The sequence below is a fragment of the Cervus elaphus genome, chromosome 18 (genome assembly GCF_910594005.1).
Source record: "Cervus elaphus chromosome 18, mCerEla1.1, whole genome shotgun sequence".
Lineage (NCBI taxonomy): Eukaryota > Metazoa > Chordata > Mammalia > Artiodactyla > Cervidae > Cervus > Cervus elaphus.
The window spans coordinates 92,687,530-92,759,618 of record NC_057832.1 but is presented as its reverse complement, the minus strand read 5'-3'; positions in this window follow the sequence as shown (position 1 = coordinate 92,759,618).

Here is a 72,089-nt window from a genome sequence, read left to right as displayed (position 1 = left end):
TTTAAGAATGACAAGAATGATGCTGTGCCCCTGAGTGATGCACACTTTTAAAAGTATTTATGGTGTTATGAAGATATTTACTGTCATTTCTGTATCCTGGGGGATGCTTTATTATTCATTTCAGAGCAGCCCAGTCATGGATTTAACTTTATTGAAGTCACTGCAAATAATCTGAGCATGAAGTGATGGGGACACATCACTCCTTGACTCACATCAGGAATTAGGTCTCACTTATTCCTTGTGTGGAGGCATGTGTGTATACACTCCCCTCTGCTGGAAGACAAGGATTATAGAGACACAGTTTCATCACTGCTTGTGACAGATGCTAAGAATATGGGAAAAATTATAATAAATAAACTTCTAACTAACCTGATGTTGCTTATTATAATCTCCAGCGCATGAAAAATAGGCTTCAGAGTAGAGAAAAATGGTTAAGAAGCTGGCAAGAGAAGATGTGTGTTGAACTGTAAGCTTTGGATTATATCATTTAGATATTCTGAAATAATTATAAATGAAAATTTAATAATTATGTATGCTCATCCTCTCATTTATAAATTTTATTCCTCTGGAAATATTTTTCAAAGTGAAGTAATCTCCTGGCAACCCACAACTCTTGTATAAATTGAAACAGCTATTTTCTTGAACAGCAAAGTCAAGGTGTATTAACTTCGGCCATATTTACCCTCATCAGGCCCAGGTTAAGTAGTGAATAATCTCTACCTATTCCTAGAATAGAAACCTTTATAACAGGTGATAAAGGAAGAGAACACAAAATAATTTCCTACTTACTTCTTTCAAAAACTTCCTGAAATTTTTCTTACTATTTGTTTGTTTTGGAACTCAGGTACAGAGAGTTGGAGTAATCATATTCCTTATTCCATGTTGTATTATCACCCTTTGTGCTCGCATAGTCTGGTTAACTGCTTTCTCAGGTTAATCTCCCACCAGCATTGCAAGAGTTCCTTTTTACACACATCTTTACCATCACTTGATGTTATCTGCCTCTCTATGTTTGCAAAATGGGAGGAGAACAATTTTTACCTGAAACTAAGATTATGATCCTTGATCCTGAACAGATTTTGTGAACATGGAATTTGAGAGTGATCAATTAATATGAGGAAGCTTTTCTTCCAGTAACATTAAAAAAATTTTCATGTAATATTCTCCTATTGCGTACAAAGAAGTTACATAGAGAAAATATAACTGAAGGTTTTCCACAAAATATGCACCTTTCGTTATTCAAAATATAGTCTCTTCAACTTGAATATATTTGAAGACTCATTTCCACATGAGTACATTTTTTCCCTTTTTAAAAAAATTTTCAAGTAGTTTACAGTAGAAATAAATTCATTGAATGGACATGAATGTATTATATTGGTACTTGAAAAATTCTAGTGACTATCCTAAAATAAAAGAAAATAGAAAAATAAGTATATAATGAAAAAAATACCATGTTAATATAATGAAGGTCTTTTCTTTCCCAAATAGTTTTTCTTCCCCAAAGTTATTTTCTATACAGACTTTGGTCTTGAAAGCAAATAAAAAAAGAGAAAAGGTGGTTTATTTTTAAAATTAAACACGAGTAGTAGGTGATTTTAATACATTGAGACTGCCAACTAGAAAAAAATTCTAGATTATAAGATACCTACCATATGGCAAGTAATTAGGAAAAATACTTTGCAAAGAGTTATAGATTAAAGAAAATTATTTAGTAATGAATAGAAACAACTATCTAAAATAACTCATTTAATTGTCTTGACATTTGAAACCAAAGCTCTAAAGAGAAAGAATTTTAAATCTCTCTTTGAACTGTGGTGTTGGAGAAGACTCTTGAGAGTCCCTTGGACTGCAAGGAGACCCAACCAGTCCATCCTAAAGGAGATCAGTCCTGGGTGTTCATTGCAAGGACTGATGCTGAAGCTGAAACTCCAGTACTTTGGACACCTCATGCGAAGAGTTGACTCATTGGAAAAGACCCTGATGCTGGGAGGGATTGGGGGCAGGAGGAGAAGGGGACTACAGAGGATGAGATGGCTGGATGGCATCACAGACTCGATGGGCATGAGTTTGAGTAAACTCCGGGAGTTGGTGATGGACAGGGAGGCCTGGCTTGCTGCAATTCATGGGGTCACAAAGAGTCGGACACGGCTGAGCAACTGAACTGAACTGAACTGAACTATGATTAAAATAGAATTTAGGCTTCTGAACTAATTTAGCTGGAAATTACTGGAAGTGTCTAATGGTTATAGAACCTAATGAAATTGGGCTTTGTTTTTTCATGAATGGAGAAAGAGTAAATAACGGATTTGGTATCAAAAATAATTTACTGTGTAATTGTGATTTACTGTGGAATTGTGATTGGTTCTGACTATCCAATGACTAGTTCTAAGAGAGTGGGTATTAAAATCTTGTTATATCTTTTGACCCATGACATTACTACTTTGGCTACATGATGCAGCCTACTCATTGGAAAAGCCCCTGATGCTGGGAAAGATTGAAGGCAGAAGGAGAAGAGGGTGACAGAGGATGAGATGGTTGGATGGCATCACTGATTCAGTGGACATGAACTTGGGCAAACTCCCAGAGATAGTGAGGGACAGTGAGGCCTGACGTGTTGCAGACCTTGGGGTCACAAAGAGTTGGACACAACTTAGTGACTGAACAACAACAAATCATGTAATTTTTTCTGGATTTGTTTCATAGCGTATACAAAAAAAAAAAAAAAATCACCCTCAATTCTTTCTCTCTGTCTCTACAGATTGACGATAATCTAAAGATTTTTAGGCAGTTATGACTACTATGTAAAAGGTGGAGTTTCCAGTGCTCTATAACTGCAATAGGAAAAACTGCTGGGGGGAGAATGGAAATAGGCTGCCTTTGTTATGCTAACTTAGCTGTAGGCAAATTTTGTTTCAGACTGAGGACAAGCACCAGATCTCTGTGGAGGAACCCTTTGGCTAGGCAGGAATAATAGCTTTCTGAGCTTTCTATAATAATAATCAATTTTACATAAAATCAATAATGTTGAGCTGAGGTCTGTCCTTACTCAGTGAAATAAGGCAAAAGGGAAATTGCCCCTGGCTAAACCTTGAGATGTCAGCCTTCCTTTCCACTGTGACCCGCTCAGGTTTTTTTCACCTCCTCTGACCTCAAACAGGGAAGGAGAAACTAGAGTCTTATTACAGCTGATTCCTTTCCCTCTTCTTTAATATATTAAGAGAGTGGGTTAGATGTGGAGATAAAAGAAAAGAGTTAGGGTTAGGGTAGGAAATACGCTGAACAGTGAGATCATTTACTGAAATGGAGAAGGCAGAGAAGAAATAAATTGCATTTGAGGGCAGTCAAGAATTCTTTATTTGTCCCAAAATTTGTGAAATTATTTGTTAAACCAGAACCTTAAGATACTTTCTAACTTTTGAGAAACTTTTGAGAAATTAAAATGAAACATTTTAATTAATTTTACTTCAGTCTTTTAAATCTTTAGGTAAGATACAAGATGACTTTAAAAATGTACCAATTTTTATTTTATTTATTTATTTATTATTATTATTTTTTTAATTTTTTATTAGTTGGAGGCTAATTACTTCACAACATTTCAGTGGGTTTTGTCATACATTGATATGAATCAGCCATAGATTTACACGTATTCCCCATCCCGATTCCCCCTCCCACCTCCCTCTCCACCCGATTCCTCTGGGTCTTCCCAGTGCACCAGGCCCGAGCACTTGTCTCATGCATCCCACCTGGGCTGGTGATCTGTTTCACCATAGATAGTATACATGCTGTTCTATTGAAATATCCCACCCTCACATTCTCCCACAGAGTTCAATAGTCTGTTCTGTATTTCTGTGTCTCTTTTTCTGTTTTGCATATAGGGTTATCGTTACCATCTTTCTAAATTCCATATATATGTGTTAGTATGCTGTAATGTTCTTTATCTTTCTGGCTTACTTCACTCTGTATAATGGGCTCCAGTTTCAACCATCTCATTAGGACTGGTTCAAATGAATTCTTTTTGACGGCTGAGTAATATTCCATGGTGTATATGTACCACAGCTTCCTTATCCATTCATCTGCTGATGGGCATCTAGGTTGCTTCCATGTCCTGGCTATTATAAACAGTGCTGCAATGAACATTGGGGTGCACGTGTCTCTTTCAGATCTGGTTTCCTCAGTGTGTATGCCCAGAAGTGGGATTGCTGGGTCATATGGCAGTTCTATTTCCAGTTTTTTAAGAAATCTCCACACTGTTTTCCATAGCGGCTGTACTAGCTTGCATTCCCATCAACAGTGTAAGAGGGTTCCCTTTTCTCCACACCCTCTCCAGCATTTATTGCTTGTAGACTTTTGGATAGCAGCCACCCTGACTGGCGTGTAATGGTACCTCATTGTGGTTTTGATTTGCATTTCTCTAATAATGAGTGACGTTGAGCATCTTTTCATGTGTTTGTTAGCCATCTGTATGTCTTCTTTGGAGAAATGTCTGTTTAGTTCTTTGGCCCATTTTTGAATTGGGTCATTTATTTTTCTGGAATTGAGCTTCAGGAGTTGCTTGTATATTTTTGAGATTAATCCTTTGTCTGTTGCTTCATTTGCTATTATTTTCTCCCAATCTGAGGGCTGTCTTTTCACCTTACTTATAGTTTCCTTTGTAGTGCAAAAGCTTTTAAGTTTCATTAGGTCCCATTTGTTTAGTTTTGCTTTTATTTCCAATATTCTGGGAGGTGGGTCATAGAGGATCTTGCTGTGATTTATGTCGGAGAGTGTTTTGCCTATGTTCTCCTCTAGGAGTTTTATAGTTTCTGGTCTTACATTTAGATCTTTCATCCATTTTGAGTTTATTTTTGTGTATGGTGTTAGAAAGTGTTCTAGTTTCATTCTTTTACAAGTGGTTGACCAGTTTTCCCAGCACCACTTGTTAAAGAGGTTGTCTTTTTTCCATTGTATATCCTTGCCTCCTTTGTCAAAGATAAGGTGTCCATAGGTTAGTGGATTTATCTCTGGGCTTTCTATTCTGTTCCATTGATCTATATTTCTGTCTTTGTGCCAGTACCATACTGTCTTGATGACTGTGGCTTTGTAGTAGAGTCTGAAGTCAGGCAGGTTGATTCCTCCAGTTCCATTCTTCTTTCTCAGGATTACTTTGGCTATTCGAGGTTTTTTGTATTTCCATACAAATTGTGAAATTATTTGTTCTAGTTCTGTGAAAAATACCATTGGTAGCTTGATAGGGATTGCATTGAATCTATAGACTGCTTTGGGTAGAATAGCCATTTTGACAATATTGATTCTTCCAATCCATGAACACGGTATGTTTCTCCATCTGTTTGTGTCCTCTTTGATTTCTTTCATCAGTGTTTTATAGTTTTCTATGTATAGGTCTTTTGTTTCTTTAGGTAGATATACTCCTAAGTATTTTATTCTTTTTGTTGCAATGGTGAATGGTATTGTTTCCTTAATTTCTCTTTCTGTTTTTTCATTGTTAGTATATAGGAATGCAAGGGATTTCTGTGTGTTAATTTTATATCCTGCAACTTTACTATATTCATTGATTAGTTCTAGTAATTTTCTGGTAGAGTCTTTAGGGTTTTCTATGTAGAGGATCATGTCATCTGCAAACAGTGAGAGTTTCACTTCTTCTTTTCCTATCTGGATTCCTTTTACTTCTTTTTCTGCTCTGATTGCTGTGGCCAAAACTTCCAACACTATGTTGAATAGTAGTGGTGAGAGTGGGCACCCTTGTCTTGTTCCTGATTTCAGGGGAAATGCTTTCAATTTTTCACCATTGAGGGTGATGCTTGGCTGTGGGTTTGTCATATATAGCTTTTATTATGTTGAGGTATGTTCCTTCTATTCCTGCTTTTTGGAGAGTTTTAATCATAAATGAGTGTTGAATTTTGTCAAAGGCTTTCTCTGCATCTATTGAGAGAATCATATGGTTTTTATCTTTCAATTTGTTAATGTGGTGTATTACATTGATTGATTTGCAGATATTGAAGAATCCTTGCATTCCTGGGATAAAGCCCACTTGGTCGTGGTGTATGATTTTTTTAATATGTTGTTGGATTCTGTTTGCTAGAATTTTGTTAAGGATTTTTGCATCTATGTTCATCAGTGATATTGGTCTGTAGTTTTCTTTTTTTGTGGCATCTTTGTCTGGTTTTGGAATAAGGGTGATGGTGGCCTCATAGAATGAGTTTGGAAGCTTACCTTCATCTGCAATTTTCTGGAAGAGTTTGAGTAAGATAGGTGTTAGCTCTTCTCTAAATTTTTGGTAGAATTCAGCTGTGAAGCCTTCTGGTCCTGGGCTTTTGTTTGCTGGAAGATTTTTGATTACAGTTTCGATTTCCTTGCTTGTGATGGGTCTGTTAAGATCTTCTATTCTTCCTGGTTCAGTTTTGGAAGGTTATACTTTTCTAAGAATTTGTCCATTTCATCCAAGTTGTCCATTTTATTGGCATAGAGCTGCTGGTAGTAGTCTCTTATGATCCTTTGTATTTCAGTGTTGTCTGTTGTGATCTCTCCATTTTCATTTCTAATTTTGTTAATTTGGTTCTTCTCTCTTTGCTTCTTAATGAGTCTTGCTAATGGTTTGTCAATTTTGTTTATTTTTTCAAAAAACCAGCTTTTAGCTTTGTTGATTTTTGCTATGGTCTCTTTAGTTTCTTTTGCATTTATTTCTGCCCTGATTTTTAAGATTTCTTTCCTTCTGCTAACCCTGGGGTTCTTCATTTCTTCCTTCTCTAATTGCTTTAGGTGTAGAGTTAGGTTATTTATTTGTTTTTTTTCTTGTTTCTTGATATAAGCCTGTAATGCTATGAACCTTCCCCTAAGCACTGCTTTTACAGTGTCCCATAGGTTTTGGGTTGTTGTGTTTTCATTTTCATTCATTTCTATACATATTTTGATTTCTTTTTTGATTTCTTCTATGATTTGTTGGTTATTCAGAAGCGTGTTATTTAGCCTCCATATGTTTGAATTTTTAACAATTTTTTTCCTGTAATTGAGATCTAATCTTACTGCACTGTGGTCAGAAAAGATGACTGGAATGATTTCAATTTTTTTGAATTTTCCAAGACCAGATTTATGGCCCAGGATGTGATCTATTCTGGAGAAGGTTCCGTGTGCACTTGAGAAAAAGGTGAAGTTGATTGTTTTGGGGTGAAATGTCCTATAGATATCAATTAGGTCTAGCTGGTCCATTGTGTCATTTAAGGTTTGTGTTTCCTTGTTAATTTTCTGTTTAGTTGATCTATCCATAGTTGTGAGTGGGGTATTAAAGTCTCCCACTATTATTGTGTTACTATTAATTTCCTCTTTCATACTCGTTAGCATTTGCCGTACATATTGCGGTGCTCCTATGTTGGGTGCATATATATTTATAATTGTTATATCTTCTTCTTGGATTGATCCTTTGATCATTATGTAGTGTCCTTCTTTGTCTCTTTTCACATCCTTTATTTGAAAGTCTATTTTATCTGATATGAGTATTGCGACTCCTGCTTTCTTTTGGTCTCCGTTTGCATGAAATATTTTTTTCCAGCCCTTCACTTTCAGTCTGTATGTGTCTCTTGTTTTGAGGTGGGTCTCTTGTAGACAGCATATATAGGGGTCTTGTTTTTGTATCCATTCAGCCAATCTTTGTCTTTTGGTTGGGGCATTCAACCCATTTACATTTAGGGTAATTATTGATAGGTGTGGTCCCGTTGCCATTTACTTTGTTGTTTTGGGTTCACGTTTATACAACCTTTCTGCATTTCCTGTCTAGAGAAGATCCTTTAGCATTTGTTGAAGAGCTGGTTTGGTGGTGCTGAATTCTCTCAGCTTTTGCTTATCTGTAAAGCTTTTAAATTCTCCTTCATATCTGAATGAGATCCTTGCTGGATACAGTAATCTAGGTTGTAGGTTATTCTCTTTCATTACTTTCAGGACGTCCTGCCATTCCCTTCTGGCCTGGAGGGTTTCTATTGATAGATCAGCTGTTATCCTTATGGGAATCCCTTTGTGTGTTATTTGTTGTTTCTCCCTTGCTGCTTTTAATATTTGTTCTTTGTGTTTGATCTTTGTTAATTTGATTAATATGTGTCTTGGGGTGTTTTGCCTTGGGTTTATCCTGTTTGGGACTCTCTGGGTTTCTTGGACTTGGGTGGCTATTTCCTTCCCCATTTTAGGGAAGTTTTCAGCTATTATCTCCTCGAGTATTTTCTCATGGCCTTTCTTTTTGTCTTCTTCTTCTGGGACTCCTATGATTCGAATGTTGGGGCGTTTCACATTGTCCCAGAGGTCCCTGAGAAAAATGTACCAATTTTTAAACCAAAACAGAGGAGTGTAAAAATACTTTCTTTAAAAAAAAAAGTAAAATTTCGCATTTACATAAGAGAAATCATTTCAAAAGCTTCTACAGAGCACTTAGGTAATAATATTTAGCCTCAGATGAATTTCTCCATGATTCCTTTTACCCACCCAAAGAAAGTATTTGACATCCCGTTACCACTAATACAAAAAATATGGGGTATTTATGGGGATAAACTCTCCTCTAGGGAGGTCCTGATACGATGAGATTAAATTATGCCAAAAACACTTTTGAAATGCGATATATATGACACTAACTGAAAGTGAAAGTCGTTCAGTTGTGTTTAACTTTTTTGCAACCCCATGAACTGTAGTCCAACAGTCTCCTCTTTCCATGGAATTCTCTAGGCAAGAATACCAGAGTGGTTTGCCATTCCCTTCTCCAGGGATCTTCCCAACCCAAGGATCAAACCCAGGTCTCCTGCATTGTAGGGAGATTCTTTACTGTCTGAGCCATCAGGGAAACTCTAACTAGAAAGATGGTTTTGAAACTTAAAAATGTTGAGAAATTTGGATTACAGTGATTATAACCTGTCTGGTTGATTAATCCAATAAATCTATCTTCACAGTTGCTTAAACTAAACTGACTTAAAAGTATTTCTGTGATACTCAGCTCAAATCTCACTTTTCCTGTTCCATAATCCTTCAATTAGTGGCTTGCACGCTAAGTTGCTTCAGCATGTCTGACTCTTTGTGACCCTATGGACTGTAACCCACCAGGCTTCTCCGTCCATGGGATTCTCCAGGCAAAACTACTGGAGTAGGTTGCCATGCCTTCTTCGAGGGCATCTTCCCAATCCAGGGATCTAACCCTAGTCTCATGTCTCCTGCATTGGCAGGCGGGTTCTTTACTGCTAGCCACCTGGGCTTCCCTAGTAACTTAGATGGTAAAGCATCTGCCTCTATGCAGATCTGTGTTCAGTCCCTGGGTCAGGAAGATCACCTAGAGAAGGAAATGGCAACCCACTCCAGTATTCCTGTTTGGAGAATTCCATGGACAGAGGAGCTTGGAGGGCTACAGTCCGTGGGGTTGCAAAAAGTTGGACACAACTGGCAACTAACACACACACACCCCCACACACACACACCCCTGGGAATGACTGATTCCAACTCCGTTAGTAAAAGAATAGTCCCAGTGACTGGTTCCCTGGCCCTGAATCTCACTTGCTTAGTGACCCTGACACATGTCTGATCGTCTGCACTATCTACTATTTCCATCTCTACTTACATGCTCTCACTTGCTGATGGTGCAGTCTTGTCTCATGTGGGTAGATAGCCTGAATCCTGGACTCACTGTGCCTTGTGTATCACTTATTTTTTCCTTCATGGATTGTACCTCAATTTCATTCTCTTTGTTCACATTATCACCTGTCTCTCTCACTTGACTCAAATAAAATTCTCAGCTTTTGTTCCCATATATATATATATTCCAGAGCTATTGCCCAGATCTTAACATCCCCACAGACTGAGTCCCAAGCTTAATTCCTTGATTATCAGGATCAATGTCTATTTCTCTCTTTTGCCCATAATTTTTTGTATGCTCCATAATAACACTGTTGTTGATAAGATACTTTGTCTCCATATATGCTCGAATTCCTATTAAAATGTATTGTTTCGTTTATCATCATTACAGAAGAATAAAGCTTTCAGTTGTATATGGCACTGTTAGATACTTTAAAAAAGTAAATTTGACAGCACTGGTTCCTATGCTTCAGGAAGTTATGATTAAAAAGGAGATAGAGGCACACATTTTTAAAAATAAAATTCTATATTATCTGAGTAATTTGTTATACTTATAGTCCAAGGGCATTAGTCGAACCCACCACAGATGATGAATGTTGATTCTGTGTCATCCTATTTCAAGAAATTTATTAAATGTATCTATCAATGTTTTTATGAGCACAGTGATCCATGACACAGTGATGAAACATAACTTTGAAGTAGATTCCTAAATCCACCATGCTTCTGATCATCACTCCCACTATGTTTTCTTCCCTCTTTCTCATGTTTCTGGGTTATTTATTTCTTCAGTTGGTGGTCATAGTATTTAAAATATGTGATTAAAACCAGTAAGCTTAAATATATAAATATGGTCCTTGTTTGCAAAAGAAAAGACTCAGCTGATGCCAGAGTTGTTAGACTAATATGGCAAACGCTTACCATTCTCTAGCCAATGTCACTGCTTGGTAAAACAGGACCATAGAGAAGGACGTTCTTTTTGTCCCTTTTAGTCTTATAAGGTAAACTGAAGTGTCAGGCTGGACCAGAAAAGAATCAAATCAGTTACAGAATGAGTCAGTCATGGGTACCATTCATCAAGAAGAAACAGATGAAGACTTCTGTTATTGTAGAATAGAAGAGATCAGCCAATCTTCTCCACAAAAAAGAGGAATAAAACTGGGAGAAAAGCTAGCAAAAATAACCAGAGTTCTTGAAGTCAACCAAAGGCAGATAAATTGAGACACTCATTCTTGAAAATTTTCTAGATCTTCAGATAAAAATAGCACGTGTTTTCAAATCAGCCATTACAAATATGTGCAAAGAATTAATGGAAATTGCATTAAGAAAGTGAAAATATGATACCAATTACTAAATACATAGGGAATTTTAATAAAGGAAGAAAATGTATGAAAGAAAACCAAACTGAAACTTAGATTTAAAAGTATAATAACTGAAATGAAAGATTCACAATATGGGTTCAATAGCAGATTTGAGATAGGAGAAGATAAAAATAGAGAACTGTAAAATAGATCAACAGAAGTGATCCAATTTAAAGAACAGTGAAAAAAGACTGAAGGAAAATGAACCTACTGAATTCTGTAAAGCACATAAAAATATCTGTAACAGCAGCTCCAGAAGAGGATAATAAAAGTGGGCAGGGTAGATATTTGAAGAAATAATGGCTGAAAATGTCCCTAGTTTGATGAAAACCATTAATTTACACATCCAGGAAGCTTATCAAGCTATAAGTTAGATAAACACTAAGAGATTCATAGTAAAACTGATGAAAGCTAAACACAAAAATAAAAACTTGAAGGCAGCAGGAAGAAAATAATTCATCGTGTACTAGGAAACCACAAAATGATTAACCACTGACTTCTCATCAAGGTTATAGTCCGTGGGGTTGCAGAGGTGGACATGACTGAGTGAACACACAACACTCACTCTCATCAGAAACAATAGAAATCAGAAGGCAGTACACTGACATAGGCAAAGTGTTCAAAGAAGACAAATCTGTCATCCAAGACTTCCATAATCATCTAAACTTTCCTTCAGAAATGAAGGTAAATATACATATTCACAGATAAAAACTGAAAAGAATTTATTGCCTGCAGACTTGACCTACAACAAATACTGAAGGAAATTCTTTACGTTGAAAGAAAATGACTATAGATAAAAACTTGAGTCCACAGTAAGGAATGAGAAATTCTAGAAGTTTTTAACAGGTAAATAAAAAGAATTGTATATGCATATTTTCCCTCTTTTTTTAAAATGTAAGATTGTTCAATGTAATGATTATAATACTGTTATTGGGATGGGTGTGTGTGTATGTGTGTGTGTGGTAATTATAGCAAAGAATGGAGGAAGAAATGGCATTACATTGGAGCAAATTTTCTAGTTTACAAATGTTAAGTCAGCATTAAACTCAAGTAGATTGAGATAAGTTTAAAAAGTATATTGTAATGCCAAGAACAAGCACAGATAGATGGATAGGCAGACAGATTAAAAAAAAACAACAAAAAACGGTGAAAAAAACTATGGAATTAAGATGGTAAATTAAAACATTTACGCAAAAGAAGTAAAGAGGAAAAAAGAAACGAAAACATGAGACATAAAAAAATACATAGCAATTAGTAGATGGAAATCCAAATGTATTAATAATTGGCTTAAGTGTGAAGTGACTGAACATTTCAATGCAGAGGCAGAGGTTGCCAGACTCAGTGAAAAGCAAGATCTGAAGATATGTTGTCTAGAAGAGACACACATTAGATTCAAAGACACAAATAAGTTAAAAGGATAGAAAATGATACACTATACAAACTAACTATAAGAGAGGAATTTAAGTAGCTATATTACTATCAGACAAAATTGAGTTTTAGAAAATAAATATTACTAGAGACAAAAGAAGGACGTTTCTTAAAAAGATTAATAGCATCTTAACAATATACAAAATTTAAATGTATATACTCTTCACAGAGCTCAAAATATTAAAAAAACAAACAACAAGATTTGGCAGAACTGGAAAGAGGCACAGAAAATTCAGTAATTATAGTTGAATATTTTAGTACTCCTATTTCAGTAATTGATAAAATAACTAAGCAGTAAGTATATAAAAGAACTGAAAACATTATCAACAAATCCAGTCTGTGTAACTTATGGAACACTCAACTCATCAACATTAAAATGCACACTCTTTTCCAGTGCACATGGAACACTCTCCAGGATAGACCATAGGCTAAGCCATAAAACAACAAATTTACAACAAATTTAAAATGATTTATAATAAATTTTTAAATGATTGAAATTCTACAAAGTTTGAACTATAGGCATATTTAAATCTCCAGGGACAGAAAGCTTGGCAGGCTATAGTCCATAGGGTCACAAAGAATCAGACAAGACTGAACTGACTTAGCACGTAGCAAGAGAGAAATTAGGGAAACTCCCAAATATTTGGAAGTTATACAACATACTTCAGAATAATCCCTTGGTCAAAGAAAAAAATACTAGAGAAGATTTAAAATATATATCTTGAATTAAATAATAAAAAAGTACAAAATACCAAAGTGTAATACCAAAAGTGAAAGTCACTCAGTCGTGTCTAGTCTCTGCTACTCCATGGACTATACAGTCCATGGAATTCTCCAGGCCAGAATACTGGAGTGGGTAGCCTTTCCTTTCTCCAGGGGATCTTCCTAACCCAGGGATCGAACCCAGGTCTCCCGCATTGCAGGCAGATTCTTTACCAGCTGAGCCACAAGGGAAATCTGTAATACCAAAAGATGATTCTTAAGAAAAAAAATCAATAAAATTGATAAACCTTTACTTAGACTGATAAAGAAAACCATGAAGACACAAATTGTCAAAATCAGAAATGCAAAGGGGAATATCATTATAGACCCTACAGAAATTAAAAGGGCATATTTAGGAAATATCACAAATTGCATGCCATAAACTGAAAAAAACTAAATGAAATGGAAAAATCTTAGAAAGGACTCAAATTACCAAAAATTTCTCAAAGAAAAATGGGGAGAGGGGAAGCTGAATAAATGTTTATCAAGTAAAGACCTAGAACCATAATTTAAAATATTCCGATTAAAGAAAAACAGCCTAGGCCCAGAAGACTTTACTTTCAAGGAAGAGATAATATTAGTGCTACAAAGACTCTTTCAAAAACAGAGGAGGAGAGACCACTTACTCTCTCATTTTATAAAGACAGTATTACTCTCATACTAAAGATATCTTGGAAAAGAAAACTAGAGCTCAACATCCCTCATGAAAAGATTCTTTACCAACTGAGCTATCAGGGAAGCCCAAAATCCTTTAAAAAATATTAGCAAACTGAATCCAGAAAGATGAAGAAGGATTATATACCATGAACAACTAGTATTTATCTTGGGGATTCAAGGAGGCTTTAACATCCAAAGTTAATTAATATAACATGAAACTGAAAGTGTTAGTCACTCAGTCGGTCCGACTCTGTTTAACCCCACGGACTATAGCCTGCCAGGCTCCCCTGCTCACCGGACTCTCCAGGCAGGAATACTGGAGTGGGTAGCCATGCCCTCCTCCAGGGGATCTGCCCAAACTTGGCATCAAATGCAGGTCTCCTGCACTGCAGGCAGATTCTTTACCATGTGAACCACCAGGGAAGCCCAATTAATATAATATGCAAGATTAATAGAATAAAGGACAAAAATAACATGGTCATCCATTGTAATAGGAGCAGAAAAAGAACTGGACAAAATTCAACAGCCATTAATCATAAAAACTCTAAACAAATTCAGAGTAGAAGTTCAGTTCAGTTCAGTCGCTCAGTCGTGTCCAACTCTTTGCGACCCCATGAATCGCAGCATGCCAGTCCTCCCTGTCCATCACCAACTCCCGGAGTTTACTCAAACTCATGCCCATCGAGTCTGTGATGCCATCCAGCCATCTCATCCTCTGTCGTCCCCTTCTCCTCCTGCCCCCAATCCCTCCCAGCATGAGGGACTTTTCCAATGAGTCAACTCTTTGCATGAGGTGGCCAAAGTATTGGAATTTCAGCTTCAGCATCAGTCCTTCCAATGAACACCCAGGACTGATCTCCTTCAGGATGGACTGGTTGGATCTCCTTGCAGTCCAAGGGACTCTCAAGAGTCTTCTCCAACACCACAGTTCAAAAGCATCAGTTTTTCGGCGTTCAGCTTTCTTCACAGTCCAACTCTCACATCCATACATGACCACTGGAAAAACCATAGCCTTGAATAGATGGACCTTTGTTGGCAAAGTAATGTCTCTGCTTTTTAATATGCTGTCTAGGTTGGTCATAACTTTCCTTCCAGGAGTAAGCGTCTTTTAATTTCATGGCTGCAGTCACCATCTGCAGTGATTTTGGAGCCCAAAAAAATAAAGTCAGCCACGGTTTCCGCTGTTTCCCCATCTATTTCCCATGAAGTGATGGGACCAGCTGCCATGATCTTAGTAGTCAGAATAGAAGTAAACTTCCTTAATTTGTCAAAGGGTAAGTAATCTTCGAAATTTACCTGTAAAAACCTATAGTTAACATCACATATAATTATGAAAGATTGACTATTTTCTCCCAAAGATTAGGACTGGACTTCCCAGGTGGCCCAGTGGTAAAGAATCTGCCTGCCAATGCAGGAGATACAGGAGATTCAGGTTACATCCTTGGGTCAGGAAGATCCCCTGGAGGAGGAAATGGCAGCCCATTCCTGTATTCTTGCCTGGAGAATCCCATGGACAGAGGAGCTTGGCAGACTACAGTCCACGGGGTCACAAAGAGCTGGACACAACTGAGTGACTGAGCAGCAGCATGAAGATTAGAACTAGTAAAAGGAGGTGTGCTTGTACCACTCCTAGTCAACATTGTACATAAAATTCTAGTCAATGAAATAAAGCAAGAAAAATTTTCAAACTATCTTTATTCATAGAGTCGGACATGACTGAAGTGATTTAGCAGCAGCAGCAGCAGACATGATCTTTTAAAAAATATCCTACAGAATCTACAAACAAAAATTTTTAGAACCAATAAGTGGCTTATCAAGTTCACAGAATACAAGATTAATGTAAATAAATTGATGATACCTACATACTAGTTCCAAATAGGAAAAGGAGTACATCAAGGCTGTATATTGTCACCCTGCTTATTTAACTTATATGCAGAATACATCATGAGAAATGCTGGGCTGGAAGAAGCACAAGCTGGAATAAAGATTGCCGGGAGAAATATCCATAACCTCAGATATGCAGATGACACCACCCTTATGGCAGAAAGTGAAGAAGAACTAAAAAGCCTCTTGATGAAAGTGAAAGAGGAGAGTGAAAAAGTTGGCTTAAGGCTCAACATTCAGAAAACTAAGATCATGGCATCTGGTCCCATCACTACATGGCAAATAGATGGGGAAACAGTGGAAAAAAGAAAGCTGACTTTCTTTTTCTGGGCTCCAAAATCACTGCAGATGGTAATTGCAGCCATGAAATTAAAAGACACTTACTCCTTAGAAGGAAAGTTATGACCAACCTAGACAGCATATTAAAAAGCAGAGACATTACATTGTCAACAAAAGTCCATCTAGTCAAGGCTATGGTTTTTCCAGTGGTCATGTATGGATGTGAGAGTTGGACTATGAAAAAAGCTGAGCACCAAACAATTGATGCTTTTGAACTGTGTTGTTGGAGAAAACTCTTGAGAGTCCCTTGGACTGCAAGGAGACCCAACCAGTCCATCCTAAAGGAGATCAGTCCTGGGTGTTCATTGGAAGGACTGATGTTGAAGCTGAAGCGCCAATACTTTGGCCACCCGATGCGAAGAACGGACTCATTTGAAAAGACCCTGTTGCTGGGAAAGATTGAGGGCAGGAGAAGGGGACGACAGAGGATAAAATGGTTGGATGGTATCACTGACTCAATGGACATGGGTTTGGGTGGACTCCGGGAGTTGTTGATGGACAGGGAGGCCTGGCGTGCTGTGGTTCATGAGGTCGCAAAGAGTCGGACACGACTGAGTGACTGAACTGAACATGCTAGTGACAAAATACCCAAAGTATAGTTAAGAAAACAATTGCACTCACAGTAGCATCAAAAGTAATAAAAAACTATAAATAAATTTAACAACAGAATCATATGTCTACATTGAAACTACAAAATATTGTTGAATGAATTTAAAGAACAGCTAAATAAATGTAATAATATACCATATTCATGGACTATAAATCTCAATGATGGTATGATGGCAATTCTTTTCAAAAGGATATGAAGATTCAATTAAGTCATTATCAATGTTCCATCCAATTTCTTTTATATAAATCAACAAGCTGATGTTAAAATTTATATGGAAATTCAAGGGAATTAGAAAACAATTTTGAAAAAAACTTATGCTATCTACCTGAATTTCAAAATTTACAATAAAGCATTGTAATGAAAAGTATGGTATTATTTTGAGAACAGGCATACAGATCATTGTAATATATTAGAGAATCCAGAAATTTATAGTCATTTGAATATTTACACAGATGTCAAAGTGCTTCAGTGGGAAAGGATTATTTTTTTCAAGAAAGGTGCTAGAACTATCAGATTTTGAAAAGTGAATTTAGTATCTTTTCAAGTGCCATACAAAAAAATTTTACTCAAAATGAATCACAGACATGAGTAAAACTATAAAACGCCTAGAAGGAAACAGTAGGGGACGTTTTTGACTTTGAATTAGTCAAAGACTTCTTTAAATAAGACACCAGAAAACATATTCCATAGAAGACAAAATTGATGAATTAGTCTTCACCAAAATTAAAAACATTTGCTAAAGACTCCATTAGAAAAATAGACAGAGATGAGAAGAAATTATCTAAAAATCATATTTTATAAAGGACTTGTCTGAAATATATAAAGAACTCATCACTTAATAATAACAAATAAAAATCAACAAGATTTGAATAGACATTTTACTGAAAAAGATACACAAATGACTACAAAGTAAATGAAAATATATTTAATATCATTAGTCATTAGACAAAAGACAATTAAAACAACAATGACATCAGAAGATGTCTCTGCAATCGTTCAAAAAGACTGATAATACCAAGCTTTAGTAAGAATGTTGTGGTGGGCAGACTCCCTTGCTACCCAGAGATGTTCATGTCTAGTCCTCCATGTACATCTTACCTTGCATGGCAAAAGGGACTTTGCATATATGATTAAATTAGGAATCTTAAAATGGGAAGATTAGAGTGGGTTTTCCTAGTGGGCCTAATATAATCTCAAAGGTTTTCATAAGAGGGAGGCAGGAGGGTCACAGTGAAAGATGTGATGATGAAAGCAGAAGTTGGAATGATGTGAAGCCAGGAGCCAAGGAATGCTGGTAACCTCTAGAAACTAAGCAAGGAAAAGTCTAAGAAACATATTTTCTCTGGAGCCTCGAGAAAGAAGGCAGCTTGGTTGACACCTTGATTTTAGCCACATAAGACTCATTTCAACTTCTGACCTCCACAACTATAAGAGAATATATCTGTATTTGCCGGGGTCCAGCCTCGGCAGGATCCAGGGGGTACCCTCAGGATGAACGGCGTCGGTGAGAGAGAGAGAGAAGACACATGAGACCAGCCTCGATAGGGCCAAGTCTGTGAGGGAGAGAGAGAGAAAGAGAGAGAGAGAGAGAGAGTGACCAGACGGGGGTGTTTGCAGGGTCTGGCAGAGTCTGGCAGAGTCTGGCAATGCTTTATTTTTTACCGTGGCTTTTATACCCTAAATTAGTACATTTCTAAGGGGAAGATAGTTTGACATTACATCAGCTTGTTCTTCACGAAACCAGGGTGTTTTCTGCATACTTCTTTATTTATGAGGGTCTTGTACATTATCTTCTGGTCTTGGGGCCTATTAACATTTTATGCAAGTCAGGTGAATGTAAACCTATTTTCTGTTTCTATGGTGACCTTAACTGAAAGGTAGCAGTCTCATAGGGCAACAGTACAGAGTAGAAGTATAACCTTGTTAATACAAAAATTAATCCTTCTGCAAAAGTTGTCAGTTGCGTTTATCTAAGAAGTTTACCCCACACAGACTCTGCGGCTTCAGTGAGGCAGCCTCTGCCTAGCACTCCTGGCTGACAATTAGCAACCATCTCATTGTTACCACACTAGGGCTAAGTTCTTATTTCTCTAGATCTTTAACTATATTAACAATGGTTTCTATAACACAACCTTAGCACATTAAAAGCAAAAACACAGCAAGCAAAACACAGCAAGCAAACATCAACCCAATAACCACCTTGAGAATAATTTTTCTTATGTTTTCTAATAGGACTCCTTCACCCCTCAAAAATGCTCTATGTCTATTAGGGCTTTTATATAGTCAGGTTCTTTATGCTATTTTAGGATATTATAAGCAATCATGCATATTAGTACCAAGGGCATAAATGCCTTTGGCTAACAAACTACCAGCAAAGGAGTTTAAATTAAAACACTCCTTTCACCCTGGATAATCTCATAAAATACCACCACCTGGGAAACTTATTGATTAAAGTTCTAAATTGATTCTTATTTGGGAAGAGATCGGGGAAGGCCTTCTGCCCGTGTCACAGAAATTAAGGAGTAGTCTATTGAGGCAGGCATCAGAAAGACAGATATCATCTTTAAGGTGAGTGCCGGGGGCAGCTTTTTGAAATCCCTGAAAACCTGATCCGCCTTGCCCATCAGGTTTTCTCTCTCATGACCTTGTCATGGGTAGGATCTTGTGTGTTGGCTCCCGGCATGTATTCCTACCACTAAGCTTATGGTAAATTTGTCACAACATCAATAAGAAACTAATACAGAAGTGGAAAACCTAGAACCCTCATACATTTCTAATGGGAATGTAAAAATGGTATAGCCACTTTGAAAGCGGAGATTGACAGTTACAACCCAGAAATTCCACTCCCAGATATCTACCCAACAGCAGCAATACCATATGTGTGCACAAAGACTTATACACACATCTTCATAGCTGCATTATTAATAACAGCCAAAAACCAGGGGAAAAATCCAAATGTCCATTAATTTGTGAATGGATGATATTGAGCTTCCAGGGTGGCTCAGTGCTAAAGAATCCACCTGCCAATGCAGGAGACAAGGAGATGCGGGTTCAATCCTCAGATCAGGAAGACCCCCTGGAGAAGAAAATGGCAACCCAGTCCAGTATTCTTGCCTGGAGAATCCCATGGACAGAGGAGCCTGGTGGGCTGCAGTCCATGGGGTCGTGAAGGAGTTGGACATGACTTAGCAACTAAACCACCAAAATACAATGCAATATAACCATTGTGCAAGGAAATAATAACAGGAAATAATAACAGGGAAAAAAATAACTATATAACCACAAGAATGAACCTCAAAAATCATGTTAAATGAAAGAAGGCAGACACAAAAGTCTTTATATCGCATGATTCCATTTCATAAAATTCTTAGAAGAGTCAAAAGTGAACTCTATAAACAAATCAATCAGTGTTTCCCTGATAGAGAGCTAAAATTGTAAAAAAGTACAAAGTGTTTTTAAGTGGCCATGAAGAAGTTCTAAAACTGGATTGTGATGATTATTGCACAAGTGTAAAATCTTACTAAATATTATCAAGCTGTACATTCATTATAGGTAAATTGCTTTGTATATAATTAATTCAGTAAATCTGTTAAAAGTGGGGGGGAAATAAAAAATAGGTGAAGTTCTCTCTTCAAAATTTCTTAAGGAGTTGTTATATTCAGAAGAGGTTGTACGAACAAATTCCTAAACCAACTTTCCTCCTTAATACTTGCTTAAATTTAGTACATTTAGTCATATATTTACACACTAATTGTCTTTCTCATCTTACTAGAAAATGCTAAACTTCTTGAGAACAAAAATAATAGTTAATATTGAATCCATACCACCACTATCGCCTCTCCAAGAATTCTCCATGCATTTGGGAAACATTTGCTGAATCACTGAGAAATCAGTGTTCTCAGCTTAAACAGCAGTGACTGCTCTAACTACCTGGGAAAATGTCTTTTGTCATGAGTTTTTTCACGGTTAACCCTTGATGTCATTCTAAATTTTAGATATTGTTCTATTCTTACGCTTCTGTGAGCACACAAGGAAAGGGGCAGGAGGAAGACAGTCTATACATTTTTTTTTTCCTCATTAGTAATTCTGTTCCCTCATTTCTCAAAATGTGTATTACTACTCCTAGAAATTCTTTAAAGTTTTTCCCTTTGTGTAATTTGGCTTTATATCAATAACCTCAGATATGCAGATGACCACTCTTTCTGCCACCGTTATGGCAGAAAGCCAAGAGGAACTAAAGAGCCTCTTGATGAAAGTGAAAAAGAGAGTGAAAAAGCTGGCTTAAAACTCAACATTCAGAAAACTAAGATCATGATACCTGGTCCCATCAGTTCACAGCAAATAGATGGGAAAACAATGGAGACAGTGACAGACTTTATTTTCTTGGGCTCTAAAATCACTGCAGATGGTGACTGCAATCATGAAATTAAAAGACGCTTGCTCCTTGGAAGAAAAGCTATGACCAACTTAGAAAGCAACTAAAAAGCAGGGACATTACTTTGCCAACAAAGGTCCATCTAGTCAAAGCTATGGTTTTCCTGGTAGTCATGTATGGATGTGAGAGTTGGACCATAAAGAAAACTGAGCACCGAAGATTTTATGCCTTTGAGCTGTGGCCTTGGGGAAGACTTATGAGAGTCCCTTGGACTGCAAGGAGATCCAACCAGTCCATCCTAAAGGAAACCAGTCCTGAATATTCATTGGAAGGACTGATGCTAAAGTTAAAGCTCCAATACTTTGGCCACCTGATGTGAAGAACTGACTCATTGTAAAAGGTCCTGATGCTGGGAAAGATTGAAGGCAGGAGGAGAAGGGGATTACAGAGGATGAGATGGTTGGATGGCATCACCGACTCAATGAACATGAATTTGAGCAAGCTCCGGCAATTGATGATGGACAGGGAAGCCTGGTATGCTACAGTCCATGGGGTCACAAAGAGTAGGACATGACTGAGCAACTGAACTGAACTGAATTTGGCTTTATCTCCTGTCTGTTGCTCCTTTTCTAGCTTTCCTCTTCTATTAATGACTCCTTACTTTGAAAGAAAAATATTAATATGATCAGGTGTTCAAGTTCTTATTTGGAGAATTTCCCCCATTCATTACTTCATCAAATAAATCTCTTCTACCTTGACTCCAATTGAATTATTTAATCCATTCATTTTATTATCCATAAAATTTGATTTTTTTATATCCATAAAATTATGATTGTCACATCTGAATCAGCCATGTGGTGAGTCATATCAATTTTTAAATAATCTGAAGTGAATGAACTGGCTAAAATGAAGTTGATGTGCTTAAGCAAATGTCAGCACTGCCAAAATCAGTTGCCACCAAGAACTTTTTAAGAAATGACAGCTCTCTCATCCTGCAAGTAATATCTTTGGGGATGATAGACTTTCAGTCATTTTCATTCAACAGGCTCCAACCTCCTCTCAAATAATGTACAAAGTTCAGGAGATGCAAAATCAGAAGAGAAAGTGCTCAAGTTTGGAGAAACTCGCATTGAACTAGAAACAGACGTGGTAAGGGATAATTTGCTCCACATTGTGGCCAGAGCTATCAGCTCAATTCAGTTCAGTCGTGTCTGACTCTTTGCGACCCCATGGACTGCAGCACGCCAGGCTTCCTTGTCCATCACCAATTCCTGGAGTTTACCAAAACTCATGACCATTGAGTTGGTGACGCCATCCAACCATCTCATCCTCTGTCGTCCCCTTCTCCTCCTGCCCTCAATCTTTCCCAGCATCAGGGTCTTTTCAAATGAGTCAGTTCTTCACATCAGGTGGCCAAAGTATTGATGCTTCAGCTTCAGCATCAGTCCTTCCAATGAATATTCAAGACTGATTTCCTTTAGGATGGACTGGTTTGATCTCCTTGCAGTCCAAGGGACTCTCAAGAGTCTTCTCCAACACCACAGTTCAAAAGCATCAATTCTTTGGTGCTCAGCTTTATTTATAGTCTAATTCTCACATCCATACATGACTGGAGCTATAATGTGATGTAAACAAAATGTTGAAATAGTTCAGAGATAGTAAATATGTTTTCTTGGTTCTTCTATTGCTCATCCTCAATGCTACAAACTGCAACCAATTTCTTTTCTTGATTCCTTAGAAACTGAAGAGACAGCAAGGAAGGGATTAACACAAATGTACCCCAGCAGAATGCTCTTTATGACAGTAGCAGCTACACATCCTTATTTTATATCTATCTATATCTATTTATAGATAGATTATTTTTTATTGTAGCTTAAACAAGATCAACATTTATTTATGTTGCTTACATTCACATAGCAGTAGATATATAGATAGGTATAGATAGATAGTTCAGACAACAGTGTACATATGTAGTACATAGTACATATATATGTAGCTTCAGGTTCTATAATCAGAAAATATTATCTTTATAGTATATACATATCTTCAGGTTCTGTAATCTGAAAATATAACAAAGAGAACGGCTGGCTGCAACAACTCAGATTAGTGTCAGTTCTTTCATTAGGAGAGATTATTCAGGGACTATTGGATAAAAAAATATTGAATACAAGCACCTACTATAATTTCTTCTCCAGTCCCATTAAAATAATAATAGACTTTAAAAGATATTACACTCACCAGGATGTAAACAATGGGAGAAAAGAGAACAGCAACAAAATTTTGGAAGGCCTAAAGAAGAGACGTATATTTAGCAGCTCCCCAAAAATGAATTCTAAATTGGCTATAGAGAGAGCTAAGAACAATCTTTAAATTCTTTAAAGTTTTAGGAATTGATAATGCCATCCTCTGAAAGTGGAACATTATTGAAAATCAGTTTGAGTAATAGTTCTCTACATCCCCCATCTCCAACAAAATAAATAAAAAAGCAAATAGATAATTGAATTTTATTCTCAAATATAGGCTCTTTGGACTGCCAAACATGAGAAAAGGATAATAGCTACACTTGTATAGCACTTCCTGTGTGCCTGTTATTTTCTAAGCATTTTTATTTATTGTAAATTTATTTACTCATTTCATCTTTACCCTGGCCCTATGAGATAGACTTGTATCCTCAAATTACTGATGTGAGCAACACCAAAAAGGGAGAACCAAGTGATACACTGGAGGCGGAGACATCTGCATTCTCCCCGTGCAGCCTTCTTTCTTCTCTAAGACTCTCCAGCGCTGCAGCCAGGGCATCACCCTCTAAGCAGGAGATGGAAAGACGCTTCTCTAGCATCCTGATAGACTCATTAGGAAAGCCTTAGAGTGACTGACATCAAGGTTTCCCAACTGCATGGTTAAGCCAATCACCAGTAGTAAAACCTGCAGTTTGCCACCATGAGCTCAGTCTCCAGTCAACTCTGTAATACAGAATTACCAGCATTCTGGGGAAAACAGCTAATAGTAGTTTGAGGACAAGACAAAAGAAAACGAAAAAACAACTTAAAAATCATTTAAGAAAAAATAAAGATCTTACAGACTTAAGACAAAATAATTCCCACTACTCATCTGTTTCCTATCCATCAAATAGGTAACAGAAGATATTTTGATCATGAAGCAATAGTATTATTTTTAAAAATAATTCTTAGATAAGTGTTATGTTAGTTTCTTGGTTGTGTCTGACTCTTTGGAACCCTGTGGACTGTAGCCCACCAGGCTCCTCTGTCCACAGGATTCTCCAGGCAAGAATACTGGAGCAGGTAGCCATTCCCGACCCAGGGATTGAACCCAGGTCTCCTGCATTTCAGGTGGATTCCTTACCCAATGAGGCACCAGGGAAGCCAATTCTCAGATAAAGAGGCATTTTAAATGTATACGTTCAATATCTAAAAACTCAATAGAAAGGTTAGGATATAAAAATTTAGAAAATCTTTTAGAAAATAATGTTAAAATACAGAAATAAGAATTGCAAGAGAAGAGATGAAAGAATTTGAGGACGAGTTCAGAAAGTCAAACATCCAAATAATAGAGGACCCAAAAGAAAGAACAAGATGGAAAGGCAATAATTATCAATAAAATAATTCAAAACCATTTCTAGGAATGTGGGGTGGGTAACTTCCCAAACTGTTAGAGCCCACTGGTAGAGCTATAATAGCTGAAAACACATCCACATCAAGACACATAATTTGGAAATTTCAGAGAACTTAGAAGAGCTAAGCTTTTGAAGAAGAAAATAATTACATGTAAAGGATTGGGAAACAGAATATCATTAAACTTCCTAGCATCAACATCAGAAGCTAGAAGATAGCAAAGCATGGACCTCTTTCAATCAAGTGTGAGGCTAGAATAGAGATGTTTTCAGGAAAGCAAGTTCCAAAAAATTTACTTCCCATGCATTCTTTCTCATGCATAGACTTCTTCCTACTGAAAGATGTACTCCCCTAAAATGAAAGACTAAACAAATATAGAGGAAGGAATGCAATGCAGAGAGCCAACCCACGAGAGGTTGGGATCCAGAATAAGAAATGTGCATGGAACGAAGGGATAGTCAATCTTGTTTGGAGGAGTATGTCAGAAGATTCCTCATGTGATTTCTTCAGAAAGAGAAAACTGACAGAGAACTTGATAAATGTGAATATGTAGAGCAGAGTAAGACACTTGCCAAGGAGACTGCGGTGGAATTAATAAGTACATAGAAAAGCAGGCAAAAAATAAATAGCAAGAGCAAAAGTCAACAACAATAACAAAAAATGTCAGGGAACAAAAGTTGTGTAGGAAAGAAAAGTAGCATAGTTTATTACATTGTTTTACCACAAATTATATTAGTATACTTATGCTGACATAAACATAAATTAACTATTCAAAATTAAAATGAAATTATATTTAGAAATAGGAATAAAACGAAACCATCAGGAGATAAGGGTATAGAAAGCAGAGAGTTAAAACTTTTTTTTTCCAAAAGAGAAGTCAGTTAGCATAGCCTGAAGCCATGAAATTAAAAGACACTTGCTCCTTGGAAGAAAAGCTATGATAAACCCAGACAAAGTATTAAGAAGCAGAGACAGCTTTGCTGACAAAGGTCCATCTAGTCAAAGCTATGGTTTTTCCAGTAGTCATGTATGAATGTGAGACTTGGACCATGAAGAAGGCTGAGTGCCAATGAATTGATACTTTTGAACTGTGGTGTTGGAGAAGGCTCTTGAGAGTCCCCTGGACTGCAAGGAGATCAAAGCAGTCAATCCTAAAGGAAATCAGTCCTGAATATTCATTGGAAGGACTGATGCTGAAGCTGAAGCTCCAATACTTTGGCCACCTGATGGGAAGAACCGACTCATTTGAAAAGACCCTGATGCTGGGAAAGACGAAAGGCAGGAGGAGAAGGGGACAATAGAGGATGAGATGGTTGGATGGCATCATCGACTAATGGACATGAGTATGAGCAAGCTCCAGGAGATAGTGAAGAACAGGGAAGTCTGGCGTGCTGCAGACCATGGGGTCGCAAAGAGTTGGACATGACTGAGCAACTGAACAATAACAAAACTAAAATATCATGAAATGACAAATCAAGTATGTTGTTTAGAGAGATGGTGAAAAACACCAGAATAATTAGTAAAATTGGTGAAAGGGAGACATGCGTGTTTGAGGTAGGAGCTTCTGTTATTTTTTTTCTTATAAAATTTGCAAATGATTTGACCCTTAAGCTATATGTATTTGTAACTATGACAAAAATCATAATTTAACACAGAAAAGATGTTCTGCAATATCCATGCTGTTTATTTGCTTGATTCTTGATATAGCCTATTATTTCTAATAAGAGAAAACTAGTACTTTACCTTCATCATTCTTTACTACTTCAAAGGAGTTATTGAATTTTAGGAACTTAAAGCATAATGTTAGCTATAAGAATGATTTAGAATTTGTTTCTAAATATAATAGTTTTATGTTTTTATATATATATTACAATATATATACACACACAAACAAGAAAATTTCAGGTGACAGATGTTGATAATCCAACAAGCTACAGGAGAAAAAGAGTACCAAGGTTTAGATGCCCTCAAGAATTGCTGAAGGTCACAAACCAATTATGTAAATACCTAGTGGTAATAATACTTTAATACCAGAACTTCACATTTTTCAGTCTTTTATTCTGGGAGTTTCAGTCTTTTATTCTAGGGAAACATACCATAGGAGAAGATAATGAGGAAAGAATAAGAGCACTAACTTAAAAATCCATTAATAACCCAAAGAAGAACCATAATAACTTCACTATTTGTAACTGATATTTTTATGAAACATTTGTGCTAAAAATAAAGTTTTGTTTGAATTTAGAATCATTAGTCTGAAATTATCAAACTGCAAAAATTCTTCACCTATGGCAGCCACAAGTATATGTCCCCAAACCTGTCCATTTATATCCACGGGGTGGTAATAAATTTAGACAAAACATGACTTCCAGACAGATTTAGTCAAACATGACTTCCAGAATTTTCACAGCAAATTTAATGAGTGCTATGGTCTGAATGTTTGTGTCCTCTCCCCCTACAAATTCACAAGTTGAAATCCTGACATCCAATATGATGGTGTTAGGAGGTGGGGTCTTTAGCAGGTGATTAGATCATGGGGTGGAGCCCTCCTGAATGGGATACCAGAGTCCTTAGCCCTTTTCACTTGACAGATGTTGATAATCCAACAAGCTACAGGAGAAAAAGAGTACCAAGGTTTAGATGCCCCCAAGAGTTGTGAGGATACAGTGAGAAGTCTGCTACCTAGAAGAGGGTCTGACCTTGGACTTCAGCCTCTAGAACTGTGAGAAATAAATTTCTATTCAGTTGGTAAAGAATCCACCTGTGATGCAGGAGACTCCGGTTCAATTCCTGGGTTGGGAAGATCCATCTGAGAAGGAATAGGCTGCCCACTCCAGTATTCTTGGGCTTCTCTTGTGGCTCAGCTTGTAAAGAATCCACCTGCAATGAGGGAGACCTGGGTTTGATCGCTGGGTTGTGAAGACCCCCTGGAGAAGGGAAAGGCTACCCACTCCAGTATCCTGGCCTGGAGAATTCCATGAACCGTATAGTCATGAGGTCGCAAAGAGTCGGACACGACTAAGAGACGTAGCCACCGCTCAGCAGTATTTTGTATAGCAACCTGAACAGATTGAGTCACTGAGATTCTGTGTCAGTGGGGGTCTTGTCCAGTGCACTGAAAAATCATTAGGGGCAGGAAGAATGCTGGCTCTATATAAACAGTCATTATGGATCTCAAGAATATTAAGAACTTGATCACAACACTTTGGTATTTGCACTGGGAAAGAAAAAGTCACTGTTCACTCTCATTCGTATTCTGAAACACAAATAACATGAGAGAGGAAAAAGGCCTCAGGCAAACATTGCAGGACACGTTAGTGATAATGTCATGTTTATCTGACACTGTTTATCTGACACTACTCTATGTGATCAGAATACAGTATATGAGGGACTAAAAAGAGCACTAGAAACATTCCTATATGTATCTGTTGACCCAATAAGTTCATTACTAGGAATATTTCTCCCAAAATGTCACATATTTACAAAAATATATACACAATGATGTACATTGCAATATTATATCTAAGATAAAAGGAAGAAAACAAATGTTCATTAACTTTAGAATTGTCAAGTGATCCAACTGAATTATAGAATATTAAAAATCCATTTGAATGTGCATACTTATACACAGTCTTGAATCTATATAGTAGTATATCCAAGATTTTTAGAAATAATTTTTAAAAATTTTATTTATTTGGGGCTGTGCTGGGTCTTCGTTGCTGTGTGGGCTTTTGTCTGATGGTGAAAGCAGGGCCCAGGGCTTCTCGTTGCAGTGGCTTCTCTTGTGGAGCACAGGCTCTAGGGCACACGGCTTCAACGGTTGCGGCATGTGGGCTCGGTAGCTGTGGCTCCCGAGCGCTGGAGCACAGGCTGAATGCTGCGATGCCTGGGATTAGTTGCTCCTTGGCGTGTGGGATTTAACTCGTCTCTCCTGCGTTGGCGGGCAGCTTCTTCACCGCTGAGCCATCAGGGAAGCCCCCAAGATATTTTTTAATGAAATAATTTTTAAAATATTTTACTGTATATCTATTATAGTTTTGAAAGATCTGTATGTATGTACATGCATGAATTTCAATGCCTAGAATGGGCTCTAGAAGAAAACGCAGTGCTTTCTGGTAGTGATTACCCCTGAGAGGGTTATATGGGAAGGGTGAGTGTTTAGAGAATCTGTGTGGTAACTAAGAGTGTACAGTTTGGTGCCAGCCCTCCTAAGTCTGAATCCTGGCCGCTTGCTGTATGTCCTCTCTATATCCTTTAGTCTCCTCATCTCTCAAGTATCTGGGTGCCTGTGAGTGTTGCTTTGAACAGATACAGCGCATAATCAATGTTATATGAATTAGCAAGTGAGAAACAAAGGTTCATCAGCATTATCAAGGGAGAATTTTAGTTTTCATTCTGTAACTGCTGTTTTATTTAACTCTTGTACAATAGATCAATATACTAGCTTATAATCTAAAATAAATAAGAACAAAAATTTTGATGTAATCATTCTAATAACGATGGAATTGTGTAACAATGTCAAGGCATTGTGTTCCAAGACCTCCTGCCCATTCACTGTTAACTGAACTAAACTACTCAGAGTAAATAATTGCTCCTCTGCTATCTCAAGGGCAGGAAATTATTGTTCTTTCCCCTTAATGAATCCCACAGTGCTGTGTACACAGCGGGTGTGCACTCAATGTTTGCTGATAATGATAATGGTGGGGATGCTGACAGATGTGACATACTAGAAAGCTTAATTTAAAAGCCATCAGGAAAATGTAACACAAAATATGGCCCTTCTGAATTTTGTCTGCATGGGAAACAAATTCTGTTAGCTTATTAATAAAGTCATTCAGTGCACATTGTACTATCGATTGCTTTGGTACCATCTGAGTTTTTGCTCATTTGTATGATCTAATTGTTATTTCAGATGATTCAGAGGGCATGGCAAGGCCCATGTCTATTATTTCAGTTAAAAGTTGGTCTCCTGTAAGCATTTTCTAAATTAAATGCACAAAATAGATGTTATCAACTAAATTATGTTTAATCCCTATAGCAAGACTTCACAGCAGTGTAACTGTTTTCTGTTTCCTTAAATTGCAGTGGTTCTTTGTTTCTGCAGTAACTTACTCCTTTTCTGTGTGTTTCAGCCAGCCACACATGGAGAGAATGACTTTATTGGAAACATGATGGTGCCTCTGTCTTCTGGCTCCATCCAACTTTTGGGGAGTGGGGATCTAACTATTCATTTATAGGGTACACTGCCTCTTGTCTGCAATCACTGAAGCATCAGCAAGCATAATCAATGACGATTATCCTTCCTATCAGCAAAATGTGAAATTAATCTTTAATAATGAATCTCCGTCTCCTTGATGCTGGTGTGGTGGCGACTGCAGTGATAGGAAGAGACTCCGCAGTAAATAATACAGAGAAGATACTCTGCAGGGAACAAGAGCCAGGGCTATGGCGTATAGGTGGTCTTTCTCCATGGGAGAGAGTCTCCCTCTATAACTATACCATCAGCATCTAGTCAAGAAAGGAAAACAAGGCTAGTTACCTGGACAGAGAAATTTTTTTAAGTTAATTTTACGGCTTTGTCTTTTATGGTAGTAAAAATCAGATAGCAAAATTTACCATCTTAACCATTTTTAAATGTACAGTTCAATAGTTATGACAGTTTTGTGAAACAGATCCCCAGAACTTTTTTATCTCTGTGCTATTTTATTTTATTTTTTTAACTTTTTATTTTGTATTGGGGTATGGCCAATTAACACTGTTGTGATAGTTTCAGGTGAATAGCAAAGGGGCTCAGCCATATATATATGTGTATCCTTTTTTCCCCAAACTCCTTTCCCATGCAGGCTGCCACATAGCACTGAGCAGAGTTCCCTGTGCTATACAGTAGGTCCTTGTTGGTTATCCATTTTAAATATAGCAGTGTGGACATGTCCATCCTGAACTCCCTAACTATCCCTGCATCCCACCCCTCCTCCCTGGCAACCATAAGTTCATTCTCTAAGTCTGTGAGTCGAACAGGGAAATTTTAACATAAAGAATTATGGACTTGTAACGAGATATGAACTACTTAGAGGGGCAAGGAGAACTCTAAAGACTACAGAAATAGCAGATGGAAGGAGCATTTGCCACTCTCAGGTAGAGACAGAACACCCAGGAAGGAACAAGCTGGGAAGAGGATCCTACCTGTGGCTGAGATCAGACCTCATTGGAAAAGGTGGCCCTGTGGCTCACTGGATGACAGAAAAGTGTCCCAGGATGAGCCTGGCCGCAGGCGTGCTGATGAGACACCCTGATAAACTGCCAGAGCGTTAGTGAGACCCACTGGAAAGTCACCCAAGTGCCAGCAAAGACTGAAAACTCCCTGGGAAACCACTTACTGGGATGATGGTGAGATTTGCAAAGAAGTCTACCCTCAGGGTGCCCACGAAGCTTTCCAGTGGGAAACCAAGCGCTGGGATGCCTTCATGCCTTACTGGACAGCCACTGGCTGGGGTGGTGGTGAGATTCACTAAGAGGCTAACACCACCTGCAGCTGCGCCCTGAATGGTGCAGAAGGCAGGAGCACATCATGTCTGGGACAAGAAGCCCCCTTCTTAGGACCGTGTCCCTCCAGTGTTCTCTATTTGCAATATTAATAGTGTCCCAGCTGGCAGAGATATATTTGCAAGGTTGAGCTTCTGTATCGCAAAGCTGGGCACAGAAGAGTGGATCTGGAGCTCAGAGGCAGCGCATTGATAACTGGTACAATAGCCAAGCCTGAGAGACTGCATTCAGGATCCTCTGTGCTAGTCCCTTGAACAGAAGTTACCAAGGAAATTGATGGTGTCTTTCATGGGCACTGGTGGATAGAGGCCATGTTGTTGATTGTCACACAGAGAAGTTTAGAGATACATCCCACAAGTGCCAATTTGTGTAAATACAAGAGAATCTTACTGGAAGAAAACATAAATAGCAAAACACAAGTGGACCCCTCAGCCATTCAGGTATAATTGGATGAATACCATGAAAAAGGCTCCTAGAGGGGCCCACCCCAGTAATGAACTATCCATTTATGACAGCAACGCATATCCAGACCAGGCGTGCTGCAGTCCATGGGGCCGCCAAGAGTTGGACAGGAGTTAGTGACTGAACAACAGCAACTTTACAACAGAAGCTTTCTGACTCAAGGAAAGGACTTGTGAGAAGAAAGTCTCCAGAATTCACTACTAGCTGGTATCAGCCTGTTTATCAGTTGAGCTAACTCATACCTGCTGAACCAGCTTTTGAAATACCTGGGGGAAACTATGGGGTAGTTTTTAGTGATCAAAAAAAAAAAAAAAAAAGCATGGGACTTCTCTGGCGTTCCAGTTGTTAAGGCTCTGTGCTTTCATGGCAGAGGATTCGGGTTTGAGCTCGAATAAAATCCTGTATGCCATGCTTTTTTTTTTTTTGTCAAACAAAAGCATGTAGGAGAGGAGCCAGAGAAATAGTCTTTGGGGTCTCAGAAACATGTAGTCAGGACAAGTGGATCACCTGTAACATACATAGATTGTATACAAAGATACTGAGTTGACCCAACAAAATGGATTACAGACAAATACACATGTGTAGAGGAAAGAATTATGATATAATCCCTTCACCAACAGATGAGTAAATTTACATCTGACACCATTTTGCTTAAAGTACACAATTGATATCTTGACCATCAAAAAGGGTCCATATTTTAGTTTTAAGAAAGAAAGTTCAGATACCATGGAAACCTTTTTACTGGCCTAGTTTTGTTTCTGCATTGTACTGGAGATGAATAAACGTGGAAAACAAAAATAAAGAAGAAACACTTCTGCTTCTTTCCATTTCTTTTTTTTTATTACTCTACGTCAAGCTCCATATCCATACCTTCCCTACTCTCCTTAAAAAGCTAAATTATCTCTAAGGATCAGCGACCTACATCCTTTCCCTACAATCCGTGGAAACAACCCCACAATTTGTTTGTGTGTGCCTGTGCAGGTGCATGTGTATGTACTCTTAGATCCTAAATTCTTTACTGATATTGTAATAGATGCCATCAGTTGAAGCCTGCATATCATTTTTTTTTCTTTTATTAATAAATCACATGCACCTTTATTCAAGTTTGAGCAGGCACAAGGCCACCCAGCTAGACTGCATTTCCCTGACCTCACAGGCATTTAGCTGTGGCATTGTTACCCAATTCCCACCAAGGGAATGAGAACAGCAGGGATTTGTGCATTTCCCTGGTGCTTCCAGGACTCCCCTTCCCCTCTTTTCTCCTTTTCCTACTTACTGGCAGCTGGAGCAGTCACCTTCTAGAGATGGAAGTCACATGTTGAGGAGGACGAACATTAACATCTCATCTGTCACTTGGAGGACTTCGTGGAGCAGAGATACTCCATTAAAAAGAACCAAACAACTTTGCACTAGCTATCCGTTTGCTATATAACACAGGGAGCTCAGGTTGGTGCTCTGTGATGAGTTAGGGTGTGGAATGCGGCGGTGGGAGGGAGGCTCAAGAGGGTGGGGACATACGTGTACTTACAGCTGATTCATGTTGGACAGCAGCAACTAAGACAACACTGTAAACCAATCATCCTCCAATTAAAACTAAACTTAAAAAGAATCAAACATTTACTTTATTTAAGCTCCTTCATTTTAGGCCTCAGTTATAACAAATTAACTTGTACCCTGACTACAAATATTAAACTATGGAGACCTGCCAGCCTACCTTATGATGCTATATTAGGAGAGGTATGAAATTCTGAAGTCTTTAGCAAGTATGTTTCATCTAATTCAGTCTTATTCTTACATCTATTTATGTCCACTTTACTGTACAAAATTTCAGCTGCTACCCAGATATCTGGCTTTTTGTTAACACAAATCTGGCTGATATTTATTTTCAGTTCACCAGGTGTTAATGTATGATATTTTTCAGGTCACTCACTTATAGAAATAAACTCCAAAGGTACCAAATGTTACTCATTGTGTTCAAGAGGCCAGAATGATTGCATTAAGTTAAACCTCTATCTTTTTAGCTGATAAGCAGTGATTCCCATTATGACAAAGTTGTGTTGACTATCATCAAAAGAAATGTTTTAGTACAAAGACCTCTAATTTTAGTGACTAATTTGGAGGAAGTAAAACTAACGCAGTTTTCGCAGTGAAACTGAGACTCTAAGGAATGGTCTATAGAAATCTCCCTGTGCAAAGGCATGATTAATTAGTATGCTCTATTTAATAATCTCTCTTTTTAAAATTTTACCAAGAATGTTTTTCCTCCTCTAGCATATGGTTAGGAAAGTATTATATTTCATGCAGCTTTGGAGAGCAGTTGTCATCTTTAAAATTTGAAGAGTTACAGGTCATGTTCCTCTGCATTGGAAAACCACTAAGAAGCTAGTTGTTTATATAGTGAGATTTAAAGGCAGAAAAACTTTCATTGCCTTGAGATATCTCCTTTCTCGTTATAGTAAACCAACTCTCATTATGAATATCTCATATATTTTTTAGAGTATTATCTCTGGAAATCCCTATTCAAAATGTGATTGTGCCATTTTAAATGGATAGTAGTAACATAGTGTATGACATGTTCATGTGTTGACACAGATGGAAGTTTTAATTACCTAGGGTTATAAAGCCAGATGGCATGAGGTTTTAGATCATAAGGGAGATACATTTTTATATTAGGAAAAATAACAGGCTAAAAGAACCTATAAGAAATGCTCTAGTGGACATTGAGTCATTCAGGAAGCACTGGGACCCACTGGATTGTGAGGACATCTTCTTATTGGCAGAATTTGAATGGGGTCTAGGGAATATGGGCTTCAAAGGTGGCCCTAGTGGTAAAGAACCCACCTGCCAATGCAGGAGATATAGGAGATGTGGGTTTGATCCCTGGGTTAGGAAGATTCCCTGGAGAAGGGCATGGCAACCCACTCCAGTATTCTTGCCTGGAGAATCTCACTGGCAAAGGAGCCTGGTGGGCTACAGTCCGTGGGTCACAAGGAGTCAGACATGACTGAGCAACTTGGCACGCTGGCACACACTAGGGAATATAGTAGTAACTGTATGTCTGCATACAACTGTTTTATTTATTTTCATGGCTGTATAATGTACCAATAGGAAAATAAAAGAAAGAAATAGACTCTGAACTATTTGAGAGTGGTAGAGAATCATGTGCCAACTCAACTGGTTCAGAAAAAAATAAAGGCTGTTTGTATTAGACTTGTAACTATTCCATACATTTGTGATTGGTCAAAAAAAAAAGTACTTTTTTAAAAAAATTCAAAAATCAGCATTGAAATGCTTAATCTCATTAGTGTTACTTCAATTTATTTGTACTTCTTAAATAATAACTACTGCTTTTTTTATGTGATTCAATCTATACATGTTCAACTCTGAGTATTACAACAGAGATTAAGAGTACAGAATCTCCAACTGGACTATCTGAGTTTGAATCCAGTTCTGTCATTTACTGTCTGTGGGGTATGGGCAAATTATCTCACCTCTCTGTTCTTCAATGCCTTATTTATAAAAGGTAGAATAAAATGAGATAACATGTATAAGGCATTACAGTATTGACTAATATATGTTGATGGCTAAATAAATTTTCCTTGGTGCCTCAGTGGTAAAGGACCCACCTGCCAATGCCGGAGATGCAGGTTCTATCCCTGGGTTGGGAAGATCCCCTGGAGGAGGAAATGGCAACGCACTCCAATATTCTTGCCTGGGAAATCCCATGGACAGAGGAACCTGGTGGGCTACCGTCCATGGGGTCACAAAGAGTGGAACATGATTCAGCGAGTAAACAACAACAATGAATGTTACAGAGTCAGCTTTGTCGTAGAAAGGATTTTGAGTTGTTCTGAATATACTCACAGTATGCTACTACTGATCCAGCAATACTAATGACAATAATAGTAATAATATATGCCAAATCCATGACTCATATTTTTCACAATAAATCATGATTTTCATTTTACCTACATTAAATATTTAGCTATTTCTCATAGGACTGATAACTCTATTTTCTCTTTCAGGACTTTCAAGGTGATATATGAGAGATATAGAAATAGAAGCATTTTTAGGGAAGAATTTGAAAACTGCTTGAAACTGGGAGTTCAGGGTTGTGTGCTTTCAATAATAACACACTTGGGACAGTACTTCATAAGGTTATACCAGCCAGCTCAGGCTATAAAAGCAATATTAGAGGCTGCCTGGCATCACACTGTTTTCTGGGAAAGCTGTGTTAATGAAATGCAGTCTCAATTCCTTGGGCTGGTGATTTTTGGTTTGTTATCAAAGAAATATAGAAGGTTTCCTGCCCAAAACCCTTATGCCGAGAATTCAATGACCTTCACAGAACAGCCTCAGCAAATTCCCATGATGTCAGTCCCTTGGCAGTTTTCCGAGACAGCGAGTCATGGCAGGGACTTCTTAGCAATATTCCCACAAAGTGGGGAAAAGTGTGGAGTGGGGAGCAGCACTGTTCACACAATAAGTAAATAAATCACACTGAGTCTATCTATAGATAGTCTATCTATCTATAATGAGAGACTTTTCTCTCATTATAGAATCCCTAGATAGTATGTTTTTTTAGTAGAAACAGATTTCTGTTTTCATTCTAGATCAGGCTATTCTGGCTCAGATATTCAGATCCCACAAGAGGAGTTTAATGAGACAGGTGAGGGGCCTAGAATATCATCTCCTATGAAGGCATGCCTTGTTAGAATGTAGAATTAGGTCAAAAAGAAGTGGTAGGTTCATTTGTTTTGTTTCTTAGATTCTGCACATAAGTGAAAACAGACCATATTTGTCTTTCTCTGTCTTGCTTATTTCACTTTAGCATAATACACTCTAGGTCCATCCATCTTGTCACAAATGGCAAAATTTCATTCTTTTTTTTATGGCTGAGTAATATTTTATTATATATATCACACCTTCTTTAAGTCTAGTCATCCATCTGTGGACACTTATGTTGATTCCTTATCTTGCTATTGTAAATAATGCTGCAATATACATGGGGCACATATATTTTTAAAAATTAGTGTTTTCAGTTTCTGCAGATAAATACCGTGAAATGCAATTGCTGGATAGCATAGCAGTTCTATTTTTAATTTTTTAAAGAAAACTCCATCCTGTTTTCCACAGTGGCTACGCTAATTTACGTTTTCATCAACAGTGCACGAGGGTTCCCTTTTCTCCACCAGTACTCTCACCAGTACTTATTATTTCTTGTCGTTTTGATAATAGTGATTTTGACAGACATGTGGTGATATCTTATTGTGGCTTTGACTTGCATTTATCTGATGACTAGTGATGTTGAGCATCTTTTCATGTGCCCCAAACAAGCAAATATAACAAAACAGAAAAATAACCCACAGTTACAGAGAACATCCTAGCAATGGCCAGAGAAGACAGAGTAAGGGTATGAGCTAAATAGATGAAGGGGATTAAGAAGTACTTTACTACCAGTTGTAAGATAAATCAGTCACAGGGATGTAATGTATGGCATAGGGAATATAATTAATAATATTAATAACTGTGTGCAGTGCGTGATGTATAAAAATATCAAATCATGTCTAAAAATATCAAATCACTATGCTCTGTACACCTGCATGTAATATAAGATTACGTCAACTATACTTCAATTAAAATAAAAACAAAGAAGCAATGAATGAGAGGTAGAATACTACTACTACAGGACTTCAGATGACTGGTTTGTTACACACACCTCTAATGGATTCATCCTGTATTGCCTATTCTCTTTCCTGGTGGTTTAGTTACTAAGTCATGTCTGACTCTTTGCAACCCCATGGACAATAGACTGACAGGTTCCTCTGTCCGTGGGATTCTCAGGTAGGAATACTGGAGTGGGTTGCCCTTTCCTTCTCCAGGGGATCTTCCCTACCCAGGAATCGAACCTGGGTCTCCTGCATTGCAGGCAGATTCTTTACCAACTGAGCTACGAGGGAAGCCCCATTCTCTTTCCTAGATTGCTAAATTTGAAATTAGCAGAAGATAAGTTCACAAGATTGCATAGGAACCCAAACTTTGTTTCATGCTAAGAGAGGAGAGGATGGAATTTAATAGATAGGAAGATTATTCTTATCCTCGTAGACTTTTGCTATTTAACACTTCTGCATTTACCTCTTCCAAGCTCTTTGTTAAAATAATACTCCCACTTTGACTATAGGATTTAAGGTTAGTGTTTATTTTTAATACTTTAAGGTTAATAATATTCTATATAAAGCACTTTGCACACAGTGACTGACACATTGCAGATGTTCCATTGTACACTCACAATTTTTGCTTCACTCTTTAATTCCGGTCAGGCAGGCAGTTGGTTATCGGCCAAAAAAATTGTTTTTTCTTTCCTGCCTTCTGGGATTATTGGCTTTTTGCTGATCTCCTAAGATATTTTATCATTCTCTTCATCAAAGATCTGCTCCAAATCATACCTTCCCTCAAAGCAAAATAACTAGAGCCAGAGAGGCACCGAGTCAAGTGTTGGCAGCGTCCATTGGATGTGTCATAGCCAAAGGATCCCAGGCATCTTGGTGTCATTCCCAAGGGTATCTCTAGTATGGAGCTACTTGAATTAGACTACCTGCCTCTGATTCTGTTTAATGAATATTCTGTTAATCTCAACAGCTTCCTTTGCTTTGATTCTACATTCACTAAGCAATCTTCCCATTTTTATTTTACTTCCTATATAATTCTTCCTACAAGAAAAGAATATTTGCCACATACAATTTAATTTTATCCCTACATTAGTTATTTTCCCCCCAAATTAACAAATTAATATTCAGGTTTCCTATACTGATTTTGAAACTTCATTTGGGTCTGTCCATGAGATGTGGCAGGAGTCCTAAGAATAGCAAAGTTCTTTCTGAGGCTTCAAAGCTGGAGAAACAGACCTAGCTTCAGAAACAAATAGTAGCCACCAACTGAGGTCTTTGGAGACATAGGCTGGTGGCCTTTCCCCAAGTGAGGTCATTCTCTGTGGCCCATGGGTAACGATGTACGTTACAGTATTTCTGTAGAAGACATAAGTGATAGTGCACTCTTTCCATTGGCTCTGGATTCAGACACAGATTTGATTACTGGTTTGTCAAATGTAATCTCTCTGACATGAAATGGACATTGAAGTGGTCATTTCTACAGTTACCGTACAAGACCACTGCACAGATCATACAAATGTTTCAGTCATACTCATTATCCATACACAATACTGTGCAATCATTCTGGGTGTGAGGAGGACCTTGATAGTATTTATGACCTTGACAGTATGTGGTCCTAACAGTGCTGCAGAAGTCTAGCTGCCTACAAGCACGTGGAAGCTGAGCAGTACCCTGCAGGCCTGGCTCACTTTACTCGTTTTAACTATCACTGAGATAGGCTGCCCAGCAGAAGAGCGTAGGAGATTTTTCAGATGATCCGGATGCCCTGATGGGACTAGAACTGGCTAAATTTCTTATTATTATTCTGCTTTGTTTTAGTCTTAGTTTCAACAACAATGATCAACTTATATTTTTTCTTTACTAATTTATTATTTATCTTCATAGCAAGTATGTGAGACAGGTAAGGTAGATTTGATTGATGAGGAAAGAAGCTTAGAAAGGATAAACAATTACACCAAGCTCAACACAGTCAATAGATGACAGAGTTGAAATTTGAAACTTGATCCAAAGATCTATGTCCTGTATTAATTTAATAGACTTTAGAACAGTGGTTCTTGCATTTCAGTATACTTAAGAATCAGTTGGGACCCTGACTACATATCAAACTAATTCAAGCTGCTAGTTAGTTTTTCCCAAAACAATTGTAGTGAAACAATAGTTAGAAACAAAGTAGGGGGAAAAGGGGAGGAAATATGGACCTGAAAATCTAAACGAAAACTCTAACAAACTTTTAGAGAAGCAAACATGTTTAAGTTGGTTAGAAATATATAGACATATCTTTCTGGCTTACTTCACTCTGTATAATGGGCTCCAGTTTCATCCATCTCATTAGAGCTGATTCAAATGAATTCTTTTTAATGGCTGAGTAATATTCCATGGTGTATATGTACCACAGCTTCCTTATCCATTCGTCTGCTGATGGGCATCTAAGTTGCTTCCATGTCCTGGCTATTATAAACAGTGCTGCGATGAACATTGGGGTGCACGTGTCTCTTTCAGATCTGGTTTCCTCAGTGTGTATGCCCAGAAGTGGGATTGCTGGGTCATATGGCAGTAGAGAGGGAGGTGGGAGGGGGGATCGGGATGGGGAATACGTGTAAATCCATGGCTGATTCATGTCAATGTATGACAAAACCCACTACAATATTGTAAAATAATTAGCCTCCAACTAATAAAAATAAATGAAAATATATATATAGACATAATAATGGTAAGATTGGCCGGATAAGAGCTATTTATTTACCTGAATTCAGAGAAAAGAATTTTTAAAAAGAAACTAGGAAACGAAAGCTAAGAGATTTAAAGAACAGAAGCAGCAGAAGTATCAAAATTGAAGCATAGGCACTACCGGAAAAACAAGGAAAACAATAAGCCAAGAAGAAAACATTTGAAGAAACAATATCAAGTTTGTCCAGTTGAAGTAAGATAAAAGATTGAAGGGCTTCTCTGGTAGCTCAGATGGTAAAGAATCTGCCTGCAGTGCAGGAGGCCCGGGCTCGATCCCTGGGTCAGAAAGATCCTCTGGAGAAGGGAATGGCAGCCCACTCCGGTGTTCTTGCCTAGAGAATCCCATGGAAAAGAGAAGCCTGATGAGCTACAGTCCACGGGGTCACAAAGAGTTGGACATGACTACCACAAAAGATTGAAAATCTTGGTTGAAAAGCCTTAAAGAGAAACAGGAGAGAAAAGAAAAAGGAAAACTTCATACCCAGACATATTATGATGAAATTTGTAAACATAAAAGAAAATATAAAATTTTCTGAGAGCAAGGACCAAAAATTTTTAGGAAAACAATTTCCTGGGTTAAAGAATAGACACATTTGTAATATTAATTTTTGGTATTGCCACAGTTACTCGCTATAGGAATTGCAGCAATTTATACTCATGCCAGCAAAGTATAAGAGATGTCTGTTTCCTTGCAGCTCAGCCAACATGGTGCACTATCAGACCTGGAATTTTTGACATTTGATAAATGGCACTTCAGAGTATTTTTCATTTACAGTGACCTCAGTATGAGTAAAGTTTTATATATTTTCATATGTCTAAAAGCCACTCATGTGTGTGTGTGCTAAGTCGCTTCAGTCATGTCCGAGTCTTTTCGGCCCCATGAACTGTAGCCCACCAGGCTCCTCTGTCCCTGGGATTTTCCGGGCAAAAATACTGGAGTGGGTTGCCATGTCCTCCTCCAGGGAATCTTCCTGACCCAGGGATGGTACCCATGATTTTTACCTTTGCCTACACTGGCAGGTGGGTTCTTTACTGCTAGTGCCACCTGAGAAATCCCCCAAACCACTCACATACTCTTTAATATGAAATTATTTGTGTCTTTCACTCACTTTTTCATTAGGTTTTGCTCTTTCTCAATTTTCTCCCCCATTTTGTCACTTGTCTTCTGAGTTTGCTTATAGACAGAATTTCTGATTTTTACATGAATAAAAATTTAAATTTTCTTTTATAATGTCTGAATTTTTGATATTTTAAAGAAGTATCTTTTCACCCCACAGATAAAATTCCTAGGGCTTTTAAAAAAAATTCCTTAGCATCAACTTTGGAATTTCTGGTCCTGTAACTCTGACATGAAGTCAAGACTCTGCTTTAGAAATCTCTCTAGCCTAACCTACCCTTTTTTTTTTTTTTTTTAATATTTTTAAATCTCAAATTTTTATTTTTATTTTTTATTTACTTATTTTTTCATTTATTTTTATTGGTTGGAGGCTAATTACTTTACAATACTCTAGTGGTTTTTGCCATACATTGACATGAATCAACCCTCTACCCTCTTGTTAGATACTCAGCAAGTGATGAATGGTGACAGTAACCCAAAGATCACTTGATATTAAACCACTCACTGAAGGTAAAGCTCTGATTCTCCAAATCTGTTAGTTCGTTGTTGTTCAGTCACTTAAGTCGTGTCTCACTCTTTGTGATCCCGTGGACCGCAGCATGCCAGGCTTCCCTGTCCTTCACCGTCTTCTGGAGTTTGTTCAAACTCATATCCATAGAGTCAGGTGATGCCGTCCAACCATCTCATTCTCTATTGGCCCCTTCTCCTCCTGCCCTCAGTCTTTCCCAGTATCAGTATTTTTTTCCAATGAGTTGGCTATTCTCAACAGGTGGCCAAAGTATTGGAGCTTCAGTAGCTGTCCTTCCAATAAATATTCAGGATTGATTTCCTTTAGGATTGACTGGTTTGATCTCCTTGCTGTCCAAGGGACTCTCAAGGGTCTTCTCAACACCACAGTCTGAAAGCATCAGTAAAGTTGTGATCACTTTGAATACTTACATCACAAACGCATAATTTCAGAAGTTGTGAAACTAAGGCGTCTGTGAATAAGCCTCCCTCCCACAGCCCCGCTGCAAGGATTCTGCTCACCTCCATTGGAGTCACTGCTGTTTCCAGATCCTAGCCCACTTAGCACAGACAAGGGGGTGGGGAGGGATGATAGTGCAACTCAGGCCACAAACAGTGAAAGCAGAGGTGGCAGTACTAGAAAGAAGTTTCTTCTTTTGTTACCCCTATTAATTTGTTTTCTACACTCAAAATGATCTCCCCTCTCTTCCATCCATTAAAAATGCACAGATTCATTTACCATAGTAAGCTCCTTTTCCTGGTTCCCCTTTCTCCCTCCCTGCTCACTCTGTTGAGTTTTTAGACATCATTTGGTTCAGTGGTTTTCAACCCCTGCTGTACAATAAAGTCACCTAAGGAGCCTTATAAAACTCCACTTGCTAGAGCCTCAAGCCAAGCCTATGAAGTCTGAAGGTCGGGGTCCAACATGTTATCATATCTCCTCAGGAGATTCTAAAACGCAGCTGACAGTTCAGTTCCCCCTCATCTAGTTAATCAATGAACACTTCCTGCATAGTGAACAGCCAGTCTAAGGATGCAACCAGAATTTTGATAAGCCTTGAGAATTGCTTTTGGAGATGGTACATTCTAGATGGAGTGTGGTAGGAAAGAATTTGTTTCCCAGAGAGTACCATGAAAAGCATGGGAAATTAGGATTAGGATTTGAAATAGCTCAGCTGGAATTCCATCACCTCCACTAACTTTGTTCGCAGTAATGTTTCCTAAGGCCCACTTGACTTCACATTCCAGGATATCTGGCTCTAGGTGAGTGATCACACCATCGTGGTTATCTGGGTCACGAAGATCTTCTTTGTATAGTTCGGTGAGTTCTTGCCATCTCTTCTTAAAATCTGCTTCTGTTAGGTCTTTGCCATTTCTGTCCTTTATTGAGCCCATCTTTACATGAAATGTTCCCTTGGTATCTCTAATTTTCTTGAAGAGATCTCTAGTCTTTCCCATTCTGTTGTTTTCCTCTGTTTCTTTGTGCACTTAAGAAGGCTTTCTTCTCTCTTCTTGGTATTCTTTGGAATTCTGCATTCAGTTGGGTGTTTCTTTCCTTCTCTCCTTCTCCCTTTCTTACTATCTCATTACTCCACACTTCACCCACCCCACCCCCACCCGCCTAAAGTATAGGCATCTTTTTGTTTCCCATATAGCCTACTTTTCAGACATTAAGTATTAGATATTCCTCAGCACAAGAGCTGAGAAGGCTTTTCTCAATCAATTAAACGCATTTTTCTAATATTTAAAGATGTTCGTCATGGTGAAGCAATTTAACTTTCACTTCCTGCATGTTTAAATGTGAATGAATAGGCTAATGTGTAACTTGGATTCTATCTCTGCAGACTGGCTGCTGGTATTTATAGCTAACCTTTTAGACAATAACTGCTGTTCCAAACCTAACAATCTCATTCTGTTCACCACAGTCTTTTCCATATCCAATGCATATGACCTGAAAATAGAATTTCCTTGATTCTAGTTGTTTTCTCCATTTTTCCATTTTGCCCTTAAGTCTTCCTTTTCACTGTTCTCCCACAAGGTAATTTTGCTCTCTTTCCAACTCAGCAATTCCAAATAATGAAAGTATATCTTTTTGAAACAGATTTTATCTACACAGATTGAAAACATGATTGTGTTAATGACAGCATTACTTTGGTTTTTGCAGAAAAACAAAATAGGTTTCCCTCATATTTTTGGCCAAATGTACATTGAACCCATTCTCCTTTGACTTTATATTTTCATTCTGTATACCAAGAATGATAGATCCCTGTTTAATGTGCAGGTAACACATTTTTGTTTCAGGAGTTAGGATATAATAATTTAAGATGAGGGACTTATCTAAAAACCAGGCTGTAAAAGATTATACATTTAAATAGTTGTGACATTAAAGATTATACATTTAAATATTTATGATATAAAATAGCCTGATTCCTTATACCATAAAAGGTTCACATATTTAAAAATACAGACAACTATATCAGAAAACAATATTAAAACAGAGTCTATCAAATTTGCCACTTTTTAAAACTTCAATTCGATTATATAAAATGCAATTGTGAACTCACTCTGATTAAAAGCTTAAAGATGTTAAACTAGTACTAATGAAACAACAAAGTTTCTTTTACAATTAAAGATAACTTGAGTCTGTGGGGGAATTCTTATTTGCCAGCCAACAAGCTGTGAAGCAAGCAAAGTTATACAAATTTGGATGAGTGAGAGTTTTTAAAGCATCCCCAATATGGAAATAATTTGCTAGTATGTTCTCAAATTTATCAGCATGCTGTTCTACATTTATGTTCAATATTTAATATATTTTAAAATAAAAGACTTCCTGCTCACCACATTCTTTCACTTCTACAGCAATATGTGGCCAAAAATGTAAATTAATTTTTATGAATCATTTTTCTTAAGTTTCTTCAGTCCATTTGAATGTCTTTCGCCTCCTTGTTTTACATCCTATTTTCCATGTCACTTCCCAAATGAGAAATGTCAGTCTGTTTCAGCTGTAAGAGTGCAGCTCTTAGATAGCACTTAGGGTTAATTGGAATTTTCTGTCTGGTTACATTCTGAAAATCAAAGAATGAGTTTATCAATAAGCCTGTGTTATCATTTCCATTTCTGCTGTTCCTCAACTTTAGTATGGGGGTCTGACTTTGATCTTTCATGGTAATGATTGCCAAGCATAAAATTCTTACTATGGCAATTTTCTGGGTCATAATTTTCTTTTTTAATAAGAAAAATATGGCATTTTTAACTCATTTCTATTGTCTTATGGCATTTTAAAAAATAAATATTATGTGACTACAAAAATTAAATGGAAAAGTTTTCACAATTAAAGAATTAAATTATCAGTTAGAAGTGTGGTTTTATCTTTGGTGTAATGTCCATGCTTATGGCTGAGATAAAGAATCAACTGAACTAACTAGATGGAATTTAACAGAAATGTATGTCATATTTTCCACTTATAATTTTACAAATATTTAACAAGATCCATCCAGTACAACTTGTCAAAGAAAAGGCTTAGATGTTGTGTTGGACAGTAAGCTTCATGCCAGTCAAGAGTAACTTTGAAAAAGTGAATTTGTTATTTTGCTATCTTATAATAGAATATTGTGTTGGATAATCTACTCTTCTCTTTACTGGTTAGGTTATCTGATGTATTCTGTATAATCTAGTCATCACAATTTATGTTTTTTCAAAAAGATACAGGCCAGGGTCCCATACAGTATTTCATGGAACATATTTTATCAATAGCTGTTGGGGGAAAAAGAGGTTCTGTGGTCAGCCACTGAAGTAAAGAGATTTCTTTATTGTAAGACTTTCCAATGCTTTTAACATGCAAAGCACAGTTTACCTCTATGAGAGGATATAGTGTATACATTTTATTCCCTAATGTAATTGACAATAGAATTCTCTTTTCATACAGAAGCTATTACCATATTGAAAAATAACCCAAGTGATAACTGGGTTCTACAGAATACATCTGAGGAAATGCTGATACATTTGACTGGGACTTGAGCAAACAAGAATAACCAGCAAAGCATTTCTCCACTCCTGACCTGACCTCCTCATCACACCAGTGTCTCTCTTCTGGTCTCTTCTCTGTGACCTAGATGTTGTCTTGAAGTTTGACTTATACTCAGATAAAAAGAAAAATTTATTTCTTGCCTTATGAAATATCTGATGCAGACTCAAGAACAGATTTGCTTGCTCAAATTTAAAAGTCAAAATTGGGATATTAGAATGTATGCAAGCTGTTGAAGGTGACATATTTACAATGTAGTGCTTTCCTTTAATGTGGAAAACTTCTATTGGAATTACCATTTAGAGATGGAGTTTGTTACTGGCTGTCTCATAGCTTCATGCATGCATGCTCAGTTGCGTCAGTCATGTCTGACTCTTTGTGACCCTATGGACTGTAGCCTGCCAGGCTTCTCTGCCCATGGGGATTCTCCAGGCAGGAATACTGGAGTGGATTGCCATGCCTTCCTCCAGGGGATCTTCCCGACCCAGGGATTGAACCCACAACTCTTATGTCTCCTGCATTGGCAGGACGGTTCTTTACCACTGGCACCACCTGGAAACTCCTTCTCATAGCTTCAGATTTATATATAAATTTAGCTAAATTTTCTTTAGGAGTATGTGTAAAGCAGAATATCATCATTTGCAATGTACAAAATGACTCCAGCACATGCCAGATAATCCTTCAGTGAGCAAAATACCTATAGGAAACACAAAAATTATGAAAGTACATTCCAGAGCCTGAAAGCACCCTACAAGCCAGTCAGCACAGTCATTAATCTAATACTTTAATTCCTTCTACCCATTAAATGGCTTGGTAGCTAGGGAGATGAAGTGGGAAATACCCACAGTGAAAATGTCCAAGTAGAGCTAACTGAATCAGGTGACCTTCACATTCCTCTCTTTTCTGAAATATTCTGACTCTGATGTGAAGGATTAGAATTAATCCAGAATAGGAAATATCATACAATTTTACATATTGAATTTAAATAATCTTATGTTGATCTGTGCAAGGCAATTACTGGCATTATTGCATCAGTTGTTTTAAAAAAATAAGCTATTTGAAAGACTCTGCTCTTCTACTCACACTGCCTAGACACACCAGAGGTGGGAAATGGCTCAGAGAGGAAATGGAGAAGAGTTCATGCTTGACAAATGTCCTAAACAATCAATAGGCAATATGTTTAGCTTTTATTGTTTCTAATGTGGATCAATATCTGGCCTGCGGAGGGCATCTGTAAGGTTGAGAGGTTCCTGCCTGAAGTTGATGCCATCCTAAGCTTAGTCAGCTGAGAGATCCTCCTCTTCCATCTTTCATTTCTCAGATGCTATCAGTAACATGCACATAAAAATGTAAACAATAGAGCCTCCAATACATTTGGGGAATCTAGAGCAAAGGGAAAGAGAAGGAAATAGAGGAAAACAATAGAATGGGAAAGACTAGAGATCTCTTTAAGAAAATTGGAGATATCAAAGGAACATTTCATGCAAGGATGGGCATGATAAAAGACAGAAATGGCAAGGACCTAACAAAGGCAGAAGAGATAAAGATGAGGTGGCAAGAATACATAGAACTATACAAAAAAGGTCTTAACTGGGGTAGCCACGATGGTGTGCTCACTCACCTAGAGCCAGACATCTTGGAGTATAAGATAAGTGGGCCTTAGGAAGCATTACTACCCACAAAGCTAGTGGAGGTGATGGAATTCCAGTTGAGCTATTTCAAATCTTAAAAGATGATGCTGTTAAAGTGCTACACTCATTATGTTAGCAAATTTGGAAAACTCAGCAGTGGCCACAGGACTGGAAAAGGTCAGTTTTCATACCAGTCCCAAAGAAGGGCAGTGCCAAAGAATGTTCAAACTATTGTACGATTGTGCTCATTTCCCATGCTAATAAGGTTATGCTCTAAGTCCTTCAAACTAGGCTTCAACAGTATATGTACCGAGAAGTTCCAGATGTACAACCTGGGTTTAGAAAAGGCAGAGGAACCAGATATCAAGTTGTCAACATTCACTGGATCATAGAGAAAGCAAGAATTCCAGAGAAACATCTACTTAATTGACTACAAGAAAACCTTTGACTGTGTGGATCAAAACAAACTATGGAAAATTCTTAAAGAGATGGGAATACCAGACCACCTTACCTGTCTCCTGAGAAACCTGTATTCGGATCAAGAAACAACAGTTAGAACCTTTCATGGAACAACTGATTGGTTAGAAATTGTGAAAGGATTATGACATGACTGTATATTGTCATCCTGTTTATTTAACTTGTCTACAGAGTACATCATGTGAAATGCTGGGCTAGATAAGTCACAAGCTGGAATCAAGTTTGTCAGGAGAAATATCAACAGCCTTGAATATGCAGATTATACCACTCTAATGCAAAAAGCAGAGGAACTAAAGAGCCTTTTTATCAGGGTGAAGAGGAGAGTGAAAAAGCTGGCTTAAAATTCAACACTCGAAAAACTAAGATCAAGGCATCCAGTTCCAACACTTCATGGCAAATAGAAGGAGAAAAATTAGAAGCAATGACAGATTTTCTTTTTCTTGGGCTCCAAAATCACTGCAGATGGTGACTGTAGACATGAAATTAGAAGACACTTGCTTCTTGAAAGGAAAGCTATGGCAAACAGTGTATTAAGGGGCTCAGATGATAAAGAATCCACCTGCAGTTCGGGAGACCTGGGTTCCATTTCTGGGTTGGGAAGATCCCCTGGAGGAGGGCATGGCAACCGACTCCAGTATTCTTGCCTGGAGAATCACCACAGACAGGAGCCTGAAGAGCTACAGGCCGTGGGGTCGCAAAGAGTCAGACACACCTTAGCGACTAAGAACAGCAGCACAGGTATCACTGCCAACAAAGGTTTGTACAGTCAAAGCTTTCCAGTAGTCATGTATGGATGTGAGAGTTGGACCATAAAAAAGACTGAGTGCTGAAGAACTGATGCTTTCAAATTATGGTGCTGGGGGAGACTTGAGAGTCCTTTGGACTGCAAGAGATCCAACCAGTCAATCCTCAAGGTAATCAACTCTGAATATTCATTGGAAGGATTGATGCTAAAGTTGAAGCTCTAATACTTTGGCCACCTGATGCAACGAGCTGAGTCTTTGGAAAAGACCCTGATGCTGGGAAAGATTGAAGGCAAAAGGAGAAGAGGACCACAGAAGAGGAGATGGTTAGATAGTTTCACTGACTCAATAGACATAAACTTGAGCAAACTCCAGGAGATAGTGGAGGACAAAGAAGCCTGGCATGCTGCAGTCCATGGGGTTGCAAAGAGTCAGACATGAGTTTGTGACTGAACAACTTAACTAAAAAGTCCTTGAAAAAAAGAGTTGAGGAAGTCTAGAATGAATAGAAGTCAGTGTAGAGCTGTCATCAAATGACTGCCACTGTACAGACAGATCTTTGTGGACTCAAAACAAGGAAACAAGGACTTAATGTAAATGTAACCGGAGTTCAGATATGCTGATTTGGGTGCACAGTATCTCTCATTTCATTCTTCCCACTCCCTATAGCCAGGTATTTCCCATAATGTACATAACCCCTTCATGCCCAGATTGGGGAAAGTCTTTTCCTCTTGATTCTAATGCTTTTATGAAAAAACAAACAAACAAACAAACACAAATTCTGGAATAAACACCTCCCAGACCCAGCACAAACATTCTCAGCTTCTACCTTCCTGACCACATGCAGAGGCTGGCTCTTTCCACTATGGTGAATTTTTTCGAAAGATTATTGCCATGTTCTTTTCCCAGGGCTTGACTGGAGTCACTTGAATCCACAACCAAGAAAAAAAAAAAAATCCCCCAACTTCAACTTTCAAGAAGCTGTTGGATATCTGAGATCCTTTTCCTTCCAAAAAATCCCTTAATTAACTCTGTACCAAGTTGTCTGCAGAACATTCACATTGTGGAAAAGAAGGGGTTTCTACTAAATTGTGAAAGGTGAAATCAGTGTCATGATGGATTTCTTGTTACCCTCTTTCTCCTGGAACATTTCTTGAAATGGTTATTGCCATCATGATTTCCTTCCTTTCCAGTTATGCCTCTAACAAAAAGAAATGACTGCTTATATTTCTATCACTGGAGTGGTTTCAAGCTGAGATGAGATGATCACTTGTCAGGAATGTTCTAGAAGGGATTTATACATCAGAGAAGTTAACTCAAATGACCAATAATCTCTTCTTCCAATTTGGAGATTGTATCTCTCCACAAGAATTTTCCAGCTTGTTAAAAATGTATTGTCTTTGGAGGGATTGTGTGTGCATTAAATTTTCTAAGAAATACTTTCATTAGACCTAAATAGTCCTTTCTCATCAGAACATTTTTGTGCATCTAAGCTATCCAAAGGGAAGTGGTGCCTCATTATCTGAGCTCATTATCTTAGTACCAGAATCAGCTTTAGCCTCAGAAATACTTGTGTGATTTTGCTAGGGGTTGGCAGATGGGCTGATAGACAAATGCCCAGCTGCTTATGGCAGGTCTAATAGAGGAAGCCTGGCCCCCACATTCACACAGCCGGCTCCTGACAGCAGGGACTACAGAGCAGTGGACAGGGCATCTGCCTTTTCTAACTGCCATGAGCTACAAACGAGAAAGTGGAATGGAATGTTAATGTCTTAGCCAATAGCCCGGGTGAAATATGTCAAATGCATAAAGTTAATTATATCACACATCCATTAAAATCAAAGGGAAGAGAAAGAGAGAGACAGACCCAAAGTCAGTTTTTTGGAAACAATGGCCATTGCTGGTTTTACTGAATTGAATCCATTTTGTTTCAAATCTAAGTTCATAAATTCAGCCTTCATGTTGTTAAGGCCAAGCCCATTCCTGGATCTTATGAGATAAATCCAAATTATTCAGAGCTTAGACAGGTTGTCCAAAGTTTGTTAGAAAACCTAAGATTTGTGGCTAATACAAAGACTCCTGTATTCATGATTTCCAGAGTACGTGAATTTTAGTAACTGGTGCAAATATTGCTTTGTCCAAATGGATTGTAGCAACCTGAAATGATTTTTCCCTTGTGTTCATCTCATTTAAAATTCATTTGGCACCTATTCATTTTACCGTTAAAGTAAGTCAGTGTTACAGCCTTGAACATGGGCTGCATGATCCATATTGCTAATTAACTCAAGATTTAAAGTTAGCCATAGTTAATGAACATAGAAGACTAATTTAAAAAACCCAATACTCCTCCCCACGCCGCATAAAAGATGCCTTAAATTGATCTGCAATTCAGTGCTCTTATAGAAAACCATTGCCTAGCTTCAGGAACTGCTCAGAAAACTACGTGTAAAAAGTGTGATTGTAGTTTGTTTCAAAAAGCTTAAATTGAGCTCATAGACATTGAAATGAATTCCTAGGCAATACAATGAAAGTTGTTACTACCAAGCAGAATGATAAAATTAGAAAAGCAAAATCATACAGAAAAATTGAATCCCTAAAGTTGTGTTGCTTAAAAGAGAAATTTAAAGCCTTCTCAATGGAAGGAAGTCTTGCTTTGGAAACCCCCTTCTTCAGAAGCTTTCTACTCCATGCAGGTTTATCTTTAATTCATAGACTCTGGTAGACAAAACGACATTACCATTGAAACTGGATTAGAAGCTAAGAGCTCGGTGAACACCTTATGCAGTGGATGCCTAAGGGTTTTTCTTGTCAAGCCTCTCCCACCTCTTATGTTGAGAGCACCCACCTTTTTTTAGACTCCATCCTTCCACCCTACTTCACCCATGTATTTACACAAGGACGGCCACTGCCATTATATTACCTCGTTGCCCCAGCAACATGAGCATAAAGCTCAAGCTACATCAGTTAGAATCCTTACCTGATGTTTTAAAAATTGGAACAAAAAAAGAGATTTTCTTTTCTGGTGTTGGGAAATCTGGGGTGATGTGGGTTCTGAAGCTGTGGACAACCGTGCTTTCATGTGTAAAGAAAACTACTGAGGAAATGAACAGAAAACAGAGAATAAAGAGAGTATGAGAGATAGTCCATGTGATACTGAGGCCTGGATTTTTGTTTTCCCTGAAGTCCTGTCCTTAATGCTACTGACTTCCTGATAAAAATTCCCCCTTTTGGGCCAAGCTAATTTAAATTAGTTTGTTGTTATTTGCAACCAAAAAGTTGTGAACAATATTCTCTGTGCATGACAATTGATGGGTTGGAGCAGGCCACGGTTTGGTCAGAGAAAATAAGTATGCTTCCAAAAATATGTGCTATGTTCACCTTTCAGGTATTTTATCATTTGTGACCCACACAATTGCTCCAGCCACTACGCCAATAATAACATGCTACACCTCTATTTCAGGAACATCTTCCCATCTATATCCCCGTTTTCTTCAACTAATAGCTCAAAGCAAGCTTGCACAGTGAATCTCCTGTCCTGGCGTTCTGTCTGAGGTGCACAACAAAAGAAAGTAAACTATCAAAAATCTCTGTTGTACAGTTTTTTTGTAAGTCAGATCATCCTGCTCATTGGCTTATAAAAGTATCTAAAATGGTGTGATCACTAACATTTCCAAAAGAGTTGGTCTGATGCAACACTCAGGTTTGTCTGACCATGACCCTGAGACACTCTTGGGGCTCCATGAGTGACCTGAGGCTTTGGACTGTCAGCTGCATGGCTTGGAGACGAATGGATAAGGAAGCTGTGGTACATATACACCATGGAATATTACTCAGCCATTAAAAAGAATTCATTTGAGTCAGTTCTAATGAGATGGATGAAACTGGAGCCCATTATACAGAGTAAAGTAAGCCAGAAAGATAAAGAACATTACAGCATACTAACACATATATATGGAATTTACCAAGTTCAGCTTTCTATATGACTGGTGGGGCTTCCTTCTCCTGGCAAGAGAAACCATACCTCCCCATAAGCCTCAGCTCTTCTAGCACTAGGCACCTGGCTCTCCCAGAGAAGGCTTATAAACAGCCAGCACCTGAACTCTACTTGCCGAACCCCCAAGTGGACCACAGGTGGCAAGCCTGCTGTCACACTTGGGAAGGGATAGGAGCACTATCCCTTCCCTGCAGCCTATAGCCGCTCCAGAGAGCTTGTCAACCTTATCAGGCGCTCTCTGGGGCTAATGAAAGATAGGTTGTCAAATGTCCTCTCGCTTTGCTGACCATTATTTGTATATTGTGAAAACCTGCTCCTTCAGAGATAGCATGTGACATTGGGGAGTTCTTCTCAAGCCGAATTGCACTACAAGGGGCAACCACAAAATGACCTGCCTAGCTCTACCTGTTACCTGGTGAAGTGGCATACCCCTGACAGACATCAGGGTTGGTTCTTCTTAACTACAATCCTCTCCTAATTGCATGCCAAGAATTAGTGTTAATTCATTTTATTTGTTTATTTTTTACTGCACTGGGTCTTCATTGGGGTATGTGGACTTTTTCTAGCTGTGGTGAGTGGGAGGTACTCTCTAATTGTGGTGCAGGGGCTTCTCATCGCGCTGGCTTCTCTTACTGCAGAAGTGGCTTCTCTTATAGCTCTACTGGCTCTAGAGCGCACAGGCTTCAGTAGTTGCAGCATTGGGCTCAGTAGTTGCGAAGAATAAGTATTAGTCCAGCTGCTTTTTATGAATGAACTTGAACAGCGAAAACTCCAGGACCACGCTGGAGCTGAACTATATAAACAGGGTCTGAAACTAAAGGGATATGCTCACATCTGCCATCTCTTGGCTAAACTAAGTATCTGCTCTGATGAATTCAACTCAGCAAATCATATACCCCCTGCTTTGCAGTGCTGCGTACTGTTCTAGACACTTTGGAGGATTAGAAAATGAGCCACATCTCTCTCTGTAAACAGACCTTGGTGTAATCACAGATATTATATTCTTGCAGCAGCTTGCTTGTTTTATTGCTTGAACTTCTCTTCACATCAGGAAGACTAATGCCTGGCCTTTTTCAGACAGATAAATAGCTCTGTACTTGCGGTAAAAATACAAACCTAACACCTCAATAGTTGCCTAACACAACTTAGAGAAGAGCCAAGTGGACTTTGGTTGGACACTAATGGCAGGTTTGGATCTTGGGAACTGAAAGTAAAAAGGACACTGTATTTGACTCAGATAACTAAAGACAGGAAGGGCCTGACGCTGAGTATAAGCCAGTCTGCAGAGAGCACCCGAAGTCAAGGTTCTGCTCAGTCACCCAGTCTTCAAAACCAAAGATTTTGGAACCAGAAAGAGAAAACAAAGTCAAAGGATTAGCAGGACTGAGCCTCCGTGGAGCTGGTAGGGGGGAGATGGAATGTAGAGACAGGCGGAGCAGAGATAGGGGCCAGAATAACCACTGCAGACAGTGGCTTTTATTTCCCAGAAGACTTGGCGGTACATGAGTCAGACTTTTAAAAGTTCAAGGCCAGGGTAGACAGAAGTAAATGAAAAAAATTATTATTCTTGTATTTCCATTGTACCTGAATTATTCAACTTTCTTGAGGCTGATTCCAATACAGCTGAAAACAGGAAGAAGTGCTTTTGTTTCCTCACCTTGAAGAGCACAGAAGCTACAGCTTGAACCATTCTTTTTAATCTTTCAGGCAACGTAAATGAAAGCTGTAAAGCAAATATCTTTGTTGAACAGCAAGATAAAGGTTATTTCTGAAGTGGAATGTACAAGATGAGAGATAATATTTTGAATTTGGAAATAATAAAGCAATTTTCTGAGAAAAATTTTACAGAGCATTTCCTAGTAAAGTGACCTTCTGTGTCTCTGGTCAAAGCCCATTTACTCATTTTTTCATCCATTCTGTGAAAAACTTTGAATCAATATCAACTTATTAGCTTTCACTTAAGGCAAAATTTTTCAACCTCTATTTGAAAATATGTTTCACATATTTTATCTGACATGTCAATCTTCTAAACTGTTAACATTAAAACTAGAGTTTATAAGTTTCCAAAAAAGTGCAATAGCTAAAATTAATGCAAATAATGGCTAAAGAAAAAAATCCCCAATTATCAAAGAAAGATATAGTGACACTCATTTTAAATACTTGCCCTTTGCAGATGGATGCAATAAATATATATTGGAGCTTACTCCATTCCAGGCACCGTTCAAAACCCAGGAGATCACCAGGGAACAAAACATGGACACAGAGTAGAGGAAGTGGGAAATTAACAATACATATGTAATGATAATAAATGGTATATAGCAATGTAAAGTATAGATCTAATAACACAAGCATATAATAATGGTAAATGCAATGAAGGAAAAATAAAGAAAGCCAAAATTCTTTGGACAGCAAGGAGATCAAACCAGTCAATCCTAAAGGAAATCCACCCTGGATATTCATTGGAAGGATTAGTGCTGAAGCTGAAAATTCAATACTTTGGCCACCTGATGTGAAGAGCCAACTCATTGGAAAAGACCCTGATGCTGGAAAAGATTGAGGGCAGGAGGAGAAGGGGATGACAGAGGATGAGATGGTTGGATGGCGTCACTGACTCAGTGGACGTGAGTTTGAGCAAGCTCTGGGAGACAGTGAAAGACAGGGAAGCCTTGGGTGCTGCAGTCCATGGGGCTGCAGAGTCAGACACAACTGAGCGACTGACCAACAAAGGGGATGGCGAGTGAAAGAAATGTCATTTTAGATACAGGTTTTCTGGAAAGCAAATCTGGAACCAGTGTTGTCTAAATTTTAAGACAACTGATCTAGAGACAAAGAGGTTTAATACCAACTTGACAATCATTATGTTCCCAGGAAGGTTACTGTCTCCCTAAATTTCGGTGTCCAAATTCATAAAGTAGGGATAAGGGAACCTTCTTCCAAGGACTGGTGTGAGTGCTTAGCCAAGTGCCTGGCACGCACAATACTCTATGAATGCTCACTATTATTATCTGAGATGTGAAATGGTGATTTATTTAAAAAAATAAAAATAAAAAAGCATTCTTGCTGTACATCACTGCCAAAATAAGGAAGCTTCTTCAGCTATCATGGCCCCATGATCACATCTATGGCTTTAACAAATAGACTTATAAGCAAGCTGCCTGGATCTCATCTTACATTCCTGTGTATTTCTCCAGTGTCCAGTGGACTCACCTTGTTTCTTAATAACTTAGTTTCTTTGGGGTGCACCTAAGTCATTTTTACTGACTGTCTCTACTCTAGCAAAGTGAAGTGTATAATTGTTTAACTGCCAGAGGTGATAGCTGCCTTTTTATTTCCCTGTAGCACTTCCAATATGGGAACATTGTTTCTAATTACCAGTTTTCTTATCTATCTTCCAACTGGGCAATGCTACATCCAATACCCAGCGGGGTAATTATAAGACATGAAAAGAAACAAACTTGGAAGTAAAAAGATAGCACCACAAAAAAAATGAACTCCCAGATTGGATGTTTCGCAGCATTGCCACCAGTTAATAGATGTGCCAATTCTGAACTGATGAAGCTTTTATTTTCTAAAATGCTTTTAAAACCAAGAACATCTAAAATGGAGGGAGATGATGGCAGACACAGCTCCTGCCTGTACTCTGCTTGCCTTCACCGGTACTTCAGCACTGCATCACCAGGAATGTTACTCAGCTTGATTGCATACTGCTTAAATCCCTTCCCATGCCACCTGGTTATTCAGATTACCTGGGGAAGAAATCATCCAGAAAGCTACTTTCTCAGAGTAGTTTGCGAGAGAGAGATGAAGTGACCTGGGCCATAATTGGTGACAGAACCAGAAGTAAAAATCAAGTTCTCTGAATCCTGCATCTCCATATCCATTCATTTTATACTCAACTTCCTGCTTTGAGTGAATATGACAAAACCATCCCACAAGATGAACAAGAAGAAATACATTAAGAGAGGTGGGATGGATTTTTGTACTTAGTGTGGGTTTTTCTATAAACCATCCATAAATGCCATTAACGCAGGTCATACATAGCTATAATATTATTCAAATTTATTCACTTTTGCAAAAAAATGTGTGAGGAAACAAAATATTAGTCTTCATGCTTTGATCAGTTTAACAGATAATGCGTACTGAGCAACAGCACCAAGACTGCTACAAATCCCATGAAAACCAAAGATCTGCTAAAGAAACTGGAATGTGTCACTAAGCTCTTGGTCATTGTACTGTTCCAAATATAAGCCACTTTTGGGGTGAGATTTTGTATAGAATTCATCTGGTGCTTGAATCCACAGCAGCCTTTCCTTTTATATTTTCTTACGTGTATGCATGTGCTAAGTCGCTTTAATTGTGTCCGACTCTTTGTGATCCCATGGACTGCAGCCCGCCAGGCTCCTCTGTCCATGGGGTTTTCCAGGCAAGAATACTGGAGTGGGTTGCCATGCCCTCCTCCAGGGGATCTTCCCGACCCAGGGATCGAACCCCTGTCCCTTATGCCTCTTGCATCGGCAGACAGGTTCTTTACCATTAGTGCCACCTGGGAAGCCCCATGTGTGCATAAATTGCTGCATCTATATCTTTTAAAAGAACCCATGATGAATTCCTAATGATCATTTCAAAAGGGTAAACATATACAAGAGACATCAATTATCAAAAATAAAAGCAAACAGATTCCAAATTCCATGTGCCTACACACACATAGAGTTATTGGAAAAATTCATCAAGTATTGCATTAAAAATATAGATCAAAGTATTGTCCTTTTTCTTCATTTTGAAGTAATGATTTTTCATTTCATTTTTTAATAATGAAATAATAATGCAAAGGTATGTTTAAATAAGTATTTCCTTATATACCCCAGGAAGAGGAGCTCCGCCCTGTGTGCTGTGCTTTCATTGGTCCTGCGTAACACAGACAGAAAAATAAACATCTTACAGAACCTCTGGGTACCACTGAGGATCGTCAGTGCTACTTACAGCACAGCCTCCCCTCCAAACACCTGTTCTAATGATCAGCACCATTCAGGCCTCTGAGGCATAATTACCCATATCTCCTGCTTTATATTCTGGAAACAAAAGGCAGATGCAGGTGTGGGCTGTGAAGGTTTGTGGGCTGTGCCCCTGCAGACGCTGGTGACGAATGCTACTTCAGAAAGGAGTGCAGAAATGTTCGAGTAAGAGAAAAGACAAATCAATGTACTGCTTGGATCCTGCCTCTCAAACAGCATGGATGCAGTGCAGTGTTACATAACAACAACAAGAGTCCACTTCTAACAAGCTATTGTATAGCAAAAATTCAGAATCTGATTTTTTTCTTTGTGTGTTAGCTGCTCAGTCGTGTCCACGTCTTTGCAACACCGTGGACTATAGCCTGCCAGTCTCCTCTGTCCATGGAATTCTCCAGGCAAGAATACTGGAGTGGGTTGCCATTTCCTTAAATCTTTAAAAAAAAAACTTTAAAAATTTGTTTTATATTGGAGTATAGTTGATTAACAGCGATGTGTTAGTTACAGGTGCAGAGCTAAGTGATTCAATTATATTCATACAAGTATCCATTCTTTTTCAAATTCTCTTCCCCTGAGGTTATTGCAGAATATTGAGCTTAGTTCTCTGTGCTATGCAGTAGGTCCTTGTTGCTTGTCTGTCTCACATACAGTCGTGTGTACGAGTCAGTCCCGAACGCCCAGTCTGTCCCTCCTGCCTCCACTACTCTTTCCCCATGGTAACCATAAGTTGCTTCTCTAAGTCTGTGAGTGTTCCTGTTTTGTCAATAAAATCATTTGTATCATTATTTTAGATTCCACGTATAAGTGATGTATATTCAAAGAGGTGCAAGAAGTTTTATCTGAGTGCTTTTGTATATTTAAAAAGGAACAACCTAGATTCTCAACAATAAAAGTGTGATTTAAGATAAGTATACAGGAATATGATGAAATATTGCGACCAGACTTCTTTTTATGGCTGCACGGGATCTTCCTTACTTTGCTCAGGCTTTTAGTTGTGTTCTCTTTGTCGCAGTGCTCAGACTTCTCACTGCACTGACTTCTTTTGTTGCAGAGCATAGGCTCTAGGTGCTTGGGCTTTAGTAGCTGCGGCACGCTGGCTTAGTTGCTGTGCAGAAAGTGGAATCTTCCCAGACCAGGAATCGAACCCATGTCCCCTGCATTGGCAGGCAGATTCTTATTGACTGCACTGCCAGGGAAGTCCCAGATTTTTTTAAAATTATGTTTTTAAGAAATATTTATTGACTTAAGATAATATTCAGGGGAGATAAAGGAGGATACAAAAAGTGTGTTTAATGTGATCTCAAATTTATTTTTTTCATTTATTTTTATTAGTTGGAGGCTAATTACAATATTGTAGTGGGTTTTGTCATACATTGACATGAATCAGCCATGAAGTTACATGTATTCCCCATCCCGATCCCCCCTCCCACCTCCCTCTCTACCGGATCCCTCTGGGTCTTCCTAGTGTACCAGGTCTGAGCACTTGTCTCATGCATCCAACCTGGGCTGGTGATCTGTTTCACCTTAGATAATATACATGTTTCAATGCTGTTCTCTCAAAACATCCCACCCTCGCCTGTGATCTCAAATTTTAAGAAGTATATATTGTTAAAAGACAATTCAGAGAGCTTTACTTAATATGAATATTTTATTGAGCAAAGAACAAAGACAGTTTGCAAACAGGGTGACTTCAAACCCAAAGTGATATGAAGTACAGAAACATGACATTTCAGAAGGCTTATAAAGTGAAAATGAGGAAATTGTTTAATCTTCGTAATTATTAGTTATTATGATAGACGTTTCCAGATGGCAGGGATTGGTTAAAAGTGACTCATACTATTTTTGGAATATGAATTTTGTGTCACTTATAAACAGAGGCATTTATAAGAAATAACCGAAGTTAAGAGTTGCTTAAGTGATTTTGTCCACTTGGAGGAATCTTTAAACCTGGTCTCCATTTTATTTTATTTTATCAGTATGGAAGAAGATATATCAAAACTGCTCATAGTAGGTATATGAGTTTGAATAAGTGAGAGTCAATCAACAGGGCTCAGTTAATAACTTCTTACAACAGAAGAATATTTATTGTCAAAGTCTGGAGGTAAGCTCTAAGAGTATTCATTCAACCGCTCAACTCTGTCACCACTGATCATAGTTTTTTCTAGTCTTTTGTTACGTTGTGTGTGTGCTTAGTCACTCAGTCATGTCTGACTCTTTGAGACCCCAGGGACTGTAGCTTGCCAGGCTCCTCTGTCCATGGGGATTCTCCAGGCAAGAATACTGGAGCGGGCTGCTATCCCCTCCTCCAGGGGATCTTCCCAACCCAGGAATTAAACCCCGGTCTCGTGCATCACAGGTGGATTCTTTGCTATTTGTTATGTTACTCTTAGCATATTACTTTCGACCTTCCTATTGTTGTCTCATGGGTGCAAAATAGCTGCTGCAGCTCCAAGGCTTATATGCTCACAGGACTATATTCAAACAAAGGTGTAAAATGGATGTTAGCAAAATAAGCTTCCCCTAAAATTCAGTCCTCTTTTCAGGGAGCAAAATCTTGCAAGAACTCCATGAAGACTTCCCTTGCATATCATAGGCCAGAACTGGGTTCACATGCTTAAACATGGAAAGAATAATAATGGTACTGCTTATGCTAATTTTAGACTAATCATGAGGATGGGCATTTTGTCACTTAAAATATTGTTTTAGATGAGAAAAAAGTATAAATGACCTGGATAGATAATCAACAATATCTCCCAATAAGAATTATCACTGAAAAACAGAATTAGAGTCGATTTCTACTCATTGTCTTTTTACATATATTTTGAAATGTTATTCAACAAGCATGCATTACTTTATAATAAAAGAACTTTTTCTTAAAGAAAATGCCTCAAAATATTATAAAGCTCCTAAAGAATTTTTCAACCTGATGACAAATACATGAATTCACTGGCCCAAGAACCCTCAAGGGTCACAAAAACATAATCCAATAAATTTGCAAAAACCTATTATGGCTGCACTGCTATTTGTGGCCTCAAATCAAATTGACCTGCTCAATATGATTTGGGTTATAGCTAGGGGAAATATTTGTCTTGCTAAATTTAAGGAACAATAAAAATGACAAGATGAATCTGAATCTAAACCTTGTCAGGCAAGACCAGTATTTATACCAGCAGAGACCTCATGTTCACATAGATGATGTCTTACCCAGCTGCTTATTCCCTCCTTCTCTGGTGGCTGATATCTCTAGGTTCCAGATCTCCCAGGCAATGTAGCCAATTTTTAAGTCTAATAAATGTTTTAAAATATAGCCTTAAGGAAAAATGAAAAGAGAAAATCCCAGGACAGAATTTCACAGCAGTTTTAAGCATAACTTTGATTCTAGCTCCATGGTCTTTGCTGCCTTTAAAATAATGAATTTGTTATTACCAAGAGCAAGGGGAAGCTACAAAGGCAATTAAGAGCTCATTTTGGAAAAGATCCATTAAGATTTCTCATTATGATGTCCAATAAAATCAGAGATATGGTGGTATTTATATTTTTAAATTTAGATACCATAGCATACATAAATATTAGCATGCATGTTCTTCCAGGGTTAATATTTTCCTGCTCCTTAAATTCATCTATGTGTTACTGCTGAAAGTGAATTTTTAGTTGAAATGTGATTGAAAACCAATGTGAGCCGTCTAAATTTTAGAAAAACTGCTTTCTGAATCTTACTTTTTACTATTTTACAGTGGACTGTGCTTTCAGAGAGATTTTAAAAATGAAAAACTATTAGCAAAGTGTTCAAACTGCTGTTAACAAAAGAATATAAATGATATAAATATATATTGTTAATTAAAAAATATATCAAGTGCTACTCACCAAATTGTTCACAGTTGTTACCTCAGGGAAAGGCATGGAGTAAAGATCAACTAAATTTTTTCTCTCTATTCTGTATTATTTGAGCTTTCATAGTAGTATATATTCATGTATTACTTATGTAATTAAAAGTGAATAGCATTAAAAAATTATTTTATTGAAATACAGTTGATTTACAATGGTGTGTTAGTTTTTGGTGTACAGTAAAGTGATTCAGAAGTGAAGTTGCTCAGTAGTGCATGACTCTTTGTGATCCCATGGACTGTAGCCTACCAGGTACCTCTGCCCATGGAATTTTCCCAGTGAGAGCACTGGAGTGGGTTGCCATTTCCTTCTCCAGGGGGTCTTCCCCACCCAGGGATCGAACTTGGGTTCAATCAAGTTTCCCCCATTGCAGGCAGATACTTTACCGTCTGAGCTACCAGGGAAGCCACATATACTTTCTTTTTCATATTCTCTTCCATTATGGTTTATCATGGGATATTGAAGATAGCTTCCTGTAATATATAGTATGACCTTGTATATTTATTCTATATATACTAGTCTGCATCTGCTAATACCAAACTCCCAATCCATCTTTCCCCAACCGCTCCCTCAGGTAACCGCATGTTTGTTCTATATGTCTGTGAAGCTGTTTCTGCTTCATAGATAAGTTTATTTGTGCCATAGTTTAGATCCCACATATAAGTGATATCATATAGTATTTGTTTTTCTCTTTCTGACTTACTTCACTTAACATGATAATCTCTAGGTCCATCCATGTTGCTGCCAGTGACATTATTTCATTCTTTTTATGGTTGAGTGATATTCCATTGTGTATATGTACCAATCTTCCTTGTCGATTCATCTTTTGATGAAGATTTAGGTTGTTTCCATGTCTTGGCTGTTGTAAACAGTGCTCCAGTGGACACTGGGGTGCATGTATCTTTTCAAACTATAGTTTTGTTCATATATATGCCCAGGAATGGGATTGATAGATCATATGACAACTCTATGTTTAGTTTTTTAAGAAACATCCATACTGTTTACCAGGGTTTCCCAAGTGGTACTTGTGGTAAAAAACCCACCTGCCAATACAGGAGACATAAGAGATGCGGGTTTGATCCTTGAACCAGAAGATCCCTTGAAGGAAGGCATGGCAACCCACTCCAGTATTCTTGCCTGGAGAATCCCATAGACAGAGGAGACTGGTGGGCTATAGTTCATAGGGCCATAAAGAATTGGACATGACTGAAGTGATTTAGCACACACATTATTTTCCATAGTAGCTATACCAATTTACATTCCTATCAACAGTGTAGGAGAGCTCCCTTTCCTCCACATCACACACTGTCTCCAGCATTTGGAAAGTGAATAATATTTTTAAAGGAGAGTATTGCGTGTAGTTGTATTTCATTTTCTACAGTTACACAGCATGTATTTCATGCCAGGCTTTTCAAGTTGTGGTACTAGGGGTGTGCTGGAGAACTCTCTAGGGACAAAATAAACTTGGATTTACTCTACTATTAATTATTTAAAACCATGTTTTTATGTTAAAGTAGATAGGATGCAAAATTTGTTTAACTTATTAATGTAAATCATGAGACCTCAATCAAAGTCATATTTTCTGTGAGCCACTTAAGGTTCTAGCTTGTAGGGAAACTTGAGAACTACTAAGTCTTGTCTCTTTAAGAGCCTAAAGTGAACTTTGGAGAAGCTTAGTGACTTGTCTAAGTCGTAATTTCTCATTTCCATTGTTAAAGAAAAATTACCATGACACTTGTTAAAAACAGTAAAGAAGATTTTATGCCAAACTATTGCAATTAGGAGAGAGATTGATCTCAACTTTGAATACAGCAGAGACTGGGATTTCTAACTGGAGTGGGAAGGTCTGTAAATAGAAAATTACTAAGAGGAGATTTCAAGAGGAGAGGGATTCTGGCTTATCAGAATTCCAACTAAAGGTGGACCAAGGCAGAGGCCTAATGGGGAAAAAGGGCTCAGAGGAACATGACTCAAGTTTAGTCAAAGAGGGAGTCTTTATCACTGTGAGCTCTGTTTTCTATTTTTGTTTGGCTCTTTTCTTCCAGCCAGTAGCATCTGCCACCAAGAGTTTGTTTTGGCTAATTGACAAAACCAGTCTTTGGTTGGGAGAGTGAAGATGGTAAGGTGTGGCAGAGTTTTGAATACTTTCATGACCTTCAATTTTCTAACAGTTAAAACAAAGAAATAAAATACGTTCTTTTATTTCTAAAATATTAATAGGAAAACAGAAGCATACTGCCCATGCAATGGTTAAAAAGACTTAAAAAAAAAAATGATTGTCCTTACACACCTGTAAGGAAATTATATGAATTCTGACCTCAATCTATCCACTTCCTACCCAAACACAAAGCATGAAATGATACATCTGCTAAAAATGGTAGAGCTTTGCTTTAATTCCTCCTCTCTCAATTTTACAAACAAATTCCAAGAAGCCAAAGAAAACATATTATTTTGAAAGTGTAGTTCATTTCTCAAAGATATTATTATTTCCCTCATCACACGGTATGAAGTTTCATGTGGTAGCCCATGTAATTTTTATAGCTAAACATATGGTCCAAGGACAAAACAGTCATGGTCCACAGAAAGCAAAGAGATTCAGCAAAATGGCAGCCACTGCTTCACTTAAGTAGGTTGATCCTGACTTTCTTATATATCTGGGAAAGTGTATAAAAAAATCTTCATGATTTAAATATCCTGGGGCACTATTCATCACAGAAACAAAGTGAAAAAGTAAGTTAATTTAAGGTTTATTATCTTTAAAGAGATTTAGTGTTAAAATTCTGATTGCCAATTTGCATATTTATGTTTGGTTATGGAAAGCTTCAATTCTCTCTTTATGCACCTTGGCTCTTGTCCGTAGGCGGATACTCATTTTTTTCCCTTGGAAGAGATGTTGGGATTTGAGGTTGGGCCAAGAAAAGCTAAAGAGGCTAGGAGGCACTTACAGATGGAGATAATTAGCATATTAAAAATAGGCCAGCCAGATTTTTTTTTTTTAAATCAGGAAGTAGAGGGGTAAATACTCTCTCTGGCAAGACTATAGAAGCTGTGTGGACAGAGGAAATGTGATTCAAATTCTGGTATGAGAATGGTATTTTACTTGAACCAGGTTTAAAAAGACTGAAGTAGGAGTTCCTTTTACTGGAAACCATGGAGTTGGCGGGCTTTGTAGGGGCCTCCCTTGAAATTCTGGTCCAAGGCCACTGTTTTGAATTTTGTTTGAATATCTTAGAATAGGAGATCCTTGGTTTCAGAAGACACAGGATAAACATGGTGAACTCTATTGCTTTCTAATGCCTGGTAGCGGAAGTGGCATTTCTGATACCACCTCCCGTTGAAAGCGGATTATAGAGGAAGGCAGTAGGTGGGAACCACAGCCCTAGAACAAAACTGCCAGGCTTCCAGGGGCTGTTTTGCCATTTCTAAAGCAAAGGCTTGAGGTTGATCTGGATTCAGACTATGAATGGGATATGTTTGATTGCCAGATAATTTACTGCAGTTTCCTGAAGTTCTGATTCACAGAGTGAGCCCTTCAGATCTTATGTTACACTCATTCTCTGAAGTTTACTGTTATTCAAAACAGAAAAGGAACTGTCTGTCTGGAACTGGGCTTCTCAATGGGTGGTATGGGCATTGATGACTAAATTATGCATGTAGGCCAGGGGTTTTATAACAATTAATAGAAATGAGCAATTCCTCAATTCTAATGAGTAACTGGAAGTCTAGTTAGCTGTCTTTTGCTGAGTCTACTTACCATGGATTTTACGAATACAATATCTTGACAATTACTTTTGTGAAGCTTCCTTTTTTCCATACAGGTAGTTAAATGCTACAAAAGAACGTAGAAAGAGATTTTAGAAATTACATGAAAAGCTAAGAAAAAACTGAAGGGAAAATTATTAGTCTGGGATAGTTTCATTGATGACCTACTTAGAGAAAATGAAGTAAAAGTGAAGAAAATGTTAGTCACTCAGTCATGTCTGACTCTTTAAGACCCCAGGAACTGTAGCCAACCAGGCTACTCTGTCCATGGAATTCTCCAGGCATGAATACTGGAGTGGGTTGCCATTCCCTTCTCCAGGGGATGGAATTAGACCAGAAGACTCTTGTCTTTATTTCAGTGGCTATAGCTCTATAATTTAATAAGCTGCTGCTGCTGCTGCTAAGTCGCCTTCAGTCGTGTCCGGTTCTGTGCGACCCCATAGATGGCAGCCCACCAGGCTCCCCTGTCCCTGGGACTCTCCAGGCAAGAATACTGAAGTGAGTTTCCATTTCCTTCTCCAACGCATGAAAGTGAAAAATGAAAGTGAAGTCGCTCAGTCATGTCTGACACCTAGCGACCCCATGGACTGCAGCCTCCCAGGCTCCTCCACCCATGGGATTTTCCCAACGAGTACTGGAGTGGGGTGCCACTGCCTTCTCCGAATTTAATAAGCAGCCACTCCTGTTGTCAAATAGGCGCTTGGGTTTGCGTCATTAGCATGCAACATCAGGGTGGGGGAAAGAGGAAGAAGTGCACTGCTTGCTTTCAACATGTTTGACTTTATATTTGTGTTTCTAAATTTTCAACCAGTCCGTCCTAAAGAAAATCAGTCCTGAATATTCATTGGAAGGACTGGTGCTGAAGCTGAAACTCCAATCTTTTGGCCACCTGATACGAAGAACTGACTCATTTGAAAAGACCCTGATGCTGGGAAAGATTGAAGGCAGGAGAAGGGGATGACAGTGGATGAGACGGTTGGATGGCATCACTGACTCAATGGACATGAGTTTGAATAAACACCGGGAGATGGTGATGGACAGAGAGGCCTGGTGTGCTGCAGTTCATGGAGTCACAAAGAGTCGGACATGACTGAGTGACTGAACTGAACTGAAATTTTCATAAAATTGCAAACTTTAAAAATGGAAAATAACAACAACCCCAAAGTATGCATGCAAATTTTATTCAGGTCCGGCTTCCTAAATATGATGTATAATTCTCCTTAGTCCACTTATAATATTAAAGACATAGTTCTGGTAGTTATATGAAAATGAGATAGGGGGCTGTTGTAGATCAAATGTTTGTGCCCCACTCCCAATTTGTATGCAAAAGCCCTACCCTCAATGTGATAGTATTTGAAGATGGAGCCTTTGGAGGTCATTAGGGCTGGATGGGGTCATGAGGATGGGGTCCTCATGATGTGATAGATTCCTTATACACAAAGATAGCAGAGAGTTTGCCCTCTTATTCTCATCACCTCATATGGTCGATCCAAAGACGCAAAGAGAAGAGCGCCCCATCGCGCGGGAGAGAGAGAGAGAGGGAGAGAGAGGGGGACAGAGGGAGAGAGAGGGGGAGAGAGAGAGAGAAGGGGAGAGAGAGAAAGAGGGAGAGAGAGAGAGAGAGGGAGAGAGAGAGGGAGAGAGAGAGAGAGGCCCCAATGATAATTAATGAGAAAATTTGAAAGGAGATATGAGAGTTCAAAGCACTGGTCATGATACTGGAGTCAAGATAACGGAATGGATCATATTTAATTACAAGTTATCATAAAGTTATAAACAACATAAAAAGCACTAGTAGGTGGAGGTAAGGTTCAACTTCACTAAAATTTCTTTAACCTATGTATCCTTTTATCCTGAAATGACTTTGTCTAGCTTGCTTACTAAGCAGGATGCCAGGTAGCGACGACTCCTTGAGGGTGTCTATGTAGGAGAGCTTGAGCCTCAGCTTACATGAGTCTACACAGAAATCACATGTCCTTCTGTGATAGGAGAGGATGGGAAGCCATGAGGGGTACCTCTGAAGCCATCATCCACTCACCTCCCAAGATCTCTTGGGAGGCTGCCAAGACAGAGGGAAATTTTCTCTAGACTCTCATTTTTGGAGTTTGAACAAAGGAAGTGATTTTTGCCACAAATCCAGTTTTTAAAACACCATAGAAATTCTTATTCTTTCACATGCCTGCTTGACTAAACAGACTCAGAACCGGACATATTCTGGATAGTAGAAGGAAAGAGTTGATGACACAAGAATGTCATCTTTACAGGTTGATGCATTTTCTTGCTGTGGGTAGTGTGGCAGATGAAAAACTGCAAGTAGAATCTATGGCTGATTCATATCAGTGTATGACAAAAAAATTTAAAAAAATAATAATAATAATAAAAAATATATATATATATATAAAAGAAAAAAAAGAAAAACTGCAAGTAGGTTAATCTGAGACTATTTGATTCTTTTTAAAAATATTTATTTTTTTGATGTATAGTTGACTTACAATGTTGTTGTATTTATTTTGCTGTACAGCAAAGTGATTCAGTTATATATATATATATATATATATATATATATGTATATATATATAATATTCTTTTTCATATTCTTTTCATATGGTTTATCAAAAAATATGAAGTGTAGTTCCCCTGCTATAGACCTTGTTGTTTATCCATTCAATATATAATAGTTTGCATCTACTGATCCTGAACATCCCTCTCCTATCCCCGTCTCCTTGACAACTTATTCTCTGTATCTGTGAGTTTATTCTGTTTCATAGATAAGTTCTTTTGCTCCATCTTTTAGATTTCACATACAAGTGATAACATATGGCATTTGTCTTTCTCACTAACTTCACTCAAAGTGATAGTCTCTATGTCCATTCGTGCATGCGTGCTAAGTCCCTTCAGTCATGTCTGACTCTTTGCAACCCTATGGACTGTAAACTGTCAGGCTCCTCTCACCATGGGATTCTCCAGGCAAGAAAATATTGGAATGGATTGCCATGTCCTCCTCCAGGGGATCTTTATGACCCAGGGATCTTCCTGACCCAGGGATCAAAGGAGAAGGTCTCTTACCTTCCTGCATTGGCAGGTGAGTTCTTTACCACTAGCGCCACCTAGGAAGACCCTAGGTCCATTCATGTTGTTGCAAACGGCATATTATTTAATTTTTTATGGCTAATATTCCATTGTATATATGTACCACATCTTCTTTATTCATTCATCTGTTGATGGACATTTAGGTTGCTTCTGTGTCTTGGCTATTGTAAATAGTGTTGCTATGCATATGCAAGTGCATGTATCTTTTCGAATTATAGTTTGTCTGGCTTTATGCCCAGGAATGGGATTGCTAGATCATATGGCAACTCTACTTTTAGTTTTTTTGAGGAACCTCCACACTGTTTTCCAAAGCGGCTGTGCCAATTTACATTCCCACCAACAGTGTAGAAGGGCTTCCTTTTCTCCACAGCTTCTCCAGCATTTGTTATTTGTAGACTTTTTAATGATGGCCATTCTGACCTGTGGTAGTGGTACTTCATTGCAGTTTTGATTTGCATTTCTCTAATAATTAGTGATGAAGAGCATCTTTTCCTGTGCCTATTGGCCTTGTGTATGTCTTCTTTGGAGAAATGTCTATTTAGGTCTTCTGCCCCTTATTTGACTGGGTTGTTTGTTTTTTGTTATTAAGCTGAATGAGTTGTTTCTAAATTTTGGAAATTAAGCCCTTACCAGTCACATCATTTGCAAATATTTTCTCTTAGTCCATAAGGTTATCTTCTCATTTTGTCTATGTTTTTCTTTACTATGCAAAAGCTTATACAATTCATTAGGTCCCATTTGTTTATGTTTGCTTTTATTTCTATTGTCATGAGAGACTGACCTAAGAAAACATTGGTATGATTTATGTCAGAGAATATTTCACTATGTTCTTGTCTAGGACTTTTATGGTGCCATGCCTTATATTTAAGTCTGTAAGCCATTTTAAGTTTACTTTCTGTATGGTGTGAGGATGTGTTCTAACTTCTTTGGTTTACATGTGGCTGTCCAGCTTTTCCAACACCACTTGCTGAAGAGACTGTCTTTTCCCCATTATATATCCTTGCCTCCTCTGTTGAAGATTAATTGATTGTAGGTGTATGGATTTGTTTCTGGGCTCTCTGTTCTGTTCTATTGATCCATATGTCTGTTTTTGTGCCAGTACCTCATTGTTTTGATTACTGTAGCTTTGGAGTATTATCAGAAGTCTGGGAAGGTTATGCTTCCTGCTTTGTTCTTTTTTCTCAGGATTTCTTTGACAATTTTGGGTCTTTATTGTTCCATATAAATTTTAGGATTATTTGTTCTAGTTCTGTGGAAAATGTTGTAGGTGATTTGATAGTGATTGCATTAAATCTGTATACTGTTTTGGGTAACATGGCATTTTAACTGTATTAATTCTTCCAATCCAAAGGCATTGGACTTCTTTGCATTTCTTTAAATCATCTTTAATTGCCTTTATTAATGTTTTATAATTCTCTGCATATAAGTCTTTCACCTCCTTGATCAGGTTTATTCCTAAGTATTTTGTTTGCTTTGATGCAATTTTAAAAGGAGTTTCTTTAACATTCCTTTTCTGATATTGCATTGTTAGTGTAAATAAATGCAACCTATTTATGTTAATCATGTATCCTGCTACCTTGCTGAATTTATCAGTTCTAAGTAGTTTTTGTGTGGCGTCTTTAGGGTTTTCTATATGCAGTGTCATGTCATCAGCATATAATGACAATTTTACCTCTTCCTTACAAATCTGAATACTTTTTACTTCTTTTTAAGACTGTTTGATTCTTGAATAAACTACAGAGAATGCAAATTTTTAACTCTTATTATCATTAATTTAATTTATATTTGTTAAATTTACCATTCTTTCTCCAAAGTAGAATTTAAACTTAAACCATGAGCTAAGAAAGGCACAGCACCTTTGATTAATGCAGAAAAACATTATAAAGATTTCCCCATCTGTCTACAATTTCTATGACAGCTTCTCATCAAAGTGATGAAGTATTTGCATCCATTACCAAGCAAACAACCTGAACCCCCTGCCTTGAGATAGATCCCATAAAAAGTAATTACTATTTCAAAGGGTTTAGAAATCCCACAGACCAATTTTTGCTTTATAAGAAATTCTATTTCAACATCATAAGGCAAAGTAACTGACAAAGTGATTATAGAAAACAGCTAGCATTCAGAAAATCTGATAAGTTCTGTACCTGCTCACATCTTTGGTCTGATGTCTGTTTTTGAATCCTCTGTGGTCTACCTTCTTCCTTCCATCCGCTGAACATCCCACAGTGAAGTCCTCTGGGGGACAAACTTTTCTTTCAGATGCTTTTCCTTTCTCCACCCATTACCAGGAGCAAAATCATCAATAATACATAAATTGGGATCCTGAGTCTACCTGAAATGAAGAGAAATGTAGAGTCTTTCCAGGAACCAAAGAAATTCTAGGTTTGCATGGGTTTGAGAAGGAACGATACCGAGGATTCCATTGTCAAAGGAGGCTTAGAAATCAGAGTGCAAAGCAACTGGCATGTCACCAAGTATTTTTAAACCTCTCCATGTGCTCAGAAGTAAACCAGTAAGAAAGGGGTGAAAGTGAAAGTTTCTCAGTCATGTCTGACTCTTTGCAACCCCATGGATTATACAGTCCATGGAATTCTCCAGCCCAGAATACTGGAGTGGGTAGCCTTTCCCTTCTCCAGGGGATCTTCCCAGGGATCAAACCCAGGTCTCCCGCATTGCAGGTGGGTTCTTTACCAGCTGAGCCACAAGGGAAGCCCAAGAAAGGGTAACAATTGGGAAATATCAAGCAAAGGTGTGAAATGAAGGAGCTGTAGCGTTAAGGAATCTTACTGATTTAATAGTCTGTAATTCATGTTCTTTTCCATTGTAGAACTTTAGCATTAAGGTAGGTTGGGAGGGAGCTCAATCCTATGTGTTGTAGCAAGTTTACAGTTTTCTAGGTTATTATTTGCAAGTCATTTAAACTTTTTGTACAGATCATTAAGAGAAAGACCCTGGCCTAGAAAGAAAAAACTCATGTAAATCAAAATGCCATTGACCAAAAGTGAAAAAAAGAAACTAACAAGAAAGAAGTATATAAAGGCCTGGGAATATAAGAGATAGGTAAATTTGTGATTAATGAGTCAGGATTACAGTTAATACTTAGCAAATGTTTATTTAACACTAGTATTTGCTCAAAATGTTATGCTTATTATCTCACTTAATAGAGAGGTAAAGTAGTCATCTCAAGCCTGCACAGATACTTATTACGCTTGGAGACAGAAGTGAAAACTCGATTCTCTGTCTCCAGGGCCAGTGGCCTAGTGTTTTTAACTCTGCACATGTTCATAATCTGGAGCCTTAAAGTCTCCCAAACTGATGGCCTGATTTTAATTGTTCAAAGGATCCACAGCAATTGCTATTAGATGCAGTTGATTAAGGAGAATTTCACAAGTTGCCAGTTAACACGAATGAATTGAGAGGTGACTTGTCACTCGCAGAGGGCAGAGACCCTGTCTCTCGGTACCCCCCGGCGCTGGAGAACTATGTCCTTGGGCTCTTCCCTCTTAAGGGTCTGTGCTTTTTGAAGGGGAAGGAAATGCTGGAATGAGGACTACTGCCACCACAGGGTCAGCAAGCAGGTCAGTCCTCTGGGAAGAGCAGGTCTAATGGTGAAGGCAGCGGCCCAAGATAATGAAAGAAACCCTGGGGGAATAAAAACAGGAAAGAAATTATCTGGAGACGGTTGACAGGAAAATACTAGCACACTTGCAAGAAAGAAATCCATCAGTATAAAGTAAAAACTGAAGAACCTCTGAGAAATAGAGAAAATGCTGGAGAAGTCAAGGGTTTCTTCTATTTTCTTCCTCCTTG